The sequence below is a fragment of the Gnatocerus cornutus genome, chromosome 3 (assembly GCF_029298725.1).
Source record: "Gnatocerus cornutus isolate USDA-ARS CGAHR chromosome 3, icGnaCorn1.1, whole genome shotgun sequence".
NCBI lineage: Eukaryota > Metazoa > Arthropoda > Insecta > Coleoptera > Tenebrionidae > Gnatocerus > Gnatocerus cornutus.
Genome location: NC_142235.1, coordinates 10,941,680 through 11,013,768, shown reverse-complemented (window position 1 = coordinate 11,013,768; position 72,089 = coordinate 10,941,680).

Sequence of the window (72,089 nt, the reverse complement as noted above, 5' to 3'; positions counted from 1 at the left end):
CTTTAATTATATCTCTCCGCTTTAATTACTTATCGATATCGTGTGCAATATAAATTTGACATCAGCAATTTTGTCCGCAAACGGCGAAAAAAGAGAGCACAACAGTGCACCGCGTAAAATAAAATCAGGGAAGGACAAATTCCCGAACGGCGAGGTCCGACTGTATATGTCAATTAAGTTGAAATATAAAATTAATTAAATACATTGCCATCTGTTTACAGTGTAAATAGTCCGCAATTTTCTATTCTTTCTAACCAAGGACCTGGGGTCTATAAACATATCTGGTCTTCCCATACTTTCCGTCATCTGGCCAACATTACTGAACATTCTTTACCTAATCATCCTTTCATCCTGGTACCGAAAGTTTGTTTACTTCATTTTTAGTTTGTAATTAAATTTATGGTTGTGCACTAGCCGCCCGCCAAGTGATTTACAATCAGGATTCGGAAGAGGTTTGAAAGAAGTGCCGCTGGAATTTCCAAGTACTTGGAACGCTTTCATCCCCATCCGAATTCTTGTAAAGTGGTTACACTTCAAGGGTTCTTGTTCTAACAAGCGTTGTAAAAAAAAAGGATTTTTGCCCTGAATTAGGTATATCATATTGTCAAATGAATATTTCCGTCTCACATGTTTTAATTACCATCTCAATTTTATTACTTGTTTGGCGTTGTAATTTGGTTGAATTAATGTGTCGCGACGTGAGAATTATAAGGTTCTAAGTGATTTTTTGTGAAAATTTAAATTCTCTGTTTTGCGAATTTTTTAAACATTTTCTGTCATGTAAAAAAAAGAAGTGAGTTAATATTTTAACAAGCCAAACATGATTTTAGTATATCCTGCCATTTTTTTAAATAAATGCTTAATAAATTAAAGAGATATCACTGATAACGTGAACACAATGAATTTAATGCAAATGTTAGTTAGAATCTTATAGTTCTCAGGTCGCGGTGTAGGTACTAAATAAAAAGGTTCCTACGTACACTTAATTTATCTCTGTCAATCTCTGAACCTTCAATAATAGATAAATAATTAAAAAAATATATTAAACAAATAGGTAAATCAGTTATCTTATAAAATCAAGATAAATTGATTAATTTAATCTGATTGTGAGAAATATTTTTTATGAATAAAATGAGGTACGCCCCTATGTTGTAACAGCAACGATATAATCGACATGATCTTTAAAGAAACTTATTCTTACAGCCAAAACAATTAAGCTAGGTATGTGTAATTTAGTCGGAAAAAGTACTAAATATTCTTAAATAGTATAACTGTTATTTTTGTTGCTATTATTGGAGTAGTAATTAGCCACATTGACTTAAAAATAAATCGTTTTTTTCCGCGTTCTTGTTTGTCCTAGTTTTTTTAAGAATGGTTATCCAATTTTCCTGCCCTGAAATTTACTGAATGCAAGGAAAACTGAAGCAAAGAATGCAGGTACGTTTCTTATCTTTATGAATGGATTTACCCTTTTGTAGTAACCGACAGGACTTATAGCCTAATCTTTCAATTCCTGTTAAAAATTTTAAATATTTAAGCTTATTCGTCGAACATTTCTTCAAACATAATCCACTTACGGAGATAAACCAGGAACCTACCTGATGCATTCATTTGGTTATGTGCAGTTTTCATACCGTCTTTTTAATATTTTGTAATTTCCTGCACATAACACCTTAAAAACTCAATTAACATGGTTATACATGGTGACTTATGTACCTATTTTAAAACAAGCAGGTTAAAGTTCACTTATATAAATTTACAAGTTGTACTCTTCAGGTAGAATATAGAGGCTTGTCGGTGACTTCAAAATAAGAAACTGCATTCATTCTGTTCTCTGTTAATACCACAATTCTGTGCAAAAGTTCAGTGCAAAATGGACACAAACGTTGCAAAAATGATTGAATTATTTATAACTTCTTTCCATGACCTTGGAAACAATTGAAATATTAGATCTTTATAAAAATCCAAATTTAGCTATTGAATTTAATTCAAATTTTACGATATTTTAATGGTTTCAGAACAAATGGAATACGTGACTCCTTAGTAAAATGTTCTCGTTTTTCAATAAAGCTTCTTTTCAGTAATAAATCATTTTGCTTAGTGTTATGTAAATAACAATTTTTTTACATCAATCAAATGTGGGCAATTGTCAAATGAAATACAGTAAAAGTTCGTTAATTGCTATTTGAAGACATTAACAAAAATTCCGAAACGCATTGTTTATTGGGAAATTTTTTTCAATAAACCGATCAATTTTATTAATTAGGTTTTTTGTCTGTGTCGAAGTCCATAAATTAAACTTTTTGCATTCATAATATATTCATCAATCAAAAGTTTATTTGGTGTTTGAACCAAAAATGTTATCAGCCTTTAAGACAAGAAGACTGTAGACATTTTTTACAGATTTAAAACTATAAAAAAATACGAGTAAATCTAAAACAAATTGAAATGTGAGCATTTTAAAATTTGCTGAAATGGACTTGGTTCACCTTTTATCTGAATCCCCCCATTGAAATTAGGGTGCCATTTTCTGCGTATTTCCCCTCAGGTATAGAATCATGTGCTTTTCATCCCCATTTCACTTTAACTATCCCCTCTTTAAAATTTTACATGAATACAAGATGTAGAATTCGCCAATTTCATTTTGCTGTCAACTGTTGCAGTAAAAGGTTCTTAGTGCGAAGTAAAAATGTCTTTTTCTGGAATTTTTAATCGAGAAAGCAAGGTACGTAAAATTAATTACATTCATTACATTAATTTATTATTGGTTGTTGTTGTTTTCTTACCTATATGAGATTTTTTTAGCATCAAGCAATTTTTGCTAAATTGGAAAACGAATTTCATTTATTTGGAATTCGTGAATGTTACCACAATATACACGAAATTAAAGAGGACATCTTTAATCTCCCTGATTATTTTTCATTGGCCCATTGTGTGGCGGAAGACCTTCGAATGGGCAGGGGGATTGCGGTGGCTTTCCGGTAAAATAAATTTTTACAATTCTCTTCTTAATATTAACATTTTAGGGAGAAATTTGGCGGCGTTGAGGTCCTGCAGCGTCAGGGTCAACGGGCTGGCGGAGTAGCTGTGTTGCGCTTTCCAATGCGTAATATTTTTTATTTAATTACTAAAAAATATTCTCATTGGAAGCCAACATACTACTCCCTTTTCTGTTCTCTAATGGAGCTGCAGGATATGACGGTAAAAGAGGGTATTGTCAATTTGGCTATTCCACTCATAGGGTGCGGACTTGACGGTCTGGAGTGGTCCAAAGTCAAATTTATGCTCAATTTTGTATTTTTTAATACAAACGTCCGCATCACCGTATGCAGGCCATAATGGGGTAAATTACAAAAAATGATATTCCTATTATAACATTCTTTGCTTTTTAGGCTGGATTCTTGAATTCCGCGATTCGTGCATTAGGCCTACAGGGGAAAGCACGTTAAAAAAAACGCGCCTGAACGGCTGTACCTCTATGGTGGTGTGGAAATCAGCTATTGGATTACTACCAAAATATTGTCATCGAAATAGGGGTGAGTTTTTAATATTATGCATGTCCTACCTATATATGTAACTATCTACATATCCATCGGATCCATTAATTTGTAGCTACATACATCGACACTGAATCATGTTCCTGATTAGTGTTGTAAACAAATTCCTACATCTGTATAAGTTTTATATGCAAATGAAAAGGTCAATCATAGAAAGTCGGTCCGCCATTACATTCAGCCACACTCCGTAGCAAAGTACCGCGAAATTCAAATTGAGCAATTAGTATGCAACCCGTATTACGCAATGTATTTTGAGTTGCCACACACACAATGATCCTTCACGATTAATAAAAGCGAGAATTCCACCCTCTGACGGGTGGTGGGCGTATATGCGATATGGGAGATTACTAAGTGATTTATTTGTAATTTTTCGAGTTCAAATTCATAGGGCTACATTGCGGATTTTTCAAAATAGTGGGAGGTGGTGTTTGAGGGGTTGAGATTGCCACCCTCTGACGGGTGGTGGGCATATATGCGATATGGGAGATTACTAAGTGATTTATTTGTAATTTTTCCATGTCAAATTCATAGGGCTACATTGCGGATTTTTCAAAATAATCGGAGGTCGTGTTTGAGGGGTTGAGATTGCCACCCTCTGACGGGTGGTGGGCGTATATGCAATATGGGGGATTACTAAGTGATTTATTTGTAATTTTTCCATGTCAAATTCATAGGGCTACATTGCGGATTTTTCAAAATAATCGGAGGTCGTGTTTGAGGGGTTGAGATTGCCACCCTCTGACGGGTGGTGGGCGTATATGCAATATGGGGGATTACTAAGTGATTTATTTGTGATTTTTCGAGTTCAAATTCATAGGGCTACATTGCGGATTTTTCAAAATAGTGGGAGGTGGTGTTTGAGGGGTTGAGATTGCCACCCTCTGACGGGTGGTGGGCATATATGCGATATGGGAGATTACTAAGTGATTTATTTGTAATTTTTCCATGTCAAATTCATAGGGCTACATTGCGGATTTTTCAAAATAGTGGGAGGTGGTGTTTGAGGTGTTGAGATTGCCACCCTCTGACGGGTGGTGGGCGTATATGCGATATGGGGGATTAGTAAGTGATTTATTTGTAATTTTTCCATGTGAAATTCATAGGGCTACATTGCGGATTTTTCAAAATAATCGGAGGTCGTGTTTGAGGGGTTGAGATTGCCACCCTCTGACGGGTGGTGGGCGTATATGCAATATGGGGGATTAGTAAGTGATTTATTTGTAATTTTTCCATGTCAAATTCATAAGGCTACATTGCGGATTTTTCAAAATAATCGGAGGTGGTGTTTGAAGGGTTGAGATTGCCACCCTCTGACGGGTGGTGGGCATATATGCGATATGGGAGATTACTAAGTGATTTATTTGTAATTTTTCCATGTCAAATTCATAAGGCTACATTGCGGATTTTTCAAAATAATCGGAGGTCGTGTTTGAGGGGTTGAGATTGCCACCCTCTGACGGGTGGTGGGCGTATATACGATATGGGGGATTAGTAAGTGATTTATTTGTAATTTTTCCATGTCAAATTCATAAGGCTACATTGCGGATTTTTCAAAATAATCGGAGGTGGTGTTTGAGGGGTTGAGATTGCCACCCTCTGACGGGTGGTGGGCGTATATGCGATATGGGAGATTACTAAGTGATTTATTTGTAATTTTTCCATGTCAAATTCATAGGGCTACATTGCGGATTTTTCAAAATAGTGGGAGGTGGTGTTTGAGGTGTTGAGATTGCCACCCTCTGACGGGTGGTGGGCGTATATGCAATATGGGGGATTAGTAAGTGATTTATTTGTAATTTTTCCATGTCAAATTCATAGGGCTACATTGCGGATTTTTCAAAATAATCGGAGGTCGTGTTTGAGGGGTTGAGATTGCCACCCTCTGACGGGTGGTGGGCGTATATGCAATATGGGGGATTACTAAGTGATTTATTTGTGATTTTTCGAGTTCAAATTCATAGGGCTACATTGCGGATTTTTCAAAATAGTGGGAGGTGGTGTTTGAGGGGTTGAGATTGCCACCCTCTGACGGGTGGTGGGCATATATGCGATATGGGAGATTACTAAGTGATTTATTTGTAATTTTTCCATGTCAAATTCATAGGGCTACATTGCGGATTTTTCAAAATAGTGGGAGGTGGTGTTTGAGGTGTTGAGATTGCCACCCTCTGACGGGTGGTGGGCGTATATGCGATATGGGGGATTAGTAAGTGATTTATTTGTAATTTTTCCATGTGAAATTCATAGGGCTACATTGCGGATTTTTCAAAATAATCGGAGGTCGTGTTTGAGGGGTTGAGATTGCCACCCTCTGACGGGTGGTGGGCGTATATGCAATATGGGGGATTAGTAAGTGATTTATTTGTAATTTTTCCATGTCAAATTCATAAGGCTACATTGCGGATTTTTCAAAATAATCGGAGGTGGTGTTTGAAGGGTTGAGATTGCCACCCTCTGACGGGTGGTGGGCGTATATGCGATATGGGAGATTACTAAGTAAATTATTTGTAATTTTTCCATGTCAAATTCATAAGGCTACATTGCGGATTTTTCAAAATAATCGGAGGTCGTGTTTGAGGGGTTGAGATTGCCACCCTCTGACGGGTGGTGGGCGTATATACGATATGGGGGATTAGTAAGTGATTTATTTGTAATTTTTCCATGTCAAATTCATAAGGCTACATTGCGGATTTTTCAAAATAATCGGAGGTGGTGTTTGAGGGGTTGAGATTGCCACCCTCTGACGGGTGGTGGGCGTATATGCGATATGGGAGATTACTAAGTGATTTATTTGTAATTTTTCCATGTCAAATTCATAGGGCTACATTGCGGATTTTTCAAAATAGTGGGAGGTGGTGTTTGAGGTGTTGAGATTGCCACCCTCTGACGGGTGGTGGGCGTATATGCAATATGGGGGATTAGTAAGTGATTTATTTGTAATTTTTCCATGTCAAATTCATAGGGCTACATTGCGGATTTTTCAAAATAATCGGAGGTCGTGTTTGAGGGGTTGAGATTGCCACCCTCTGACGGGTGGTGGGCGTATATGCAATATGGGGGATTACTAAGTGATTTATTTGTGATTTTTCGAGTTCAAATTCATAGGGCTACATTGCGGATTTTTCAAAATAGTGGGAGGTGGTGTTTGAGGGGTTGAGATTGCCACCCTCTGACGGGTGGTGGGCATATATGCGATATGGGAGATTACTAAGTGATTTATTTGTAATTTTTCCATGTCAAATTCATAGGGCTACATTGCGGATTTTTCAAAATAGTGGGAGGTGGTGTTTGAGGTGTTGAGATTGCCACCCTCTGACGGGTGGTGGGCGTATATGCGATATGGGGGATTAGTAAGTGATTTATTTGTAATTTTTCCATGTGAAATTCATAGGGCTACATTGCGGATTTTTCAAAATAATCGGAGGTCGTGTTTGAGGGGTTGAGATTGCCACCCTCTGACGGGTGGTGGGCGTATATGCAATATGGGGGATTAGTAAGTGATTTATTTGTAATTTTTCCATGTCAAATTCATAAGGCTACATTGCGGATTTTTCAAAATAATCGGAGGTGGTGTTTGAAGGGTTGAGATTGCCACCCTCTGACGGGTGGTGGGCGTATATGCGATATGGGAGATTACTAAGTAAATTATTTGTAATTTTTCCATGTCAAATTCATAAGGCTACATTGCGGATTTTTCAAAATAATCGGAGGTCGTGTTTGAGGGGTTGAGATTGCCACCCTCTGACGGGTGGTGGGCGTATATACGATATGGGGGATTAGTAAGTGATTTATTTGTAATTTTTCCATGTCAAATTCATAAGGCTACATTGCGGATTTTTCAAAATAATCGGAGGTGGTGTTTGAGGGGTTGAGATTGCCACCCTCTGACGGGTGGTGGGCGTATATGCGATATGGGAGATTACTAAGTGATTTATTTGTAATTTTTCCATGTCAAATTCAAAAGGCTACATTGCGAATTTTTCAAAATAATCGGAGGTGGTGTTTGAGGGGTTGAGATTGCCACCCTCTGACGGGTGGTGGGCGTATATGCAATATGGGGGATTACTAAGTGATTTATTTGTGATTTTTCCATGTCAAATTCATAAGGCTACATTGCGGATTTTTCAAAATAATCGGAGGTGGTGTTTGAGGGGTTGAGATTGCCACCCTCTGACGGGTGGTGGGCATATATGCGATATGGGAGATTACTAAGTGATTTATTTGTAATTTTTCCATGTCAAATTCATAGGGCTACATTGCGGATTTTTCAAAATAATCGGAGGTCGTGTTTGAGGGGTTGAGATTGCCACCCTCTGACGGGTGGTGGGCATATATGCGATATGGGGGATTACTAAGTGATTTATTTGTAATTTTTCCATGTCAAATTCATAAGGCTACATTGCGGATTTTAAAATAGTCGGAGGTCGTGTTTGAGGGGTTGAGATTGCCACCCTCTGACGGGTGGTGGGCATATATGCGATATGGGAGATTACTAAGTGATTTATTTGTAATTTTTCCATGTCAAATTCATAGGGCTACATTGCGGATTTTTCAAAATAGTGGGAGGTGGTGTTTGAGGTGTTGAGATTGCCACCCTCTGACGGGTGGTGGGCGTATATGCGATATGGGGGATTAGTAAGTGATTTATTTGTAATTTTTCCATGTCAAATTCATAGGGCTACATTGCGGATTTTTCAAAATAATCGGAGGTCGTGTTTGAGGGGTTGAGATTGCCACCCTCTGACGGGTGGTGGGCGTATATGCAATATGGGGGATTACTAAGTGATTTATTTGTGATTTTTCGAGTTCAAATTCATAGGGCTACATTGCGGATTTTTCAAAATAGTGGGAGGTGGTGTTTGAGGGGTTGAGATTGCCACCCTCTGACGGGTGGTGGGCATATATGCGATATGGGAGATTACTAAGTGATTTATTTGTAATTTTTCCATGTCAAATTCATAGGGCTACATTGCGGATTTTTCAAAATAGTGGGAGGTGGTGTTTGAGGTGTTGAGATTGCCACCCTCTGACGGGTGGTGGGCGTATATGCGATATGGGGGATTAGTAAGTGATTTATTTGTAATTTTTCCATGTCAAATTCATAGGGCTACATTGCGGATTTTTCAAAATAATCGGAGGTCGTGTTTGAGGGGTTGAGATTGCCACCCTCTGACGGGTGGTGGGCGTATATGCAATATGGGGGATTAGTAAGTGATTTATTTGTAATTTTTCCATGTCAAATTCATAAGGCTACATTGCGGATTTTTCAAAATAATCGGAGGTGGTGTTTGAAGGGTTGAGATTGCCACCCTCTGACGGGTGGTGGGCGTATATGCGATATGGGAGATTACTAAGTAAATTATTTGTAATTTTTCCATGTCAAATTCATAAGGCTACATTGCGGATTTTTCAAAATAATCGGAGGTCGTGTTTGAGGGGTTGAGATTGCCACCCTCTGACGGGTGGTGGGCGTATATACGATATGGGGGATTAGTAAGTGATTTATTTGTAATTTTTCCATGTCAAATTCATAAGGCTACATTGCGGATTTTTCAAAATAATCGGAGGTGGTGTTTGAGGGGTTGAGATTGCCACCCTCTGACGGGTGGTGGGCGTATATGCGATATGGGAGCTTACTAAGTGATTTATTTGTAATTTTTCCATGTCAAATTCAAAAGGCTACATTGCGAATTTTTCAAAATAGTGGGAGGTGGTGTTTGAGGGGTTGAGATTGCCACCCTCTGACGGGTGGTGGGCGTATATGCGATATGGGAGATTACTAAGTAAATTATTTGTAATTTTTCCATGTCAAATTCATAAGGCTACATTGCGGATTTTTCAAAATAATCGGAGGTCGTGTTTGAGGGGTTGAAATTGCCACCCTCTGACGGGTGGTGGGCGTATATACGATATGGGGGATTAGTAAGTGATTTATTTGTAATTTTTCCATGTCAAATTCATAAGGCTACATTGCGGATTTTTCAAAATAATCGGAGGTGGTGTTTGAAGGGTTGAGATTGCCACCCTCTGACGGGTGGTGGGCGTATATGCGATATGGGGGATTACTAAGTGATTTATTTGTAATTTTTCCATGTCAAATTCAAAAGGCTACATTGCGGATTTTTCAAGATAATCGGAGGTGGTGTTTGTGGGGTTGAGATTGCCACCCTCTGACGGGTGGTGGGCGTATATGCGATATGGGGGATTACTAAGTGATTTATTTGTAATTTTTCGATGTCGTATTTATGAAGCTACATTACTATTGGAGGTTGAAATGAATAATAATTTTCTAGTTAGGTTAAGGGTTGAGTTTTACCACTTTGTTCTCATGTCGAAGGAGAATTTTGATTGAAGATGGGGCAGAAGGTCATTACGGTGTCATTTGGTCAAAAATTGTGTGAAAAAAAGACGACGATCGGTGGAAATTCGCATGTGAAAAGTGCGACCGGCGTGCATGCGTCATTTGAGGCGAAGTACTGGGGCGTTTAATTTAAGAAACTGAATCCGATAAAATGACGCTAACTTCAACGACGTCACGAAATCTACAAAATCATGACTTTTTATCAAGATTCAACGGCTGAATTGCAAGAAAACAGCAGAATTCTGCACGAAATCATCAAAATTCGTACAGAAAACCGCATATTTCGATGCAAAACGATGATTTCTCGCCGATTTTCTTTGTTTTCTGGCTTGAATTCGCAAAGAAGAGCACAAAATCTACAAAATCATCACTTTTTACCAAGATTCAACGGCTGAATTGCAAGAAAACAGCAGAATTCTGCACGAAATCATCAAAATTCTTAGAGAAAACCGCATATTTCGATGCAAAACGACGATTTCTCGCTGATTTTCGTTGTTTTCTATCTTGAATTCGCAAAGAAGAGCACGAAATCTACAAAATCATGACTTTTTACCAAGATTCAACAGCTGAATTGCAAGAAAACAGCAGAATTCTGCACGAAATCATCAAAATTCTTCCAGAAAACCGCATATTTCAATGCAAAACGACGATTTCTCGCCGATTTTCGTTGTTTTCTGGCTTGAATTCGCAAAGAAGAGAACGAAATCTACAAAATCATGACTTTTTACCAAGATTCAACGGCTGAATTGCAAGAAAACAGCAGAATTCTGCACGAAATCATCAAAATTCTTACAGAAAACCGCAAATTTCGATGGAGAACGACGATTTCTCGCCGATTTTCGTTGCATTCTGGCTTGAATTCGCAAAGAAGAGCACAAAATCTACAAAATCATCACTTTTTACCAAGATTCAACGGCTGAATTGCAAGAAAACAGCAGAATTCTGCACGAAATCATCAAAATTCCTAGAGAAAACCGCATATTTCGATGCAAAACGACGATTTCTCGCTGATTTTCGTTGTTTTCTATCTTGAATTCGCAAAGAAGAGCACGAAATCTACAAAATCATGACTTTTTACCAAGATTCAACGGCTGAATTGCAAGAAAACAGCAGAATTCTGCACGAAATCATCAAAATTCTTCCAGAAAACCGCATATTTCAATGCAAAACGACGATTTCTCGCCGATTTTCGTTGTTTTCTGGCTTGAATTCGCAAAGAAGAGAACGAAATCTACAAAATCATGACTTTTTACCAAGATTCAACGGCTGAATTGCAAGAAAACAGCAGAATTCTGCACGAAATCATCAAAATTCTTACAGAAAACCGCATATTTCGATGGAAAACGACGATTTCTCGCCCATTTTCGTTGTTTTCTGGCTTGAATTCGCAAAGAAGAGCACGAAATCTACAAAATCATCAGTTTTTACCAAGATTCAACGGCTGAATTGCAAGAAAACAGCAGAATTCTGCACGAAATCATCAAAATTCTTAGAGAAAACCGCATATTTCGATGCAAAACGACGATTTCTCGCTGATTTTCGTTGTTTTCTATCTTGAATTCGCAAATAAGAGCACGAAATCTACAAAATCATCACTTTTTACCAAGATTCAACGGCTGAATTGCAAGAAAACAGCAGAATTCTGCACGAAATCATCAAAATTCCTAGAGAAAACCGCATATTTCGATGCAAAACGACGATTTCTCGCTGATTTTCGTTGTTTTCTATCTTGAATTCGCAAAGAAGAGCACGAAATCTACAAAATCATGACTTTTTACCAAGATTCAACGGCTGAATTGCAAGAAAACAGCAGAATTCTGCACGAAATCATCAAAATTCTTCCAGAAAACCGCATATTTCAATGCAAAACGACGATTTCTCGCCGATTTTCGTTGTTTTCTGGCTTGAATTCGCAAAGAAGAGAACGAAATCTACAAAATCATGACTTTTTACCAAGATTCAACGGCTGAATTGCAAGAAAACAGCAGAATTCTGCACGAAATCATCAAAATTCTTACAGAAAACCGCATATTTCGATGGAAAACGACGATTTCTCGCCCATTTTCGTTGTTTTCTGGCTTGAATTCGCAAAGAAGAGCACGAAATCTACAAAATCATCAGTTTTTACCAAGATTCAACGGCTGAATTGCAAGAAAACAGCAGAATTCTGCACGAAATCATCAAAATTCTTAGAGAAAACCGCATATTTCGATGCAAAACGACGATTTCTCGCTGATTTTCGTTGTTTTCTATCTTGAATTCGCAAAGAAGAGCACGAAATCTACAAAATCATGACTTTTTACCAAGATTCAACAGCTGAATTGCAAGAAAACAGCAGAATTCTGCACGAAATCATCAAAATTCTTACAGAAAACCGCATATTTCGATGCAAAACGACGATTTCTCGCCGATTTTCGTTGTTTTCTGGCTTGAATTCGCAAAGAAGAGCACGAAATCTACAAAATCATGACTTTTTACCAAGATTCAACGGCTGAATTGCAAGAAAACAGCAGAATTCTGCACGAAATCGTCAAAATTCTTAGAGAAAACCGCATATTTCGACGCAAAACGACGATTTCTCCCTGATTTTCGTTGTTTTCTATCTTGAATTCTCAAAGATGAGCCCGAAATCTACAAAATCATGACTTTTTACCAAGATTCAACGGCTGAATTGCAAGAAAACAACAGAATTCTGCACGAAATCATCAAAATTCTTACAGAAAACCGCATATTTCGATGCAAAGCGACGATTTCTCGCCGATTTTCGTTGTTTTCTGGCTTGAATTCGCAGAGAAGAGCACGAAATCTACAAAATCATGACTTTTTACCAAGATTCAACGGCTGAATTGCAAGAAAACAGCAGAATTCTGTACGAAATCATCAAAATTCTTACAGAAAACCGCATATTTCGATGCAAAACGACGATTTCTTGCCGATTTTCGTTGTTTTCTGGCTTGAATTCGCAAAGAAGAGCACGAAATCTACTAAATCATCACTTTTTACCAAGATTCAACGGCTGAATTGCAAGAAAACAGCAGAATTCTGCACGAAATCATCAAAAATCTTAGAGAAAACCGCATATTTCGATGCAAAACGACGATTTCTCGCTGATTTTCGTTGTTTTCTATCTTGAGTTCGCAAAGAAGAGCACGAATTCTACAAAATCATGACTTTTTACCAAGATTCAACGGCTGAATTGCAAGAAAACAGCAGAATTCTGCACGAAATCATCAAAATTCTTACAGAAAACCGCATATTTCGATGCAAAACGACGATTTCTCGCCGATTTTCGTTGTTTTCTGGCTTGAATTCGCAAAGAAGAGCACGAAATCTACAAAATCATGACTTTTTACCAAGATTCAATGGCTAAATTGCAAGAAAACAGCAGAATTCTGCACGAAATCATCAAAATTCTTACAGAAAACCGCATATTTCGATGCAAAACGACGATTTCTCGCCGATTTTCGTTGTTTTCTGGCTTGAATTCGCAAAGAAGAGCAGGAAATCTACAAAATCATGACTTTTTACCAAGATTCAACGGCTGAATTGCAAGAAAACAGCAGAATGATCCACGAAATCATCAAAATTCTTACAGAAAACCGCATATTTCGATGCAAAACGACGATTTCTCGCCGATTTTCGTTGTTTTCTGGCTTGAATTCGCAAAGAAGAGCACGAAATCTACAAAATCATTACTTTTTATCAAGATTCAACGGCTGAATTGCAAGAAAACAGCAGAATTCTGCACGAAATCATCAAAATTCGTACAGAAAACCGCATATTTCGATGCAAAACGATGATTTCTCGCCGATTTTCTTTGTTTTCTGGCTTGAATTCGCAAAGAAGAGCACGAAATCTACAAAATCATCGCTTTTTACCAAGATTCAACGGCTGAATTGCAAGAAAACAGCAGAATTCTGCACGAAATCATCAAAATTCTTAGAGAAAACCGCATATTTCGATGCAAAACGACGATTTCTCGCTGATTTTCGTTGTTTTCTATCTTGAATTCGCAAAGAAGAGCACGAAATCTACAAAATCATGACTTTTTACCAAGATTCAACGGCTGAATTGCAAGAAAACAGCAGAATTCTGCACGAAATCATCAAAATTCTTCCAGAAAACCGCATATTTCAATACAAAACGACGATTTCTCGCTGATTTTCGTTGTTTTCTGGCTTGAATTCGCAAAGAAGAGAACGAAATCTACAAAATCATGACTTTTTACCAAGATTCAACAGCTGAATTGCAAGAAAACGGCAGAATTCTGCACGAAATCATCAAAATTCTTACAGAAAACCGCATATTTCGATGGAAAACGACGATTTCTCGCCGAATTTCGTTGTTTTCTGGCTTGAATTCGCAAAGAAGAGCACGAAATCTACTAAATCATCACTTTTTACCAAGATTCAACGGCTGAATTGCAAGAAAACAGCAGAATTATCCACGAAATCATCAAAATTCTTACAGAAAACCGCATATTTCGATGCAAAACGACGATTTCTTGCCGATTTTAGTTGTTTTCTGGCTTGAATTCGCAAAGAAGAGCACGAAATCTACTAAATCATCACTTTTTACCAAGATTCAACGGCTGAATTGCAAGAAAACAGCAGAATTCTGCACGAAATCATCAAAATTCTTAGAGAAAACCGCATATTTCGATGCAAAACGACGATTTCTCGCTGATTTTCGTTGTTTTCTATCTTGAATTCGCAAAGAAGAGCACGAATTCTACAAAATCATGACTTTTTACCAAGATTCAACGGTTGAATTGCAAGAAAACAGCAGAAATCTGCACGAAATCATCAAAATTCTTACAGAAAACCGCATATTTCGATGCAAGGCGACGATTTCTCGCCGATTTTCGTTGTTTTCTGGCTTGAATTCGCAAAGAAGAGCACGAAATCTACAAAATCATGACTTTTTACCAAGATTCAATGGCTGAATTGCAAGAAAACAGCAGAATTCTGCACGAAATCATCAAAATTCTTCCAGAAAACCGCATATTTCAATGCAAAACGACGATTTCTCGCCGATTTTCGTTGTTTTCTGGCTTGAATTCGCAAAGAAGAGAACGAAATCTACAAAATCATCACTTTTTGCCAAGATTCAACGGCTGAATTGCAAGAAAACAGCAGAATTCTGCACGAAATCATCAAAATTCTTACAGAAAACCGCATATTTCGATGAAAAACGACGATTTCTCGCCGATTTTCGTTGTTTTCTGGCTTGAATTCGCAAAGAAGAGCACGAAATCTACTAAATCATCACTTTTTACCAAGATTCAACAGCTGAATTGCAAGAAAACAGCAGAATTATCCACGAAATCATCAAAATTCTTACAGAAATCCGCATATTTCGATGCAAAACGACGATTTCTTGCCGATTTTAGTTGTTTCCTGGCTTGAATTCGCAAAGAAGCGCACGAAATCTACTAAATCATCACTTTTTACCAAGATTCAACGGCTGAATTGCAAGAAAACAGCAGAATTCTGCACGAAATCATCAAAATTCTTAGAGAAAACCGCATATTTCGATGCAAAACGACGATTTCTCGCTGATTTTCGTTGTTTTCTATCTTGAATTCGCAAAGAAGAGCACGAATTCTACAAAATTACGACTTTTTACCAAGATTCAACGGCTGAATTGCAAGAAAACAGCAGAATTCTGCACGAAATCATCAAAATTCTTACAGATAACCGCATATTTCGATGCAAAACGACGATTTTTCGCCGATTTTCGTTGTTTTCTGGCTTGAATTCGCAAAGAAGCGCACGAAATCTACTAAATCATCACTTTTTACCAAGATTCAACGGCTGAATTGCAAGAAAACAGCAAAATTCTGCACGAAATCATCAAAATTCTTACAGAAAACCGCATATTTCGATGCAAAACGACGATTTCTCGCCGATTTTCGTTGTTTTCTGGCTTGAATTCGCAAAGAAGAGCACGAAATCTACAAAATCAAGACTTTTTACCAAGATTCAACGGCTGAATTGCAAGAAAACAGCCGAATTCTGCACGAAATCATCAAAATTCTTACAGAAAACCGCATATTTCGATGCAAAACGACGATTTCTCGCCAATTTTCGTTGTTTTCTGGCTTGAATTCGCAAAGAAGAGCACGAAATCTTCAAAATCAAGACTTTTTACCAAGATTCAACGGCTGAATTGCAAGAAAACAGCCGAATTCTCCACGAAATCATCAAAATTTTTACAGAAAACCGCATATTTCAATGCAAAACGACGATTTCTCGCCGATTTTCGTTGTTTTCTGGCTTGAATTCGCAAAGAAGAGCACGAAATCTACAAAATCAAGACTTTTTACCAAGATTCAACGGCTGAATTGCAAGAAAACAGCCGAATTCTGCACGAAATCATCAAAATTCTTACAGAAAACCGCATATTTCGATGCAAAACGACGATTTCTCGCCGATTTTCGTTGTTTTCTGGCTTGAATTCGCAAAGAAGAGCACGAAATCTACAAAATCAAGACATTTTACCAAGATTCAACGGCTGAATTGCAAGAAAACAGCCGAATTCTCCACGAAATCATCAAAATTTTTACAGAAAACCGCATATTTCAATGCAAAACGACGATTTCTCGCCGATTTTCCTTGTTTTCTGGCTTGAATTCGCTAAGAAGAGCACGAAATCAACAAAATCATCACTTTTTACCAAGATTCAACGGCTGAATTGCAAGAAAACAGCAGAATTCTGCACGAAATCATCAAAATTCTTAGAGAAAACCGCATATTTCGATGCAAAACGACGATTTCTCGCTGATTTTCGTTGTTTTCTATCTTGAATTCGCAAAGAAGAGCACGAAATCTACAAAATCATGACTTTTTACCAAGATTCAACGGCTGAATTGCAAGAAAACAGCAGAATTCTGCACGAAATCATCAAAATTCTTCCAGAAAACCGCATATTTCAATGCAAAACGACGATTTCTCGCCGATTTTCGTTGCTTTCTATCTTGAATTCGCAAAGAAGAGCACGAAATCTACAAAATCATGACTTTTTATCAAGATTCAACGGCTGAATTGCGAGAAAACAGCAGAATTCTGCACGAAATCATCAAAATTCTTACAGAAAACCGCATATTTCGATGCAAAACGACGATTTCTCGCCGATTTTCCTTGATTTCTGGCTTGAATTCGCAAAGAAGAGCACGAAATCAACAAAATCATCACTTTTTACCAAGATTCAACAGCTGAATTGCAAGAAAACAGCAGAATTCTGCACGAAATCATCAAAATTCTTAGAGAAAACCGCATATTTCGATGCAAAACGATGATTTCTCGCTGATTTTCGTTGTTTTCTATCTTGAATTCGCAAAGAAGAGCACGAAATCTACAAAATAATGACTTTTTACCAAGATTCAACGGCTGAATTGCAAGAAAACAGCAGAATTCTGCACGAAATCATCAAAATTCTTACAGAAAACCGCATATTTCGATGCAAAACGACGATTTCTCGCCAATTTTCGTTGTTTTCTGGCTTGAATTCGCAAAGAAGAGCACGAAATCTACAAAATCATGACTTTTTACCAAGATTCAACGGCTGAATTGCAAGAAAACAGCAAAATTCTGCACGAAATCGTCAAAATTCTTAGAGAAAACAGCATATTTCGATGCAAAACAACGATTTCTCGCCGATTTTCGTTGTTTTCTGGCTTGAATTCGCAAAGAAGAGCACGAAATCTACTAAATCATCACTTTTTACCAAAATTCAACGGCTGAATTGCAAGAAAACAGCAGAATTCTGCACGAAATCGTCAAAATTCTTAGAGAAAACCGCATATTTCGATGCAAAACGACGATTTCTCGCCGATTTTCGTTGTTTTCTGGCTTGAATTCGCAAAGAAGAGCACGAAATCTACAAAATCATGACTTTTTACCAAGATTCAACGGCTGAATTGCAAGAAAACAGCAGAATTCTGCACGAAATCATCAAAATTCTTAGAGAAAACCGCATATTTCGATGCTAAACGACGATTTCTCCCTGATTTTCGTTGTTTCCTATCTTGAATTCGCAAAGAAGAGCCCGAAATCTACAAAATCATGACTTTTTACCAAGATTCAACGGCTGAATTGCAAGAAAACAGCAGAATTCTGCACGAAATCATCAAAATTCTTAGAGAAAACCGCATATTTCGATGCAAAACGACGATTTCTCGCCGATTTTCGTTGTTTTCTGGCTTGAATTCGCAAAGAAGAGCACGAAATCTACTAAATCATCACTTTTTACCAAAATTCAACGGCTGAATTGCAAGAAAACAGCAGAATTCTGCACGAAATCGTCAAAATTCTTAGAGAAAACCGCATATTTCGATGCAAAACGACGATTTCTCGCCGATTTTCGTAGCTTTCTATCTTGAATTCGCAAAGAAGAGCACGAAATCTACAAAATCACGACTTTTTACCAAGATTCAACGGCTGAATTGCAAGAAAACAGCAGAATTCTGCACGAAATCATCAAAATTCTTACAGAACACCGCATATTTCGATGCAAAACGACGATTTCTCGCCGATTTTCGTTGTTTTCTGGCTTGAATTCGCAAAGGAGAGCACGAAATCTAGAAAATCATGACTTTTTACTAAGATTCAACGGCTGAATTGCAAGAAAACAGCAGAATTCTGCACGAAATCATCAAAATTCTTACAGAAAACCGCATATTTCGATGCAAAACGACGATTTCTCGCCGATTTTCGTTGTTTTCTGGCTTGAATTCGCAAAGAAGAGAACGAAATCTACAAATTCATGACTTTTTACCAAGATTCAACGGCTGAATTGCAAGAAAACAGCAGAATTCTGCACGAAATCGTCAAAATTCTTAGAGAAAACCGCATATTTCGATGCAAAACGACGATTTCTCGCCGATTTTCGTTGTTTTCTGGCTTGAATTCGCAAAGAAGAGCCCGAAATCTACAAAATCATGACTTTTTACCAAGATTCAACGGCTGAATTGCAAGAAAACAGCTGAATTCTGCACGAAATCATCAACATTCTTACAGAAAACCGCATATTTCGATGCAAAACGACGATTTCTCGCCGATTTTCGTTGTTTTCTGGCTTGAATTTACAAAGAAAAGTACGACATCTACAAAATCATAACTTTTTACCAAGATTCAACGGCTGAATTGCAAGAAAACAGCAGAATTCTGCACGAAATCATCAAAATTCTTAGAGAAAACAGCATATTTCGATGCTAAACAACGATTTCTCGCCGATTTTCGTTGTTTTCTGGCTTGAATTCGCAAAGAAGAGCACGAAATCTACTAAATCATCACTTTTTACCAAAATTCAAAGGCTGAATTGCAAGAAAACAGCATAATTCTGCACGAAATCATCAAAATTCTTACAGAAAACCGCATATTTCGATGCAAAACGACGATTTCTCGCCGATTTTCGTTGTTTTCTGGCTTGAATTCGCAAAGAAGAGCACGAAATCTACAAAATCAAGACTTTTTACCAAGATTCAACGGCTGAATTGCAAGAAAACAGCCGAATTCTGCACGAAATCATCAAAATTCTTACAGAAAACCGCATATTTCGATGCAAAACGACGATTTCTCGCCGATTTTCGTTGTTTTCTGGCTTGAATTCGCAAAGAAGAGCACGAAATCTACAAAATCAAGACTTTTTACCAAGATTCAACGGCTGAATTGCAAGAAAACAGCCGAATTCTCCACGAAATCATCAAAATTTTTACAGAAAACCGCATATTTCAATGCAAAACGACGATTTCTCGCCGATTTTCCTTGTTTTCTGGCTTGAATTCGCTAAGAAGAGCACGAAATCAACAAAATCATCACTTTTTACCAAGATTCAACGGCTGAATTGCAAGAAAACAGCAGAATTCTGCACGAAATCATCAAAATTCTTAGAGAAAACCGCATATTTCGATGCAAAACGACGATTTCTCGCTGATTTTCGTTGTTTTCTATCTTGAATTCGCAAAGAAGAGCACGAAATCTACAAAATCATGACTTTTTACCAAGATTCAACGGCTGAATTGCAAGAAAACAGCAGAATTCTGCACGAAATCATCAAAATTCTTCCAGAAAACCGCATATTTCAATGCAAAACGACGATTTCTCGCCGATTTTCGTTGCTTTCTATCTTGAATTCGCAAAGAAGAGCACGAAATCTACAAAATCATGACTTTTTATCAAGATTCAACGGCTGAATTGCGAGAAAACAGCAGAATTCTGCACGAAATCATCAAAATTCTTACAGAAAACCGCATATTTCGATGCAAAACGACGATTTCTCGCCGATTTTCCTTGATTTCTGGCTTGAATTCGCAAAGAAGAGCACGAAATCAACAAAATCATCACTTTTTACCAAGATTCAACAGCTGAATTGCAAGAAAACAGCAGAATTCTGCACGAAATCATCAAAATTCTTAGAGAAAACCGCATATTTCGATGCAAAACGATGATTTCTCGCTGATTTTCGTTGTTTTCTATCTTGAATTCGCAAAGAAGAGCACGAAATCTACAAAATCATGACTTTTTACCAAGATTCAACGGCTGAATTGCAAGAAAACAGCAGAATTCTGCACGAAATCATCAAAATTCTTACAGAAAACCGCATATTTCGATGCAAAACGACGATTTCTCGCCAATTTTCGTTGTTTTCTGGCTTGAATTCGCAAAGAAGAGCACGAAATCTACAAAATCATGACTTTTTACCAAGATTCAACGGCTGAATTGCAAGAAAACAGCAAAATTCTGCACGAAATCGTCAAAATTCTTAGAGAAAACAGCATATTTCGATGCAAAACAACGATTTCTCGCCGATTTTCGTTGTTTTCTGGCTTGAATTCGCAAAGAAGAGCACGAAATCTACTAAATCATCACTTTTTACCAAAATTCAACGGCTGAATTGCAAGAAAACAGCAGAATTCTGCACGAAATCGTCAAAATTCTTAGAGAAAACCGCATATTTCGATGCAAAACGACGATTTCTCGCCGATTTTCGTTGTTTTCTGGCTTGAATTCGCAAAGAAGAGCACGAAATCTACAAAATCATGACTTTTTACCAAGATTCAACGGCTGAATTGCAAGAAAACAGCAGAATTCTGCACGAAATCATCAAAATTCTTAGAGAAAACCGCATATTTCGATGCTAAACGACGATTTCTCCCTGATTTTCGTTGTTTCCTATCTTGAATTCGCAAAGAAGAGCCCGAAATCTACAAAATCATGACTTTTTACCAAGATTCAACGGCTGAATTGCAAGAAAACAGCAGAATTCTGCACGAAATCATCAAAATTCTTAGAGAAAACCGCATATTTCGATGCAAAACGACGATTTCTCGCCGATTTTCGTTGTTTTCTGGCTTGAATTCGCAAAGAAGAGCACGAAATCTACTAAATCATCACTTTTTACCAAAATTCAACGGCTGAATTGCAAGAAAACAGCAGAATTCTGCACGAAATCGTCAAAATTCTTAGAGAAAACCGCATATTTCGATGCAAAACGACGATTTCTCGCCGATTTTCGTAGCTTTCTATCTTGAATTCGCAAAGAAGAGCACGAAATCTACAAAATCACGACTTTTTACCAAGATTCAACGGCTGAATTGCAAGAAAACAGCAGAATTCTGCACGAAATCATCAAAATTCTTACAGAACACCGCATATTTCGATGCAAAACGACGATTTCTCGCCGATTTTCGTTGTTTTCTGGCTTGAATTCGCAAAGGAGAGCACGAAATCTAGAAAATCATGACTTTTTACTAAGATTCAACGGCTGAATTGCAAGAAAACAGCAGAATTCTGCACGAAATCATCAAAATTCTTACAGAAAACCGCATATTTCGATGCAAAACGACGATTTCTCGCCGATTTTCGTTGTTTTCTGGCTTGAATTCGCAAAGAAGAGAACGAAATCTACAAATTCATGACTTTTTACCAAGATTCAACGGCTGAATTGCAAGAAAACAGCAGAATTCTGCACGAAATCGTCAAAATTCTTAGAGAAAACCGCATATTTCGATGCAAAACGACGATTTCTCGCCGATTTTCGTTGTTTTCTGGCTTGAATTCGCAAAGAAGAGCCCGAAATCTACAAAATCATGACTTTTTACCAAGATTCAACGGCTGAATTGCAAGAAAACAGCTGAATTCTGCACGAAATCATCAACATTCTTACAGAAAACCGCATATTTCGATGCAAAACGACGATTTCTCGCCGATTTTCGTTGTTTTCTGGCTTGAATTTACAAAGAAAAGTACGACATCTACAAAATCATAACTTTTTACCAAGATTCAACGGCTGAATTGCAAGAAAACAGCAGAATTCTGCACGAAATCATCAAAATTCTTAGAGAAAACAGCATATTTCGATGCTAAACAACGATTTCTCGCCGATTTTCGTTGTTTTCTGGCTTGAATTCGCAAAGAAGAGCACGAAATCTACTAAATCATCACTTTTTACCAAAATTCAAAGGCTGAATTGCAAGAAAACAGCATAATTCTGCACGAAATCATCAAAATTCTTACAGAAAACCGCATATTTCGATGCAAAACGACGATTTCTCGCCGATTTTCGTTGTTTTCTGGCTTGAATTCGCAAAGAAGAGCACGAAATCTACAAAATCATGACTTTTTACCAAGATTCAACGGCTGAATTGCAAGAAAACAGCAGAATTATCCACGAAATCATCAAAATTCTTACAGAAAACCGCATATTTCGATGCAAAACGACGATTTCTTGCCGATTTTCGTTGTTTTCTGGCTTGAATTCGCAAAGAAGAGCACGAAATCTACTAAATCATCACTTTTTACCAAGATTCAACGGCTGAATTGCAAGAAAACAGCAGAATTCTGCACGAAATCATCAAAATTCTTAGAGAAAACCGCATATTTCGATGCAAAACGACGATTTCTCGCTGATTTTCGTTGTTTTCTATCTTGAATTCGCAAAGAAGAGCACGAATTCTACAAAATCATGACTTTTTACCAAGATTCAACGGCTGAATTGCAAGAAAACAGCAGAATTCTGCACGAAATCATCAAAATTCTTACAGAAAACCGCATATTTCGATGCAAAACGACGATTTCTCGCCGATTTTCGTTGTTTTCTGGCTTGAATTCGCAAAGAAGAGCACGAAATCTACAAAATCATGACTTTTTACCAAGATTCAACGGCTGAATTGCAAGAAAACAGCAGAATTATCCACGAAATCATCAAAATTCTTACAGAAAACCGCATATTTCGATGCAAAACGACGATTTCTTGCCGATTTTCGTTGTTTTCTGGCTTGAATTCGCAAAGAAGAGCACGAAATCTACTAAATCATGACTTTTTACCAAGATCCAATGGCTGAATTGCAAGAAAACAGAAAAATTCTGCACGAAATCATCAAAATTCTTACAGAAAACCGCATATTTCGATGCAAAACGACGATTTCTCGCCGATTTTCGTTGTTTTCTGGCTTGAATTCGCAAAGAAGAGCAGGAAATCTACAAAATCATGACTTTTTACCAAGATTCAACGGCTGAATTGCAAGCAAACAGCAGAATTCTGCACGAAATCATCAAAATTCTTACAGAAAATCGCATATTTCGATGCAAAACGATGATTTCTCGCCGATTTTCGTTGTTTTCTGGCTTGAATTCGCAAAGAAGAGCACGAAATCTACTAAATCATCACTTTTTACCAAGATCCAATGGCTGAATTGCAAGAAAACAGCAGAATTCTGCACGAAATCATCAAAATTCTTACAGAAAACCGCATATTTCGATGCAAAACGACGATTTCTCGCCGATTTTCGTTGTTTTCTGGCTTGAATTCGCAAAGAAGAGCACGAAATCTACTAAATCATCACTTTTTACCAAAATTCAAAGGCTGAATTGCAAGAAAACAGCATAATTCTGCACGAAATCATCAAAATTCTTACAGAAAACCGCATATTTCGATGCAAAACGACGATTTCTCGCCGATTTTCGTTGTTTTCTGGCTTGAATTCGCAAAGAAGAGCACGAAATCTACAAAATCATGACTTTTTACCAAGATTCAACGGCTGAATTGCAAGAAAACAGCAGAATTATCCACGAAATCATCAAAATTCTTACAGAAAACCGCATATTTCGATGCAAAACGACGATTTCTTGCCGATTTTCGTTGTTTTCTGGCTTGAATTCGCAAAGAAGAGCACGAAATCTACTAAATCATCACTTTTTACCAAGATTCAACAGCTGAATTGCAAGAAAACAGCAGAATTCTGCACGAAATCATCAAAATTCTTAGAGAAAACCGCATATTTCGATGCAAAACGACGATTTCTCGCTGATTTTCGTTGTTTTCTATCTTGAATTCGCAAAGAAGAGCACGAATTCTACAAAATCATGACTTTTTACCAAGATTCAACGGCTGAATTGCAAGAAAACAGCAGAATTCTTCACGAAATCATCAAAATTCTTACAGAAAACCGCATATTTCGATGCAAAACGACGATTTCTCGCCGATTTTCGTTGTTTTCTGGCTTGAATTCGCAAAGAAGAGCACGAAATCTACTAAATCATGACTTTTTACCAAGATCCAATGGCTGAATTGCAAGAAAACAGAAGAATTCTGCACGAAATCATCAAAATTCTTACAGAAAACCGCATATTTCGATGCAAAACGACGATTTCTCGCCGATTTTCGTTGTTTTCTGGCTTGAATTCGCAAAGAAGAGCACGAAATCTACTAAATCATCACTTTTTACCAAGATTCAACGGCTGAATTGCAAGAAAACAGCAGAATTCTGCACGAAATCATCAAAATTCTTAGAGAAAACCGCATATTTCGATGCAAAACGACGATTTCTCGCTGATTTTCGTTGTTTTCTATCTTGAATTCGCAAAGAAGAGCACGAATTCTACAAAATCATGACTTTTTACCAAGATTCAACGGCTGAATTGCAAGAAAACAGCAGAATTCTGCACGAAATCATCAAAATTCTTACAGAAAACCGCATATTTCGATGCAAAACGACGATTTCTCGCCGATTTTCGTTGTTTTCTGGCTTGAATTCGCAAAGAAGAGCACGAAATCTACTAAATCATGACTTTTTACCAAGATCCAATGGCTGAATTGCAAGAAAACAGCAGAATTATCCACGAAATCATCAAAATTCTTACAGAAAACCGCATATTTCGATGCAAAACGATGATTTCTCGCCGATTTTCTTTGTTTTCTGGCTTGAATTCGCAAAGAAGAGCACGAAATCTACAAAATCATCACTTTTTACCAAGATTCAACGGCTGAATTGCAAGAAAACAGCAGAATTCTGCACGAAATCATCAAAATTCGTACAGAAAACCGCATATTTCGATGCAAAACGATGATTTCTCGCCGATTTTCTTTGTTTTCTGGCTTGAATTCGCAAAGAAGAGCACGAAATCTACAAAATCATCACTTTTTACCAAGATTCAACGGCTGAATTGCAAGAAAACAGCAGAATTCTGCACGAAATCATCAAAATTCTTCCAGAAAACCGCATATTTCAATGCAAAACAACGATTTCTCGCCGATTTTCGTTGTTTTCTGGCTTGAATTCGCAAAGAAGAGCACGAAATCTACAAAATCATGATTTTTTACCAAGATTCAACGGCTGAATTGCAAGCAAACAGCAGAATTCTGCACGAAATCATCAAAATTCTTACAGAAAATCGCATATTTCGATGCAAAACGACGATTTCTCACCGATTTTCGTTGTTTTCTGGCTTGAATTCGCAAAGAAGAGCACGAAATCTACAAAATCATGACTTTTTACCAAGACTCAACGGCTGCATTGCAAGAAAACAGCAGAATTCTGCACGAAATCATCAAAATTCTTAGAGAAAACAGCATATTTCGATGCTAAACAACGATTTCTCGCCGATTTTCGTTGTTTTCTGGCTTGAATTCGCAAAGAAGAGCACGAAATCTACTAAATCATCACTTTTTACCAAAATTCAAAGGCTGAATTGCAAGAAAACAGCATAATTCTGCACGAAATCATCAAAAATCTTAGAGAAAACCGCATATTTCGATGCAAAACGACGATTTCTCGCCGATTTTCGTTGTTTTCTGGCTTGAATTCGCAAAGAAGAGCACGAAATCTACAAAATCATGACTTTTTACCAAGATTCAACGGCTGAATTGCAAGAAAACAGCAGAATTATCCACGAAATCATCAAAATTCTTACAGAAAACCGCATATTTCGATGCAAAACGACGATTTCTTGCCGATTTTCGTTGTTTTCTGGCTTGAATTCGCAAAGAAGAGCACGAAATCTACTAAATCATCACTTTTTACCAAGATTCAACGGCTGAATTGCAAGAAAACAGCAGAATTCTGCACGAAATCATCAAAATTCTTAGAGAAAACCGCATATTTCGATGCAAAACGACGATTTCTCGCTGATTTTCGTTGTTTTCTATCTTGAATTCGCAAAGAAGAGCACGAATTCTACAAAATCATGACTTTTTACCAAGATTCAACGGCTGAATTGCAAGAAAACAGCAGAATTCTGCACGAAATCATCAAAATTCTTACAGAAAACCGCATATTTCGATGCAAAACGACGATTTCTCGCCGATTTTCGTTGTTTTCTGGCTTGAATTCGCAAAGAAGAGCACGAAATCTACTAAATCATGACTTTTTACCAAGATCCAATGGCTGAATTGCAAGAAAACAGAAGAATTCTGCACGAAATCATCAAAATTCTTACAGAAAACCGCATATTTCGATGCAAAACGACGATTTCTCGCCGATTTTCGTTGTTTTCTGGCTTGAATTCGCAAAGAAGAGCAGGAAATCTACAAAATCATGACTTTTTACCAAGATTCGACGGCTGAATTGCAAGAAAACAGCAGAATTATCCACGAAATCATCAAAATTCTTACAGAAAACCGCATATTTCGATGCAAAACGATGATTTCTCGCCGATTTTCTTTGTTTTCTGGCTTGAATTCGCAAAGAAGAGCACGAAATCTACAAAATCATCACTTTTTACCAAGATTCAACGGCTGAATTGCAAGAAAACAGCAGAATTCTGCACGAAATCATCAAAATTCTTCCAGAAAACCGCATATTTCAATGCAAAACAACGATTTCTCGCCGATTTTCGTTGTTTTCTGGCTTGAATTCGCAAAGAAGAGAACGAAATCTACAAAATCATGACTTTTTACCAAGATTCAACAGCTGAATTGCAAGAAAACAGCAGAATTCTGCACAAAGTCATCAAAATTCTTACAGAAAACCGCATATTTCGATGGAAAACAACGATTTCTCGCCGATTTTCGTTGTTTTCTGGCTTGAATTCGCAAAGAAGAGCACGAAATCTACAAAATCATGACTTTTTACCAAGATTCAACGGCTGAATTGCAAGCAAACAGCAGAATTCTGCACGAAATCATCAAAATTCTTACAGAAAATCGCATATTTCGATGCAAAACGACGATTTCTCACCGATTTTCGTTGTTTTCTGGCTTGAATTCGCAAAGAAGAGCACGAAATCTACAAAATCATGACTTTTTACCAAGATTCAACGGCTGAATTGCAAGAAAACAGCAGAATTCTGCACGAAATCATCAAAAATCTTAGAGAAAACCGCATATTTCGATGCCAAACGACGATTTCTCCCTGATTTTCGTTGTTTTCTATCTTGAATTCACAAAGAAAAGCACGAAATCTACAAAATCATGACTTTTTACCAAGATTCAACGGCTGAATTGCAAGAAAACAGCAGAATTCTGCACGAAATCATCAAAATTCTTAGAAAAAACAGCATATTTCGATGCTAAACAACGATTTCTCGCCGATTTTCGTTGTTTTCTGGCTTGAATTCGCAAAGAAGAGCACGAAATCTACAAAATCATGACTTTTTACCAAGATTCAACGGCTGAATTGCAAGAAAACAGCAGAATTCTGCACGAATTCGTCAAAATTCTTAGAGAAAACGGCATATTTCGATGCAAAACGATAATTTCTCGCCGATTTTCTTTGTTTTCCGGCTTGAATTCGCAAAGAAGAGCACGAAATCTACAAAATCATCACTTTTTATTAAGATTCAACGGCTGAATTGCAAGAAAACAGCAGAATTCTGCACGAAATCATCAAAATTCTTAGAGAAAACCGCATATTTCGATGCAAAACGACGATTTTTCGCTGATTTTCGTTGTTTTCTGTCTTGAATTCGCAAAAAAGAGCACGAAATCTACAAAATCATGACTTTTTACCAAGATTCAACGGCTGAATTGCAAGAAAACAGCAGAATTCTGCACGAAATCATCAAAATTCTTCCAGAAAACCGCATATTTCAATGCAAAACAACGATTTCTCGCCGATTTTCGTTGTTTTCTGGCTTGAATTCGCAAAGAAGAGAACGAAATCTACAAAATCATGACTTTTTACCAAGATTCAACGGCTGAATTGCAAGAAAACAGCAGAATTCTGCACGAAATCATCAAAATTCTTACAGAAAACAGCATATTTCGATGGAAAACGACGATTTCTCGCCGATCTTCGTTGTTTTCTGGCTTGAATTCGCAAAGAAGAGCACGAAATCTACAAAATCATGACTTTTTACCAAGATTCAACGGCTGAATTGCAAGAAAACAGCAGAATTCTGCACGAAATCATCAAAATTCTTAGAGAAACCTCATATTTCGATGCAAAACGACGATTTCTCGCTGAATTTCTATGTTTTCTATCTTGAATTCGCAAAGAAGAGCACGAATTCTACAAAATCATGACTTTTTACCAAGATTCAACGGCTGAATTGCAAGAAAACAGCAGAATTCTGCACGAAATCGTCAAAATTCTTAGAGAAAACCGCATATTTCGATGCAAAACGACGATTTCTCGCCGATTTTCGTTGTTTTCTGGCTTGAATTCGCAAAGAAGAGCACGAAATCTACAAAATCATGACTTTTTACCAAGATTCAACGGCTGAATTGCAAGAAAACAGTAGAATTCTGCACGAAATCATCAAAATTCTTAGAGAAAACCGCATATTTCGATGCAAAACGACGATTTCTCCCTGATTTTCGTTGTTTTCTATCTTGAATTCGCAAAGAAGAGCACGAAATCTACAAAATCATGAGAAAACAGCAGAATTATCCACGAAATCATCAAAATTCTAACAGAAACCGCATATTTCGATGCAAAACGACGATTTCTTGCCGATTTTCGTTGTTTTCTGGCTTGAATTCGCAAAGAAGAGCACGAAATCTACTAAATCATCACTTTTTCCCAAGATTCAACGGCTGAATTGCAAGAAAACAACAGAATTCTGCACGAAATCATCAAAATTCTTAGGGAAACCTCATATTTCGATGCAAAACGACGATTTCTCGCTGAATTTCTTTGTTTTCTATCTTGAATTCGCAAAGAAGAGCACGAATTCTACAAAATCATGACTTTTTACCAAGATTCAACGGCTGAATTGCAAGAAAACAGCAGAATTCTGCACGAAATCATCAAAATTCTTACAGAAAACCGCATATTTCGATGCAAAACGACGATTTCTCGCCGATTTTCGTTGTTTTCTGGCTTGAATTTGCAAAGAAGAGCACGAAATCTACAAAATTATGACCTTTTACCAAGATTCAATGGCTGAATTGCAAGAAAACAGCAGAATTCTGCACGAAATCATCAAAATTCTTACAGAAAACCGCATATTTCGATGCAAAACGACGATTTCTCGCCGATTTTCGTTGTTTTCTGGCTTGAATTGGCAAAGAAGAGGAAGAAATCTACAAAATCATGACTTTTTACCAAGATTCAACGGCTGAATTGCAAGAAAACAGCAGAATTCTGCACGAAATCATCAAAATTCTTACAGAAAACCGCATATTTCGATGCAAAACGACGATTTCTCGCCGATTTTCGTTGTTTTCTGGCTTGAATTTGCAAAGAAGAGCACGAAATCTACAAAATCATGACTTTTTACCAAGATTCAACAGCTGAATTGCAAGAAAACAGCAGAATTCTGCACGAAATCATCAAAATTCTTAGAGAAAACCGCATATTTCGATGCCAAACGACGATTTCTCCCTGATTTTCGTTGTTTTCTATCTTGAATTCACAAAGAAAAGCACGAAATCTACAAAATCATGACTTTTTACCAAGATTCAACGGCTGAATTGCAAGAAAACAGCAGAATTCTGCACAAAATCATCAAAATTCTTACAGAAAACCGCATATTTCGATGCAAAACGACGATTTCTCGCCGATTTTCGTTGTTTTCTGGCTTGAATTCGCAAAGAAGAGCACGAAATCTACAAAATCATAACTTTTTACCAAGATTCAACGGCTGAATTGCAAGAAAACAGCAGAATTCTGCACGAAATCATCAAAATTCTTACAGAAAACCGCATATTTCGATGCAAAACGACGATTTCTCGCCGATTTTCGTTGTTTTCTGGCTTGAATTCGCAAAGAAGAGCACGAAATCTACAAAATCATGACTTTTTACCAAGATTCAACGGCTGAATTGCAAGAAAACAGCAGAATTCTGCACGAATTCGTCAAAATTCTTAGAGAAAACGGCATATTTCGATGCAAAACGATAATTTCTCGCCGATTTTCTTTGTTTTCTGGCTTGAATTCGCAAAGAAGAGCACGAAATCTACAAAATCATCACTTTTTATTAAGATTCAACGGCTGAATTGCAAGAAAACAGCAGAATTCTGCACGAAATCATCAAAATTCTTAGAGAAAACCGCATATTTCGATGCAAAACGACGATTTTTCGCTGATTTTCGTTGTTTTCTGTCTTGAATTCGCAAAAAAGAGCACGAAATCTACAAAATCATGACTTTTTACCAAGATTCAACGGCTGAATTGCAAGAAAACAGCAGAAATCTGCACGAAATCATCAAAATTCTTCCAGAAAACCGCATATTTCCATGCAAAACAACGATTTCTCGCCGATTTTCGTTGTTTTCTGGCTTGAATTCGCAAAGAAGAGAACGAAATCTACAAAATCATGAATTTTACCAAGATTCAACGGCTGAATTGCAAGAAAACAGCAGAATTCTGCACGAAATCATCAAAATTCTTACAGAAAACAGCATATTTCGATGGAAAACGACGATTTCTCGCCGATCTTCGTTGTTTTCTGGCTTGAATTCGCAAAGAAGAGCACGAAATCTACAAAATCATGACTTTTTACCAAGATTCAACGGCTGAATTGCAAGAAAACAGCAGAATTCTGCACGAAATCGTCAAAATTCTTAGAGAAAACCGCATATTTCGATGCAAAACGACGATTTCTCGCCGATTTTCGTTGTTTTCTGGCTTGAATTCGCAAAGAAGAGCACGAAATCTACAAAATCATGACTTTTTACCAAGATTCAACGGCTGAATTGCAAGAAAACAGTAGAATTCTGCACGAAATCATCAAAATTCTTAGAGAAAACCGCATATTTCGATGCAAAACGACGATTTCTCCCTGATTTTCGTTGTTTTCTATCTTGAATTCGCAAAGAAGAGCACGAAATCTACAAAATCATGAGAAAACAGCAGAATTATCCACGAAATCATCAAAATTCTAACAGAAACCGCATATTTCGATGCAAAACGACGATTTCTTGCCGATTTTCGTTGTTTTCTGGCTTGAATTCGCAAAGAAGAGCACGAAATCTACTAAATCATCACTTTTTCCCAAGATTCAACGGCTGAATTGCAAGAAAACAACAGAATTCTGCACGAAATCATCAAAATTCTTAGGGAAACCTCATATTTCGATGCAAAACGACGATTTCTCGCTGAATTTCTTTGTTTTCTATCTTGAATTTGCAAAGAAGAGCACGAATTCTACAAAATCATGACTTTTTACCAAGATTCAACGGCTGAATTGCAAGAAAACAGCAGAATTCTGCACGAAATCATCAAAATTCTTACAGAAAACCGCATATTTCGATGCAAAACGACGATTTCTCGCCGATTTTCGTTGTTTTCTGGCTTGAATTCGCAAAGAAGAGCACGAAATCTACAAAATTATGACCTTTTACCAAGATTCAATGGCTGAATTGCAAGAAAACAGCAGAATTCTGCACGAAATCATCAAAATTCTTACAGAAAACCGCATATTTCGATGCAAACCGACGATTTCTCGCCGATTTTCGTTGTTTTCTGGCTTGAATTGGCAAAGAAGAGGAGGAAATCTACAAAATCATGACTTTTTACCAAGATTCAACGGCTGAATTGCAAGAAAACAGCAGAATTCTGCACGAAATCATCAAAATTCCTACAGAAAACCGCATATTTCGATGCAAAACGACGATTTCTTGCCGATTTTCGTTGTTTTCTGGCTTGAATTCGCAAAGAAGAGCACTAAATCTACTAAATCATCACTTTTTCCCAAGATTCAACGGCTGAATTGCAAGAAAACAACAGAATTCTGCACGAAATCATCAAAATTCTTAGGGAAACCTCATATTTCGATGCAAAACGACGATTTCTCGCTGAATTTCTTTGTTTTCTATCTTGAATTCGCAAAGAAGAGCACGAATTCTACAAAATCATGACTTTTTACCAAGATTCAACGGCTGAATTGCAAGAAAACAGCAGAATTCTGCACGAAATCATCAAAATTCTTACAGAAAACCGCATATTTCGATGCAAAACGACGATTTCTCGCCGATTTTCGTTGTTTTCTGGCTTGAATTTGCAAAGAAGAGCACGAAATCTACAAAATTATGACCTTTTACCAAGATTCAATGGCTGAATTGCAAGAAAATAGCAGAATTCTGCACGAAATCATCAAAATTCCTACAGAAAACCGCATATTTCGATGCAAAACGACGATTTCTTGCCGATTTTCGTTGTTTTCTGGCTTGAATTCGCAAAGAAGAGCACTAAATCTACTAAATCATCACTTTTTCCCAAGATTCAACGGCTGAATTGCAAGAAAACAACAGAATTCTGCACGAAATCATCAAAATTCTTAGGGAAACCTCATATTTCGATGCAAAACGACGATTTCTCGCTGAATTTCTTTGTTTTCTATCTTGAATTCGCAAAGAAGAGCACGAATTCTACAAAATCATGACTTTTTACCAAGATTCAACGGCTGAATTGCAAGAAAACAGCAGAATTCTGCACGAAATCATCAAAATTCTTACAGAAAACCGCATATTTCGATGCAAAACGACGATTTCTCGCCGATTTTCGTTGTTTTCTGGCTTGAATTTGCAAAGAAGAGCACGAAATCTACAAAATTATGACCTTTTACCAAGATTCAATGGCTGAATTGCAAGAAAATAGCAGAATTCTGCACGAAATCATCAAAATTCTTACAGAAAACCGCATATTTCGATGCAAAACGACGATTTCTCGCCGATTTTCGTTGTTTTCTGGCTTGAATTGGCAAAGAAGAGGAAGAAATCTACAAAATCATGACTTTTTACCAAGATTCAACGGCTGAATTGCAAGAAAACAGCAGAAATCTGCACGAAATCATCAAAATTCTTACAGAAAACCGCATATTTCGATGCAAAACGACGATTTCTCGCCGATTTTCGTTGTTTTCTGGCTTGAATTTGCAAAGAAGAGCACGAAATCTACAAAATCATGACTTTTACCAAGATTCAACAGCTGAATTGCAAGAAAACAGCAGAATTCTGCACGAAATCATCAAAATTCTTAGAGAAAACCGCATATTTCGATGCCAAACGACGATTTCTCCCTGATTTTCGTTGTTTTCTATCTTGAATTCACAAAGAAAAGCACGAAATCTACAAAATCATGACTTTTTACCAAAATTCAACGGCTGAATTGCAAGAAAACAGCAGAATTCTGCACAAAATCATCAAAATTTTTACAGAAAACCGCATATTTCGATGCAAAACGACGATTTCTCGCCGATTTTCGTTGTTTTCTGGCTTGAATTCGCAAAGAAGAGCACGAAATCTACAAAATCATAACTTTTTACCAAGATTCAACGGCTGAATTGCAAGAAAACAGCAGAATTCTGCACGAAATCATCAAAATTCTTACAGAAAACCGCATATTTCGATGCAAAACGACGATTTCTCGCCGATTTTCGTTGTTTTCTGGCTTGAATTCGCAAAGAAGAGCACGAAATCTACAAAATCATGACTTTTTACCAAGATTCAACGGCTGAATTGCAAGAAAACAGCAGAATTCTGCACGAATTCGTCAAAATTCTTAGAGAAAACGGCATATTTCGATGCAAAACGATAATTTCTCGCCGATTTTCTTTGTTTTCTGGCTTGAATTCGCAAAGAAGAGCACGAAATCTACAAAATCATCATTTTTTATTAAGATTCAACGGCTGAATTGCAAGAAAACAGCAGAATTCTGCACGAAATCATCAAAATTCTTAGAGAAAACCGCATATTTCGATGCAAAACGACGATTTTTCGCTGATTTTCGTTGTTTTCTGTCTTGAATTCGCAAAAAAGAGCACGAAATCTACAAAATCATGACTTTTTACCAAGATTCAACGGCTGAATTGCAAGAAAACAGCAGAATTCTGCACGAAATCATCAAAATTCTTCCAGAAAACCGCATATTTCAATGCAAAACAACGATTTCTCGCCGATTTTCGTTGTTTTCTGGCTTGAATTCGCAAAGAAGAGAACGAAATCTACAAAATCATGACTTTTTACCAAGATTCAACGGCTGAATTGCAAGAAAACAGCAGAATTCTGCACGAAATCATCAAAATTCTTACAGAAAACAGCATATTTCGATGGAAAACGACGATTTCTCGCCGATCTTCGTTGTTTTCTGGCTTGAATTCGCAAAGAAGAGCACGAAATCTACAAAATCATCACTTTTTATTAAGATTCAACGGCTGAATTGCAAGAAAACAGCAGAATTCTGCACGAAATCATCAAAATTCTTAGAGAAAACCGCATATTTCGATGCAAAACGACGATTTTTCGCTGATTTTCGTTGTTTTCTGGCTTGAATTCGCAAAGAAGAGCACGAAATCTACAAAATCATGACTTTTTACCAAGATTCAACGGCTGAATTGCAAGAAAACAGTAGAATTCTGCACGAAATCATCAAAATTCTTAGAGAAAACCGCATATTTCGATGCAAAACGACGATTTCTCCCTGATTTTCGTTGTTTTCTATCTTGAATTCGCAAAGAAGAGCACGAAATCTACAAAATCATGAGAAAACAGCAGAATTATCCACGAAATCATCAAAATTCTAACAGAAACCGCATATTTCGATGCAAAACGACGATTTCTTGCCGATTTTCGTTGTTTTCTGGCTTGAATTCGCAAAGAAGAGCACGAAATCTACTAAATCATCACTTTTTCCCAAGATTCAACGGCTGAATTGCAAGAAAACAACAGAATTCTGCACGAAATCATCAAAATTCTTAGGGAAACCTCATATTTCGATGCAAAACGACGATTTCTCGCTGAATTTCTTTGTTTTCTATCTTGAATTCGCAAAGAAGAGCACGAATTCTACAAAATCATGACTTTTTACCAAGATTCAACGGCTGAATTGCAAGAAAACAGCAGAATTCTGCACGAAATCATCAAAATTCTTACAGAAAACCGCATATTTCGATGCAAAACGACGATTTCTCGCCGATTTTCGTTGTTTTCTGGCTTGAATTCGCAAAGAAGAGCACGAAATCTACAAAATTATGACCTTTTACCAAGATTCAATGGCTGAATTGCAAGAAAACAGCAGAATTCTGCACGAAATCATCAAAATTCTTACAGAAAACCGCATATTTCGATGCAAACCGACGATTTCTCGCCGATTTTCGTTGTTTTCTGGCTTGAATTGGCAAAGAAGAGGAGGAAATCTACAAAATCATGACTTTTTACCAAGATTCAACGGCTGAATTGCAAGAAAACAGCAGAATTCTGCACGAAATCATCAAAATTCCTACAGAAAACCGCATATTTCGATGCAAAACGACGATTTCTCGCCGATTTTCGTTGTTTTCTGGCTTGAATTTGCAAAGAAGAGCACGAAATCTACAAAATCATGACTTTTTACCAAGATTCAACAGCTGAATTGCAAGAAAACAGCAGAATTCTGCACGAAATCATCAAAATTCTTAGAGAAAACCGCATATTTCGATGCCAAACGACGATTTCTCCCTGATTTTCGTTGTTTTCTATCTTGAATTCACAAAGAAAAGCACGAAATCTACAAAATCATGACTTTTTACCAAGATTCAACGGCTGAATTGCAAGAAAACAGCAGAATTCTGCACGAAATCATCAAAATTCTTACAGAAAACCGCATATTTCGATGCAAAACGACGATTTCTCGCCGATTTTCGTTGTTTTCTGGCTTGAATTCGCAAAGAAGAGCACGAAATCTACAAAATCATAACTTTTTACCAAGATTCAACGGCTGAATTGCAAGAAAACAGCAGAATTCTGCACGAAATCATCAAAATTCTTACAGAAAACCGCATATTTCGATGCAAAACGACGATTTCTCGCCGATTTTCGTTGTTTTCTGGCTTGAATTCGCAAAGAAGAGCACGAAATCTACAAAATCATGACTTTTTACCAAGATTCAACGGCTGAATTGCAAGAAAACAGCAGAATTCTGCACGAATTCGTCAAAATTCTTAGAGAAAACGGCATATTTCGATGCAAAACGATAATTTCTCGCCGATTTTCTTTGTTTTCTGGCTTGAATTCGCAAAGAAGAGCACGAAATCTACAAAATCATCACTTTTTATTAAGATTCAACGGCTGAATTGCAAGAAAACAGCAGAATTCTGCACGAAATCATCAAAATTCTTAGAGAAAACCGCATATTTCGATGCAAAACGACGATTTTTCGCTGATTTTCGTTGTTTTCTGTCTTGAATTCGCAAAAAAGAGCACGAAATCTACAAAATCATGACTTTTTACCAAGATTCAACGGCTGAATTGCAAGAAAACAGCAGAATTCTGCACGAAATCATCAAAATTCTTCCAGAAAACCGCATATTTCAATGCAAAACAACGATTTCTCGCCGATTTTCGTTGTTTTCTGGCTTGAATTCGCAAAGAAGAGAACGAAATCTACAAAATCATGACTTTTTACCAAGATTCAACGGCTGAATTGCAAGAAAACAGCAGAATTCTGCACGAAATCATCAAAATTCTTACAGAAAACAGCATATTTCGATGGAAAACGACGATTTCTCGCCGATCTTCGTTGTTTTCTGGCTTGAATTCGCAAAGAAGAGCACGAAATCTACAAAATCATGACTTTTTACCAAGATTCAACGGCTGAATTGCAAGAAAACAGCAGAATTCTGCACGAAATCATCAAAATTCTTAGAGAAAACAGCATATTTCAATGCTAAACAACGATTTCTCGCCGATTTTCGTTGTTTTCTGGCTTGAATTCGCAAAGAAGAGCACGAAATCTACAAAATCATGACTTTTTACCAAGATTCAACGGCTGAATTGCAAGAAAACAGCAGAATTCTGCACGAAATCGTCAAAATTCTTAGAGAAAACCGCATATTTCGATGCAAAACGACGATTTCTCGCCGATTTTCGTTGTTTTCTGGCTTGAATTCGCAAAGAAGAGCACGGAATCTACAAAATCATGACTTTTTACCAAGATTCAACGGCTGAATTGCAAGAAAACAGCAGAATTCTGCACGAAATCATCAAAATTCTTAGAGAAAACAGCATATTTCAATGCTAAACAACGATTTCTCGCCGATTTTCGTTGTTTTCTGGCTTGAATTCGCAAAGAAGAGCACGAAATCTACAAAATCATGACTTTTTACCAAGATTCAACGGCTGAATTGCAAGAAAACAGCAGAATTCTGCAAGAAATCGTCAAAATTCTTAGAGAAAACCGCATATTTCGATGCAAAACGACGATTTCTCGCCGATTTTCGTTGTTTTCTGGCTTGAATTCGCAAAGAAGAGCACGAAATCTACAAAATCATGACTTTTTACCAAGATTCAACGGCTGAATTGCAAGAAAACAGCAGAATTCTGCACGAAATCATCAAAATTCTTACAGAAAACCGCATATTTCGATGCAAAACGACGATTTCTCACCGATTTTCGTTGTTTTCTGGCTTGAATTCGCAAAGAAGAGCACGAAATCTACAAAATCATGACTTTTTACCAAGATTCAACGGCTGAATTGCAAGAAAACAGTAGAATTCTGCACGAAATCATCAAAATTCTTAGAGAAAACCGCATATTTCGATGCAAAACGACGATTTCTCGCCGATTTTCGTTGTTTTCTGGCTTGAATTCGCAAAGAAGAGCACGAAATCTACAAAATCATGAGAAAACAGCAGAATTATCCACGAAATCATCAAAATTCTAACAGAAACCGCATATTTCGATGCAAAACGACGATTTCTTGCCGATTTTCGTTGTTTTCTGGCTTGAATTCGCAAAGAAGAGCACGAAATCTACAAAATCATGACTTTTTACCAAGATTCAACGGCTGAATTGCAAGAAAACAGCAGAATTCTGCACGAAATCATCAAAATTCTTACAGAAAACCGCATATTTCGATGCAAAACGACGATTTCTCACCGATTTTTGTTGTTTTCTGGCTTGAATTCGCAAAGAAGAGCACGAAATCTACAAAATCATGACTTTTTACCAAGATTCAACGGCTGAATTGCAAGAAAACAGCAGAATTCTGCACGAAATCATCAAAATTCTTACAGAAAACCGCATATTTCGATGCAAAACGACGATTTCTCACCGATTTTCGTTGTTTTCTGGCTTGAATTCGCAAAGAAGAGCACGAAATCTACAAAATCATGACTTTTTACCAAGATTCAACGGCTGAATTGCAAGAAAACAGTAGATTTCTGCACGAAATCATCAAAATTCTTAGAGAAAACCGCATATTTCGATGCAAAACGACGATTTCTCGCCGATTTTCGTTGTTTTCTGGCTTGAATTTGCAAAGAAGAGCACGAAATCTACAAAATCATGACTTTTACCAAGATTCAACAGCTGAATTGCAAGAAAACAGCAGAATTCTGCACGAAATCATCAAAATTCTTAGAGAAAACCGCATATTTCGATGCCAAACGACGATTTCTCCCTGATTTTCGTTGTTTTCTATCTTGAATTCACAAAGAAAAGCACGAAATCTACAAAATCATGACTTTTTACCAAGATTCAACGGCTGAATTGCAAGAAAACAGCAGAATTCTGCACAAAATCATCAAAATTTTTACAGAAAACCGCATATTTCGATGCAAAACGACGATTTCTCGCCGATTTTCGTTGTTTTCTGGCTTGAATTCGCAAAGAAGAGCACGAAATCTACAAAATCATAACTTTTTACCAAGATTCAACGGCTGAATTGCAAGAAAACAGCAGAATTCTGCACGAAATCATCAAAATTCTTACAGAAAACCGCATATTTCGATGCAAAACGACGATTTCTCGCCGATTTTCGTTGTTTTCTGGCTTGAATTCGCAAAGAAGAGCACGAAATCTACAAAATCATGACTTTTTACCAAGATTCAACGGCTGAATTGCAAGAAAACAGCAGAATTCTGCACGAATTCGTCAAAATTCTTAGAGAAAACGGCATATTTCGATGCAAAACGATAATTTCTCGCCGATTTTCTTTGTTTTCTGGCTTGAATTCGCAAAGAAGAGCACGAAATCTACAAAATCATCATTTTTTATTAAGATTCAACGGCTGAATTGCAAGAAAACAGCAGAATTCTGCACGAAATCATCAAAATTCTTAGAGAAAACCGCATATTTCGATGCAAAACGACGATTTTTCGCTGATTTTCGTTGTTTTCTGTCTTGAATTCGCAAAAAAGAGCACGAAATCTACAAAATCATGACTTTTTACCAAGATTCAACGGCTGAATTGCAAGAAAACAGCAGAATTCTGCACGAAATCATCAAAATTCTTCCAGAAAACCGCATATTTCAATGCAAAACAACGATTTCTCGCCGATTTTCGTTGTTTTCTGGCTTGAATTCGCAAAGAAGAGAACGAAATCTACAAAATCATGACTTTTTACCAAGATTCAACGGCTGAATTGCAAGAAAACAGCAGAATTCTGCACGAAATCATCAAAATTCTTACAGAAAACAGCATATTTCGATGGAAAACGACGATTTCTCGCCGATCTTCGTTGTTTTCTGGCTTGAATTCGCAAAGAAGAGCACGAAATCTACAAAATCATCACTTTTTATTAAGATTCAACGGCTGAATTGCAAGAAAACAGCAGAATTCTGCACGAAATCATCAAAATTCTTAGAGAAAACCGCATATTTCGATGCAAAACGACGATTTTTCGCTGATTTTCGTTGTTTTCTGGCTTGAATTCGCAAAGAAGAGCACGAAATCTACAAAATCATGACTTTTTACCAAGATTCAACGGCTGAATTGCAAGAAAACAGTAGAATTCTGCACGAAATCATCAAAATTCTTAGAGAAAACCGCATATTTCGATGCAAAACGACGATTTCTCCCTGATTTTCGTTGTTTTCTATCTTGAATTCGCAAAGAAGAGCACGAAATCTACAAAATCATGAGAAAACAGCAGAATTATCCACGAAATCATCAAAATTCTAACAGAAACCGCATATTTCGATGCAAAACGACGATTTCTTGCCGATTTTCGTTGTTTTCTGGCTTGAATTCGCAAAGAAGAGCACGAAATCTACTAAATCATCACTTTTTCCCAAGATTCAACGGCTGAATTGCAAGAAAACAACAGAATTCTGCACGAAATCATCAAAATTCTTAGGGAAACCTCATATTTCGATGCAAAACGACGATTTCTCGCTGAATTTCTTTGTTTTCTATCTTGAATTCGCAAAGAAGAGCACGAATTCTACAAAATCATGACTTTTTACCAAGATTCAACGGCTGAATTGCAAGAAAACAGCAGAATTCTGCACGAAATCATCAAAATTCTTACAGAAAACCGCATATTTCGATGCAAAACGACGATTTCTCGCCGATTTTCGTTGTTTTCTGGCTTGAATTCGCAAAGAAGAGCACGAAATCTACAAAATTATGACCTTTTACCAAGATTCAATGGCTGAATTGCAAGAAAACAGCAGAATTCTGCACGAAATCATCAAAATTCTTACAGAAAACCGCATATTTCGATGCAAACCGACGATTTCTCGCCGATTTTCGTTGTTTTCTGGCTTGAATTGGCAAAGAAGAGGAGGAAATCTACAAAATCATGACTTTTTACCAAGATTCAACGGCTGAATTGCAAGAAAACAGCAGAATTCTGCACGAAATCATCAAAATTCCTACAGAAAACCGCATATTTCGATGCAAAACGACGATTTCTCGCCGATTTTCGTTGTTTTCTGGCTTGAATTTGCAAAGAAGAGCACGAAATCTACAAAATCATGACTTTTTACCAAGATTCAACAGCTGAATTGCAAGAAAACAGCAGAATTCTGCACGAAATCATCAAAATTCTTAGAGAAAACCGCATATTTCGATGCCAAACGACGATTTCTCCCTGATTTTCGTTGTTTTCTATCTTGAATTCACAAAGAAAAGCACGAAATCTACAAAATCATGACTTTTTACCAAGATTCAACGGCTGAATTGCAAGAAAACAGCAGAATTCTGCACGAAATCATCAAAATTCTTACAGAAAACCGCATATTTCGATGCAAAACGACGATTTCTCGCCGATTTTCGTTGTTTTCTGGCTTGAATTCGCAAAGAAGAGCACGAAATCTACAAAATCATAACTTTTTACCAAGATTCAACGGCTGAATTGCAAGAAAACAGCAGAATTCTGCACGAAATCATCAAAATTCTTACAGAAAACCGCATATTTCGATGCAAAACGACGATTTCTCGCCGATTTTCGTTGTTTTCTGGCTTGAATTCGCAAAGAAGAGCACGAAATCTACAAAATCATGACTTTTTACCAAGATTCAACGGCTGAATTGCAAGAAAACAGCAGAATTCTGCACGAATTCGTCAAAATTCTTAGAGAAAACGGCATATTTCGATGCAAAACGATAATTTCTCGCCGATTTTCTTTGTTTTCTGGCTTGAATTCGCAAAGAAGAGCACGAAATCTACAAAATCATCACTTTTTATTAAGATTCAACGGCTGAATTGCAAGAAAACAGCAGAATTCTGCACGAAATCATCAAAATTCTTAGAGAAAACCGCATATTTCGATGCAAAACGACGATTTTTCGCTGATTTTCGTTGTTTTCTGTCTTGAATTCGCAAAAAAGAGCACGAAATCTACAAAATCATGACTTTTTACCAAGATTCAACGGCTGAATTGCAAGAAAACAGCAGAATTCTGCACGAAATCATCAAAATTCTTCCAGAAAACCGCATATTTCAATGCAAAACAACGATTTCTCGCCGATTTTCGTTGTTTTCTGGCTTGAATTCGCAAAGAAGAGAACGAAATCTACAAAATCATGACTTTTTACCAAGATTCAACGGCTGAATTGCAAGAAAACAGCAGAATTCTGCACGAAATCATCAAAATTCTTACAGAAAACAGCATATTTCGATGGAAAACGACGATTTCTCGCCGATCTTCGTTGTTTTCTGGCTTGAATTCGCAAAGAAGAGCACGAAATCTACAAAATCATGACTTTTTACCAAGATTCAACGGCTGAATTGCAAGAAAACAGCAGAATTCTGCACGAAATCATCAAAATTCTTAGAGAAAACAGCATATTTCAATGCTAAACAACGATTTCTCGCCGATTTTCGTTGTTTTCTGGCTTGAATTCGCAAAGAAGAGCACGAAATCTACAAAATCATGACTTTTTACCAAGATTCAACGGCTGAATTGCAAGAAAACAGCAGAATTCTGCACGAAATCGTCAAAATTCTTAGAGAAAACCGCATATTTCGATGCAAAACGACGATTTCTCGCCGATTTTCGTTGTTTTCTGGCTTGAATTCGCAAAGAAGAGCACGGAATCTACAAAATCATGACTTTTTACCAAGATTCAACGGCTGAATTGCAAGAAAACAGCAGAATTCTGCACGAAATCATCAAAATTCTTAGAGAAAACAGCATATTTCAATGCTAAACAACGATTTCTCGCCGATTTTCGTTGTTTTCTGGCTTGAATTCGCAAAGAAGAGCACGAAATCTACAAAATCATGACTTTTTACCAAGATTCAACGGCTGAATTGCAAGAAAACAGCAGAATTCTGCAAGAAATCGTCAAAATTCTTAGAGAAAACCGCATATTTCGATGCAAAACGACGATTTCTCGCCGATTTTCGTTGTTTTCTGGCTTGAATTCGCAAAGAAGAGCACGAAATCTACAAAATCATGACTTTTTACCAAGATTCAACGGCTGAATTGCAAGAAAACAGCAGAATTCTGCACGAAATCATCAAAATTCTTACAGAAAACCGCATATTTCGATGCAAAACGACGATTTCTCACCGATTTTCGTTGTTTTCTGGCTTGAATTCGCAAAGAAGAGCACGAAATCTACAAAATCATGACTTTTTACCAAGATTCAACGGCTGAATTGCAAGAAAACAGTAGAATTCTGCACGAAATCATCAAAATTCTTAGAGAAAACCGCATATTTCGATGCAAAACGACGATTTCTCGCCGATTTTCGTTGTTTTCTGGCTTGAATTCGCAAAGAAGAGCACGAAATCTACAAAATCATGAGAAAACAGCAGAATTATCCACGAAATCATCAAAATTCTAACAGAAACCGCATATTTCGATGCAAAACGACGATTTCTTGCCGATTTTCGTTGTTTTCTGGCTTGAATTCGCAAAGAAGAGCACGAAATCTACAAAATCATGACTTTTTACCAAGATTCAACGGCTGAATTGCAAGAAAACAGCAGAATTCTGCACGAAATCATCAAAATTCTTACAGAAAACCGCATATTTCGATGCAAAACGACGATTTCTCACCGATTTTTGTTGTTTTCTGGCTTGAATTCGCAAAGAAGAGCACGAAATCTACAAAATCATGACTTTTTACCAAGATTCAACGGCTGAATTGCAAGAAAACAGCAGAATTCTGCACGAAATCATCAAAATTCTTACAGAAAACCGCATATTTCGATGCAAAACGACGATTTCTCACCGATTTTCGTTGTTTTCTGGCTTGAATTCGCAAAGAAGAGCACGAAATCTACAAAATCATGACTTTTTACCAAGATTCAACGGCTGAATTGCAAGAAAACAGTAGATTTCTGCACGAAATCATCAAAATTCTTAGAGAAAACCGCATATTTCGATGCAAAACGACGATTTCTCCCTGATTTTCGTTGTTTTCTATCTTGAATTCGCAAAGAAGAGCACGAAATCTACAAAATCATGAGAAAACAGCAGAATTATCCACGAAATCATCAAAATTCTAACAGAAACCGCATATTTCGATGCAAAACGACGATTTCTTGCCGATTTTCGTTGTTTTCTGGCTTGAATTCGCAAAGAAGAGCACGAAATCTACTAAATCATTACTTTTTCCCAAGATTCAACGGCTGAATTGCAAGAAAACAACAGAATTCTGCACGAAATCATCAAAATTCTTAGGGAAACCTCATATTTCGATGCAAAACGACGATTTCTCGCTGAATTTCTTTGTTTTCTATCTTGAATTCGCAAAGAAGAGCACGAATTCTACAAAATCATGACTTTTTACCAAGATTCAACGGCTGAATTGCAAGAAAACAGCAGAATTCTGCACGAAATCATCAAAATTCTTAGAGAAAACCGCATATTTCGATGCCAAACGACGATTTCTCCCTGATTTTCGTTGTTTTCTATCTTGAATTCACAAAGAAAAGCACGAAATCTACAAAATCATGACTTTTTACCAAGATTCAACGGCTGAATTGCAAGAAAACAGCAGAATTCTGCACGAAATCATCAAAATTCTTAGAGAAAACCGCATATTTCGATGCCAAACGACGATTTCTCCCTGATTTTCGTTGTTTTCTATATTTAATTCACAAAGAAAAGCACGAAATCTACAAAATCATGACTTTTTACCAAGATTCAACGGCTGAATTGCAAGAAAACAGCAGAATTCTGCACGAAATCATCAAAATTCTTAGAGAAAACAGCATATTTCGATGCTAAACAACGATTTCTCGCCGATTTTCGTTGTTTTCTGGCTTGAATTCGCAAAGAAGAGCACGAAATCTACAAAATCATGACTTTTTACCAAGATTCAACGGCTGAATTGCAAGAAAACAGCAGAATTCTGCACGAAATCGTCAAAATTCTTAGAGAAAACCGCATATTTCGATGCAAGACGATGATTTCTCGCCGATTTTCTTTGTTTTCTGGCTTGAATTCGCAAAGAAGAGCACGAAATCTACAAAATCATCACTTTTTACCAAGATTCAACTGCTGAATTGCAAGAAAACAGCAGAATTCTGCACGAAATCATCAAAATTCTTACAGAAAACCGCATATTTCGATGCAAAACGACGATTTCTCACCGATTTTCGTTGTTTTCTGGCTTGAATTCGCAAAGAAGAGCACGAAATCTACAAAATCATGACTTTTTACCAAGATTCAACGGCTGAATTGCAAGAAAACAGCAGAATTCTGCACGAAATCATCAAAATTCTTAGAGAAAACCGCATATTTCAATGAAAAACGACGATTTCTCGCCGATTTTCGTTGTTTTCTGGCTTGAATTCGCAAAGAAGAGAACGAAATCTATAAAATCATGACTTTTTACCAAGAGTCAACGGCTGAATTGCAAGAAAACAGAAGAATTCTGCACGAAATCATCAAAATTCTTAGAGAAAACCGCATATTTCGATGCCAAACGACGATTTCTCCCTGATTTTCGTTGTTTTCTATCTTGAATTCACAAAGAAAAGCACGAAATCTACAAAATCATGACTTTTTACCAAGATTCAACGGCTGAATTGCAAGAAAACAGCAGAATTCTGCACGAAATCATCAAAATTCTTAGAGAAAACAGCATATTTCAATGCTATACAACGATTTTTCGCCGATTTTCGTTGTTTTCTGGCTTGAATTCGCAAAGAAGAGCACGAAATCTACAAAATCATGATTTTTACCAAGATTCAACGGCTGAATTGCAAGAAAACAGCAGAATTCTGCACGAAATCGTCAAAACTCTTAGAGAAAACCGCATATTTCGATGCAAAACGACGATTTCTCGCCGATTTTCGTTGTTTTCTGGCTTGAATTCGCAAAGAAGAGCACGAAATCTACAAAATCATGACTTTTTACCAAGATTCAACGGCTGAATTGCAAGAAAACAGCAGAATTCTGCACGAAATCATCAAAATTCTTACAGAAAACCGCATATTTCGATGCAAAACGACGATTTCTCGCCGATTTTCGTTGTTTTCTGGCTTGAATTCGCAAAGAAGAGCACGAAATCTACAAAATCATGACTTTTTACCAAGATTCAACGGCTGAATTGCAAGAAAACAGCAGAATTCTGCACGAAATCATCAAAATTCTTAGAGAAAACCGCATATTTCGATGCAAAACGACGATTTCTCCCTGATTTTCGTTGTTTTCTATCTTGAATTCGCAAAGAAGAGCACGAAATCTACAAAATCATGAGAAAACAGCAGAATTATCCACGAAATCATCAAAATTCTTACAGAAACCGCATATTTCGATGCAAAACGACGATTTCTTGCCGATTTTCGTTGTTTTCTGGCTTGAATTCGCAAAGAAGAGCACGAAATCTACTAAATCATCACTTTTTCCCAAGATTCAACGGCTGAATTGCAAGAAAACAACAGAATTCTGCACGAAATCATCAAAATTCTTAGAGAAACCGCATATTTCGATGCAAAACGACGATTTCTCGCTGAATTTCTTTGTTTTCTATCTTGAATTCGCAAAGAAGAGCACGAATTCTACAAAATCATGACTTTTTACCAAGATTCAACGGCTGAATTGCAAGAAAACAGCAGAATTCTGCACGAAATCATCAAAATTCTTACAGAAAACCGCATATTTCGATGCAAAACGACGATTTCTCGCCGATTTTCGTTGTTTTCTGGCTTGAATTCGCCAAGAAGAGCACGAAATCTACAAAATTATGACTTTTTACCAAGATTCAATGGCTGAATTGCAAGAAAACAGCAGAATTCTGCACGAAATCATCAAAATTCTAACAGAAAACCGCATATTTCGATGCAAAACGACGATTTCTCGCCGGTTTTCGTTGTTTTCTGGCTTGAATTGGCAAAGAAGAGGAGGAAATCTACAAAATCATGACTTTTTACCAAGATTCAACGGCTGAATTGCAAGAAAACAGCAGAATTATCCACGAAATCATCAAAATTCTTACAGAAAACCGCATATTTCGATGCAAAACGACGATTTCTCGCCGATTTTCGTTGTTTTCTGGCTTGAATTCGCAAAGAAGAGCACGAAATCTACAAAATCATGACTTTTTATCAAGAGTCAACGGCTGAATTGCAAGAAAACAGCAGAATTCTGCACGAAATCATCAAAATTCGTACAGAAAACCGCATATTTCGATGCAAAACGATGATTTCTCGCCGATTTTCTTTGTTTTCTGGCTTGAATTCGCAAAGAAGAGCACGAAATCTACAAAATCATCACTTTTTACCAAGATTCAACGGCTGAATTGCAAGAAAACAGCAGAATTCTGCACGAAATCATCAAAATTCTTAGAGAAAACCGCATATTTCGATGCAAAACGACGATTTCTTGCTGATTTTCGTTGTTTTCTATCTTGAATTCGCAAAGAAGAGCACGAAATCTACAAAATCATGACATTTTACCAAGATTCAACGGCTGAATTGCAAGAAAACAGCAGAATTATCCACGAAATCATCAAAATTCTTACAGAAAACCGCATATTTCGATGCAAAACGACGATTTCTCGCCGATTTTCGTTGTTTTCTGGCTTGAATTCGCAAAGAAGAGCACGAAATCTACAAAATCATGACATTTTACCAAGATTCAACGGCTGAATTGCAAGAAAACAGCAGAAATCTGCACGAGATCATCAAAATTCGTACAGAAAACCGCATATTTCGATGCAAAACGATGATTTCTCGCCGATTTTCTTTGTTTTCTGGCTTGAATTCGCAAAGAAGAGCACGAAATCTACAAAATCATCACTTTTTACCAAGATTCAACGGCTGAATTGCAAGAAAACAGCAGAATTCTGCACGAAATCATCAAAATTCTTAGAGAAAACCGCATATTTCGATGCAAAACGACGATTTTTCGCTGATTTTCGTTGTTTTCTGTCTTGAATTCGCAAAGAAGAGCACGAAATCTACAAAATCATGACTTTTTACCAAGATTCAACGGCTGAATTGCAAGAAAACAGCAGAATTCTGCACGAAATCATCAAAATTCTTCCAGAAAACCGCATATTAACGACGATTTCTCACCGATTTTCGTTGTTTTCTGGCTTGAATTCGCAAAGAAGAGCACGAAATCTACAAAGTCATGACTTTTTACCAAGACTCAACGGCTGCATTGCAAGAAAACAGCAGAATTCTGCACGAAATCATCAAAATTCTTACGGAAAACCGCATATTTCAATGCAAAACGACGATTTCTCGCCGATTTTCGTTGTTTTCTGGCTTGAATTCGCAAAGAAGAGAACGAAATCTACAAAATCATGACTTTTTACCAAGATTCAACGGCTGAATTGCAAGAAAACAGCAGAATTCTGCACGAAATCATCAAAATTCTTAGAGAAAACCGCATATTTCGATGCCAAACGACGATTTCTCCCTGATTTTCGTTGTTTTCTATCTTGAATTCACAAAGAAAAGCACGAAATCTACAAAATCATGACTTTTTACCAAGATTGAACGGCTGAATTGCAAGAAAACAGCAGAATTCTGCACGAAATCATCAAAATTCTTAGAGAAAACAGCATATTTTGATGCTAAACAACGATTTCTCGCCGATTTTCGTTGTTTTCTGGCTTGAATTCGCAAAGAAGAGCACGAAATCTACAAAATCATGACTTTTTACCAAGATTCAACGGCTGAATTGCAAGAAAACAGCAGAATTCTGCACGAAATCGTCAAAATTCTTAGAGAAAACGGCATATTTCGATGCAAAACGATGATTTCTCGCCGATTTTCTTTGTTTTCTGGCTTGAAGTCGCAAAGAAGAGCACGAAATCTACAAAATCATCACTTTTTACCAAGATTCAACGGCTGAATTGCAAGAAAACAGCAGAATTCTGCACGAAATCATCAAAATTCTTAGAGAAAACCGCATATTTCGATGCAAAACGACGATTTCTCACCGATTTTCGTTGTTTTCTGTCTTGAATTCGCAAAGATGAGCACGAAATCTACAAAATCATGACTTTTTACCAAGATTCAACGGCTGAATTGCAAGAAAACAGCAGAATTCTGCACGAAATCATCAAAATTCTTACAGAAAACCGCATATTTCGATGCAAAACGACGATTTCTCACCGATTTTCGTTGTTTTCTGGCTTGAATTCGCAAAGAAGAGCACGAAATCTACAAAATCATGACTTTTTACCAAGACTCAACGGCTGCATTGCAAGAAAACAGCAGAATTCTGCACGAAATCATCAAAATTCTTACGGAAAACCGCATATTTCAATGCAAAACGACGATTTCTCGCCGATTTTCGTTGTTTTCTGGCTTGAATTCGCAAAGAAAAGAACGAAATCTACAAAATCATGACTTTTTACCAAGATTCAACGGCTGAATTGCAAGAAAACAGCAGAATTCTGCACGAAATCATCAAAATTCTTAGAGAAAACCGCATATTTCGATGCCAAACGACGATTTCTCCCTGATTTTCGTTTTTTTCTATCTTGAATTTACAAAGAAAAGCACGAAATCTACAAAATCATGACTTTTTACCAAGATTCAACGGCTGAATTGCAAGAAAACAGCAGAATTCTGCACGAAATCATCAAAATTCTTAGAGAAAACAGCATATTTCGATGCTAAACAACGATTTCTCGCCGATTTTCGTTGTTTTCTGGCTTGAATTCGCAAAGAAGAGCACGAAATCTACAAAATCATGACTTTTTATCAAGATTCAACGGCTGAATTGCAAGAAAACAGCAGAATTCTGCACGAAATCATCAAAATTCTTAGAGAAAACCGCATATTTCGATGCAAAACGATGATTTCTCGCCGATTTTCTTTGTTTTCTGGCTTGAATTCGCAAAGAAGAGCACGAAATCTACAAAATTATCACTTTTTACCAAGATTCAACGGCTGAATTGCAAGAAAACAGCAGAATTCTGCACGAAATCATCAAAATTCTTAGAGAAAACCGCATATTTCGATGCAAAACGACGATTTCTCGCTGATTTTCGTTGTTTTCTATCTTGAATTCGCAAAGAAGAGCACGAAATCTACAAAATCATGACATTTTACCAAGATTCAACAGCTGAATTGCAAGAAAACAGCAGAATTCTGCACGAAATCATCAAAATTCTTCCAGAAAACCGCATATTTCAATGCAAAACGACGATTTCTCGCCGATTTTCGTTGTTTTCTGGCTTGAATTCGCAAAGAAGAGAACGAAATCTACAAAATCATGACTTTTTACCAAGATTCAACGGCTGAATTGCAAGAAAACAGCAGAATTCTGCACGAAATCATCAAAATTCTTAGAGAAAACCGCATATTTCGATGCCAAACGACGATTTCTCCCTGATTTTCGTTGTTTTCTATCTTGAATTCACAAAGAAAAGCACGAAATCTACAAAATCATGACTTTGTACCAAGATTGAACGGCTGAATTGCAAGAAAACAGCAGAATTCTGCACGAAATCATCAAAATTCTTAGAGAAAACAGCATATTTTGATGCTAAACAACGATTTCTCGCCGATTTTCGTTGTTTTCTGGCTTGAATTCGCAAAGAAGAGCACGAAATCTACAAAATCATGACTTTTTGCCAAGATTCAACGGCTGAATTGCAAGAAAACAGCAGAATTCTGCACGAAATCGTCAAAATTCTTAGAGAAAACGGCATATTTCGATGCAAAACGATGATTTCTCGCCGATTTTCTTTGTTTTCTGGCTTGAATTCGCAAAGAAGAGCCCGAAATCTACAAAATCATGACTTTTTATCAAGAGTCAACGGCTGAATTGCAAGAAAACAGCAGAATTCTGCACGAAATCATCAAAATTCGTACAGAAAACCGCATATTTCGATGCAAAACGACGATTTCTCGCCGGTTTTCGTTGTTTTCTGGCTTGAATTGGCAAAGAAGAGGAGGAAATCTACAAAATCATGACTTTTTACCAAGATTCAACGGCTGAATTGCAAGAAAACAGCAGAATTATCCACGAAATCATCAAAATTCTTACAGAAAACCGCATATTTCGATGCAAAACGACGATTTCTCGCCGATTTTCGTTGTTTTCTGGCTTGAATTCGCAAAGAAGAGCACGAAATCTACAAAATCATGACTTTTTATCAAGAGTCAACGGCTGAATTGCAAGAAAACAGCAGAATTCTGCACGAAATCATCAAAATTCGTACAGAAAACCGCATATTTCGATGCAAAACGATGATTTCTCGCCGATTTTCTTTGTTTTCTGGCTTGAATTCGCAAAGAAGAGCACGAAATCTACAAAATCATCACTTTTTACCAAGATTCAACGGCTGAATTGCAAGAAAACAGCAGAATTCTGCACGAAATCATCAAAATTCTTAGAGAAAACCGCATATTTCGATGCAAAACGACGATTTCTTGCTGATTTTCGTTGTTTTCTATCTTGAATTCGCAAAGAAGAGCACGAAATCTACAAAATCATGACATTTTACCAAGATTCAACGGCTGAATTGCAAGAAAACAGCAGAATTATCCACGAAATCATCAAAATTCTTACAGAAAACCGCATATTTCGATGCAAAACGACGATTTCTCGCCGATTTTCGTTGTTTTCTGGCTTGAATTCGCAAAGAAGAGCACGAAATCTACAAAATCATGACATTTTACCAAGATTCAACGGCTGAATTGCAAGAAAACAGCAGAATTCTGCACGAGATCATCAAAATTCGTACAGAAAACCGCATATTTCGATGCAAAACGATGATTTCTCGCCGATTTTCTTTGTTTTCTGGCTTGAATTCGCAAAGAAGAGCACGAAATCTACAAAATCATCACTTTTTACCAAGATTCAACGGCTGAATTGCAAGAAAACAGCAGAATTCTGCACGAAATCATCAAAATTCTTAGAGAAAACCGCATATTTCGATGCAAAACGACGATTTTTCGCTGATTTTCGTTGTTTTCTGTCTTGAATTCGCAAAGAAGAGCACGAAATCTACAAAATCATGACTTTTTACCAAGATTCAACGGCTGAATTGCAAGAAAACAGCAGAATTCTGCACGAAATCATCAAAATTCTTCCAGAAAACCGCATATTAACGACGATTTCTCACCGATTTTCGTTGTTTTCTGGCTTGAATTCGCAAAGAAGAGCACGAAATCTACAAAATCATGACTTTTTACCAAGACTCAACGGCTGCATTGCAAGAAAACAGCAGAATTCTGCACGAAATCATCAAAATTCTTACGGAAAACCGCATATTTCAATGCAAAACGACGATTTCTCGCCGATTTTCGTTGTTTTCTGGCTTGAATTCGCAAAGAAGAGAACGAAATCTACAAAATCATGACTTTTTACCAAGATTCAACGGCTGAATTGCAAGAAAACAGCAGAATTCTGCACGAAATCATCAAAATTCTTAGAGAAAACCGCATATTTCGATGCCAAACGACGATTTCTCCCTGATTTTCGTTGTTTTCTATCTTGAATTCACAAAGAAAAGCACGAAATCTACAAAATCATGACTTTTTACCAAGATTGAACGGCTGAATTGCAAGAAAACAGCAGAATTCTGCACGAAATCATCAAAATTCTTAGAGAAAACAGCATATTTTGATGCTAAACAACGATTTCTCGCCGATTTTCGTTGTTTTCTGGCTTGAATTCGCAAAGAAGAGCACGAAATCTACAAAATCATGACTTTTTACCAAGATTCAACGGCTGAATTGCAAGAAAACAGCAGAATTCTGCACGAAATCGTCAAAATTCTTAGAGAAAACGGCATATTTCGATGCAAAACGATGATTTCTCGCCGATTTTCTTTGTTTTCTGGCTTGAAGTCGCAAAGAAGAGCACGAAATCTACAAAATCATCACTTTTTACCAAGATTCAACGGCTGAATTGCAAGAAAACAGCAGAATTCTGCACGAAATCATCAAAATTCTTAGAGAAAACCGCATATTTCGATGCAAAACGACGATTTCTCACCGATTTTCGTTGTTTTCTGTCTTGAATTCGCAAAGATGAGCACGAAATCTACAAAATCATGACTTTTTACCAAGATTCAACGGCTGAATTGCAAGAAAACAGCAGAATTCTGCACGAAATCATCAAAATTCTTACAGAAAACCGCATATTTCGATGCAAAACGACGATTTCTCACCGATTTTCGTTGTTTTCTGGCTTGAATTCGCAAAGAAGAGCACGAAATCTACAAAATCATGACTTTTTACCAAGACTCAACGGCTGCATTGCAAGAAAACAGCAGAATTCTGCACGAAATCATCAAAATTCTTACGGAAAACCGCATATTTCAATGCAAAACGACGATTTCTCGCCGATTTTCGTTGTTTTCTGGCTTGAATTCGCAAAGAAAAGAACGAAATCTACAAAATCATGACTTTTTACCAAGATTCAACGGCTGAATTGCAAGAAAACAGCAGAATTCTGCACGAAATCATCAAAATTCTTAGAGAAAACCGCATATTTCGATGCCAAACGACGATTTCTCCCTGATTTTCGTTTTTTTCTATCTTGAGTTTACAAAGAAAAGCACGAAATCTACAAAATCATGACTTTTTACCAAGATTCAACGGCTGAATTGCAAGAAAACAGCAGAATTCTGCACGAAATCATCAAAATTCTTAGAGAAAACAGCATATTTCGATGCTAAACAACGATTTCTCGCCGATTTTCGTTGTTTTCTGGCTTGAATTCGCAAAGAAGAGCACGAAATCTACAAAATCATGACTTTTTACCAAGATTCAACAGCTGAATTGCAAGAAAACAGCAGAATTCTGCACGAAATCATCAAAATTCTTAGAGAAAACCGCATATTTCGATGCAAAACGACGATTTCTCGCTGATTTTCGTTGTTTTCTATCTTGAATTCGCAAAGAAGAGCACAAAATCTACAAAATCATGACATTTTACCAAGATTCAACAGCTGAATTGCAAGAAAACAGCAGAATTCTGCACGAAATCATCAAAATTCTTCCAGAAAACCGCATATTTCAATGCAAAACGACGATTTCTCGCCGATTTTCGTTGTTTTCTGGCTTGAATTCGCAAAGAAGAGAACGAAATCTACAAAATCATGACTTTTTACCAAGATTCAACGGCTGAATTGCAAGAAAACAGCAGAATTCTGCACGAAATCATCAAAATTCTTAGAGAAAACCGCATATTTCGATGCCAAACGACGATTTCTCCCTGATTTTCGTTGTTTTCTATCTTGAATTCACAAAGAAAAGCACGAAATCTACAAAATCATGACTTTGTACCAAGATTGAACGGCTGAATTGCAAGAAAACAGCAGAATTCTGCACGAAATCATCAAAATTCTTAGCGAAAACAGCATATTTTGATGCTAAACAACGATTTCTCGCCGATTTTCGTTGTTTTCTGGCTTGAATTCGCAAAGAAGAGCACGAAATCTACAAAATCATGACTTTTTGCCAAGATTCAACGGCTGAATTGCAAGAAAACAGCAGAATTCTGCACGAAATCGTCAAAATTCTTAGAGAAAACGGCATATTTCGATGCAAAACGATGATTTCTCGCCGATTTTCTCTGTTTTCTGGCTTGAATTCGCAAAGAAGAGCCCGAAATCTACAAAATCATCACTTTTTACCAAGATTCAACGGCTGAATTGCAAGAAAACAGCAGAATTCTGCACGAAATCATCAAAATTCTTAGAGAAAACCGCATATTTCGATGCAAAACGACGATTTTTCGCTGATTTTCGTTGTTTTCTGTCTTGAATTCGCAAAGAAGAGCACGAAATCTACAAAATCATGACTTTTTACCAAGACTCAACGGCTGCATTGCAAGAAAACAGCAGAATTCTGCACGAAATCATCAAAATTCTTACGGAAAACCGCATATTTCAATGCAAATCGACGATTTCTCGCCGATTTTCGTTGTTTTCTGGCTTGAATTCGCAAAGAAGAGAACGAAATCTACAAAATCATGACTTTTTACCAAGATTCAACGGCTGAATTGCAAGAAAACAGCAGAATTCTGCACGAAATCATCAAAATTCTTAGAGAAAACCGCATATTTCGATGCCAAACGACGATTTCTCCCTGATTTTCGTTTTTTTCTATCTTGAATTTACAAAGAAAAGCACGAAATCTACAAAATCATGACTTTTTACCAAGATTCAACGGCTGAATTGCAAGAAAACAGCAGAATTCTGCACGAAATCATCAAAATTCTTAGAGAAAACAGCATATTTCGATGCTAAACAACGATTTCTCGCCGATTTTCGTTGTTTTCTGGCTTGAATTCGCAAAGAAGAGCACGAAATCTACAAAATCATGACTTTTTACCAAGATTCAACGGCTGAATTGCAAGAAAACAGCAGAATTCTTACAGAAAACCGCATATTTCGATGCAAAACGACGATTTCTCGCCGATTTTCGTTGTTTTCTGGCTTGAATTCGCAAAGAAGAGCACGAAATCTACAAAATTATGACCTTTTACCAAGATTCAATGGCTGAATTGCAAGAAAACAGCAGAATTCTGCACGAAATCATCAAAATTCTTACAGAAAACCGCATATTTCGATGCAAAACGACGATTTCTCGCCGATTTTCGTTGTTTTCTGGCTTGAATTGGCAAAGAAGAGGAGGAAATCTACAAAATCATGACTTTTTACCAAGATTCAACGGCTGAATTGCAAGAAAACAGCAGAATTATCCACGAAATCATCAAAATTCTTACAGAAAACCGCATATTTCGATGCAAAACGACGATTTCTCGCCGATTTTCGTTGTTTTCTGGCTTGAATTCGCAAAGAAGAGCACGAAATCTACAAAATCATGACTTTTTATCAAGATTCAACGGCTGAATTGCAAGAAAACAGCAGAATTCTGCACGAAATCATCAAAAGTCGTACAGAAAACCGCATATTTCGATGCAAAACGATGATTTCTCGCCGATTTTCTTTGTTTTCTGGCTTGAATTCGCAAAGAAGAGCACGAAATCTACAAAATCATGACTTTTTACCAAGATTCAACGGCTGAATTGCAAGAAAACAGCAGAATTCTGCACGAAATCATCAAAATTCTTAGAGAAAACCGCATATTTCGATGGAAAACGACGATTTCTCGCCGATTTTCGTGGTTTTCTGGCTTGAATTCGAAAAGAAGAGCACGAAATCTACAAAATCATGACTTTTTACCAAGATTCAACGGCTGAATTGCAAGAAAACAGCAGAATTCTGCACGAAATCATCAAAATTCTTACAGAAAACCGCATATTTCGATGCAAAACGACGATTTCTCGCCGATTTTCGTTGTTTTCTGGCTTGAATTTGCAAAGAAGAGCACGAAATCTACAAAATCATGACTTTTTACCAAGACTCAAAGGCTGAATTGCAAGAAAACAGCAGAATTCTGCACGAAATCATCAAAATTCTTACGGAAAACCGCATATTTCAATGCAAAACGACGATTTCTCGCCGATTTTCGTTGTTTTCTGGCTTGAATTCGCAAAGAAGAGAACGAAATCTACAAAATCATGACTTTTTACCAAGATTCAACGGCTGAATTGCAAGAAAACAGCAGAATTCTGCACGAAATCATCAAAATTCTTAGAGAAAACCGCATATTTCGATGCAAAACGACGATTTCTCGCTGATTTTCGTTGTTTTCTATCTTGAATTCGCAAAGAAGAGCACGAAATCAACAAAATCATGACTTTTTACCAAGATTCAACGGCTGAATTACAAGAAAACAGCAGAATTCTGCACGAAATCATCAAAATTCTTACAGAAAACCGCATTTTTCGATGCAAAACGACGATTTCTCGCTGATTTTCGTTGTTTTCTATCTTGAATTCGCAAAGAAGAGCACGAAATCTACAAAATCATGACTTTTTACCAAGATTCAACGGCTGAATTGCAAGAAAACAGCAGAATTCTGCACGAAATCATCAAAATTCGTACAGAAAACCGCATATTTCGATGCAAAACGACGATTTCTCGCCGATTTTCTTTGTTTTCTGGCTTGAATTTGCAAAGAAGAGCACGAAATCTACAAAATCATTACTTTTTACCAAGATTCAACGGCTGAATTGCAAGAAAACAGCAGAATTCTGCACGAAATCATCAAAATTCTTAGAGAAAACCGCATATTTCGATGCAAAACGACGATTTCTCGCTGATTTTCGTTGTTTTCTATCTTGAATTCGCAAAGAAGAGCATGAAATCTACAAAATCATGACTTTTTACCAAGATTCAACGGCTGAATTGCAAGAAAACAGCAGAATTCTGCACGAAATCATCAAAATTCTTACAGAAAACCGCATATATCAATGCAAAACGACGATTTCTCGCCGATTTTCGTTGTTTTCTGGCTTGAATTCGCAAAAAAGAGAACGAAATCTACAAAATCATGACTTTTTACCAAGATTCAATGGCTGAATTGCAAGAAAACAGCAGAATTCTGCACGAAATCATCAAAATTCTTACAGAAAACCGCATATTTCGATGCAAAACGACGATTTCTCGCCGATTTTCGTTGTTTTCTGGCTTGAATTCGCAAAGAAGAGCACGAAATCTACAAAATCATGACTTTTTACCAAGATTCAACGGCTGAATTGCAAGAAAACAGCAGAATTCTGCACGAAATCATCAAAATTCTTACAGAAAACCGCATATTTCGATGCAAAACGACGATTTCTCGCCGATTTTCGTTGTTTTCTGGCTTGAATTCGCAAAGAAGAGCACGAAATCTACAAAATCATGACTTTTTACCAAGACTCAACGGCTGAATTGCAAGAAAACAGCAGAATTCTGCACGAAATCATCAAAATTCTTACGGAAAACCGCATATTTCAATGCAAAACGACGATTTCTCGCCGATTTTCGTTGTTTTCTGGCTTGAATTCGCAAAGAAGAGTACGAAATCTACAAAATCATGACTTTTTACCAAGATTCAACGGCTGAATTGCAAGAAAACAGCAGAATTCTGCACGAAATCATCAAAATTCTTAGAGAAAACCGCATATTTCGATGCAAAACGACGATTTCTCGCCGATTTTCGTTGTTTTCTGGCTTGAATTCGCAAAGAAGAGCACGAAATCTACAAAATCATGACTTTTTATCAAGATTCAACGGCTGAATTGCAAGAAAACAGCAGAATTCTGCACGAAATCATCAAAATTCGTACAGAAAACCGCATATTTCGATGGAAAACAACGATTTCTCGCCGATTTTCGTTGTTTTCTGGCTTGAATTCGCAAAGAAGAGCACGAACTCTAGAAAATCATGACTTTTTACCAAGATTCAATGGCTGAATTGCAAGAAAACAGCAGAATTCTGCACGAAATCATCAAAATTCTTACAGAAAACCGCATATTTCGATGCAAAACGACGATTTCTCGCCGATTTTCGTTGTTTTCTGGCTTGAATTCGCAAAGAAGAGCAGGAAATCTACAAAATCATGACTTTTTACCAAGATTCAACGGCTGAATTGCAAGAAAAGAGCAGAATTATCCACGAAATCATCAAAATTCTTACAGAAAACCGCATATTTCGATGCAAAACGACGATTTCTCGCCGATTTTTGTTGTTTTCTGGCTTGAATTCGCAAAGAAGAGCACGAAATCTACAAAATCATGACTTTTTATCAAGATTCAACGGCTGAATTGCAAGAAAACAGCAGAATTCTGCACGAAATCATCAAAATTCGTACAGAAAACCGCATATTTCGATGCAAAACGATGATTTCTCGCCGATTTTCTTTGTTTTCTGGCTTGAATTCGCAAAGAAGAGCACGAAATCTACAAAATCATCACTTTTTACCAAGATTCAACGGCTGAATTGCAAGAAAACAGCAGAATTCTGCACGAAATCATCAAAATTCTTACGGAAAACCGCATATTTCAATGCAAAACGACGATTTCTCGCCGATTTTCGTTGTTTTCTGGCTTGAATTCGCAAAGAAGAGAACGAAATCTACAAAATCATGACTTTTTACCAAGATTCAGCGGCTGAATTGCAAGAAAACAGCAGAATTCTGCACGAAATCATCAAAATTCTTACAGAAAACCGCATATTTCGATGCAAAACGACGATTTCTCGCCGATTTTCGTTGTTTTCTGGCTTGAATTCGCAAAGAAGAGCACGAAATCTACAAAATCATGACTTTTTACCAAGACTCAACGGCTGAATTGCAAGAAAATAGCAGAATTCTGCACGTAATCATCAAAATTCTTACGGAAAACCGCATATTTCAATGCAAAACGACGATTTCTCGCCGATTTTCGTTGTTTTCTGGCTTGAATTCGCAAAGAAGAGAACGAAATCTACAAAATCATGACTTTTTACCAAGATTCAACGGCTGAATTGCAAGAAAACAGCAGAATTCTGCACGAAATCATCAAAATTCTTAGAGAAAACCGCATATTTCGATGCAAAACGACGATTTCTCGCCGATTTTCGTTGTTTTCTGGCTTGAATTCGCAAAGAAGAGCACGAAATCTACAAAATCATGACTTTTTATCAAGATTCAACGGCTGAATTGCAAGAAAACAGCAGAATTCTGCACGAAATCATCAAAATTCGTACAGAAAACCGCATATTTCGATGGAAAACAACGATTTCTCGCCGATTTTCGTTGTTTTCTGGCTTGAATTCGCAAAGAAGAGCACGAAATCTACAAAATCATGACTTTTTACCAAGATTCAATGGCTGAATTGCAAGAAAACAGCAGAATTCTGCACGAAATCATCAAAATTCTTACAGAAAACCGCATATTTCGATGCAAAACGACGATTTCTCGCCGATTTTCGTTGTTTTCTGGCTTGAATTCGCAAAGAAGAGCAGGAAATCTACAAAATCATGACTTTTTACCAAGATTCAACGGCTGAATTGCAAGAAAAGAGCAGAATTATCCACGAAATCATCAAAATTCTTACAGAAAACCGCATATTTCGATGCAAAACGACGATTTCTCGCCGATTTTTGTTGTTTTCTGGCTTGAATTCGCAAAGAAGAGCACGAAATCTACAAAATCATGACTTTTTATCAAGATTCAACGGCTGAATTGCAAGAAAACAGCAGAATTCTGCACGAAATCATCAAAATTCGTACAGAAAACCGCATATTTCGATGCAAAACGACGATTTCTCGCCGATTTTCGTTGTTTTCTGGCTTGAATTCGCAAAGAAGAGCAGGAAATCTACAAAATCATGACTTTTTACCAAGATTCAACGGCTGAATTGCAAGAAAAGAGCAGAATTATCCACGAAATCATCAAAATTCTTACAGAAAACCGCATATTTCGATGCAAAACGACGATTTCTCGCCGATTTTCTTTGTTTTCTGGCTTGAATTCGCAAAGAAGAGCACGAAATCTACAAAATCATTACTTTTTACCAAGATTCAACGGCTGAATTGCAAGAAAACAGCAGAATTCTGCACGAAATCATCAAAATTCTTACGGAAAACCGCATATTTCAATGCATAACGACGATTTCTCGCCGATTTTCGTTGTTTTCTGGCTTGAATTCGCAAAGAAGAGAACGAAATCTACAAAATCATGACTTTTTACCAAGATTCAGCGGCTGAATTGCAAGAAAACAGCAGAATTCTGCACGAAATCATCAAAATTCTTAGAGAAAACCGCATATTTCGATGCAAAACGACTATTTCTCCCTGATTTTCGTTGTTTTCTATCTTGAATTCACAAAGAAAAGCACGAAATCTTCAAAATCATGACTTTTTACCAAGATTCAACGGCTGAATGCAAGAAAACAGCAGAATTCTGCACGAAATCGTCAAAATTCTTAGAGAAAACCGCATATTTTGATGCAAAACGACGATTTCTCGCCGATTTTCGTTGTTTTCAGGCTTGAATTCGCAAAGAAGAGCACGAAATATACAAAATCATGACTTTTTACCAAGATTCAACGGCTGAAATGCAAGAAAACAGCAGAATTCTGCACGAAATCATCAAAATTCTTAGAGAAAACCGCATATTTCGATGCAAAACGACGATTTCTCCCTGATTTTCGTTGTTTTCTATCTTGAATTCGCAAAGATGAGCCCGAAATCTACAAAATCATGACTTTTTACCAAGATTCAACGGCTGAATTGCAAGAAAACAGCAGAATTCTGCACGAAATCATCAAAATTCTTAGAGAAAACCGCATATTTCGATGCAAAACGACGATTTCTCCCAGATTTTCGTTGTTTTCTATCTTGAATTCGCAAAGATGAGCCCGAAATCTACAAAATCATGACTTTTTACCAAGATTCAACGGCTGAATTGCAAGAAAACAGCAGAATTCTGCACGAAATCATCAAAATTCTTACAGAAAACCGCATATTTCGAGGCAAAACGACGATTTCTCGCCGATTTTCGTTGTTTTCTGGCTTGAATTCACAAAGAAAAGCACGAAATCTACAAAATCATGACTTTTTACCAAGATTCAACGGCTGAATTGCAAGAAAACAGCAGAATTCTGCACGAAATCATCAAAATTCTTAGAGAAAACAGCATATTTCGATGCTAAACAACGATTTCTCGCCGATTTTCGTTGTTTTCTGGCTTGAATTCGCAAAGAAGAGCACGAAATCTACTAAGTCATCACTTTTTACCAAAATTCAACGGCTGAATTGCAAGAAAACAGCAGAATTCTGCACGAAATCGTCAAAATTCTTAGAGAAAACCGCATATTTCGATGCAAAACGACGATTTCTCGCCGATTTTCGTTGTTTTCTGGCTTGAATTCGCAAAGAAGAGCACGAAATCTACAAAATCATGACTTTTTACCAAGATTCAACGGCTGAATTGCAAGAAAACAGCAGAATTCTGCACGAAATCATCAAAATTCTTAGAGAAAACCGCATATTTCGATGCAAAACGACGATTTCTCCCTGATTTTCGTTGTTTCCTATCTTGAATTCGCAAATAAGAGCACGAAATCTACAAAATCATGACTTTTTACCAAGATTCAACGGCTGAATTGCAAGAAAACAGCAGAATTCTGTACGAAATCATCAAAATTCTTACAGAAAACCGCCTATTTCGATGCAAAACGACGATTTCTCGCCGATTTTCGTTGTTTTCTGGCTTGAATTCGCAAATAAGAGCACGAAATCTACAAAATCATGACTTTTTACCAAGATTCAACGGCTGAATTGCAAGAAAACAGCAGAATTATCCACGAAATCATCAAAATTCTTACAGAAAACCGCATATTTCGATGCAAAACGACGATTTCTTGCCGATTTTCGTTGTTTTCTGGCTTGAATTCGCAAAGAAGAGCACAAAATCTACTAAATCATCACATTTTACCAAGATTCAACGGCTGAATTGCAAGAAAACAGCAGAATTCCGCACGAAATCATCAAAATTCTTAGAGAAAACCGCATATTTCGATGCAAAACGACGATTACTCGCTGATTTTCGTTGTTTTCTATCTTGAATTTGCAAAGAAGAGCACGAATTCTACAAAATCATGACTTTTTACCAAGATTCAACGGCTGAATTGCAAGAAAACAGCAGAATTCTGCACGAAATCATCAAAATTCTTACAGAAAACCGCATATTTCGATGCAAAACGACGATTTCTCGCCGATTTTCGTTGTTTTCTGGCTTGAATTCGCAAAGAAGAGCACGAAATCTACAAAATCATGACTTTTTACCAAGATTCAATGGCTGAATTGCAAGAAAACAGCAGAATTCTGCACGAAATCATCAAAATTCTTACAGAAAACCGCATATTTCGATGCAAAACGACGATTTCTCGCCGATTTTCGTTGTTTTCTGGCTTGAATTCGCAAAGAAGAGCAGGAAATCTACAAAATCATGACTTTTTACCAAGATTCAACGGCTGAATTGCAAGAAAACAGCAGAATTATCCACGAAATCATCAAAATTCTTACAGAAAACCGCATTTTTCGATGCAAAACGACGATTTTTCGCTGATTTTCGTTGTTTTCTGTCTTGAATTCGCAAAGAAGAGCACGAAATCTACAAAATCATGACTTTTTACCAAGATTCAACGGCTGAATTGCAAGAAAACAGCAGAATTCTGCACGAAATCATCAAAATTCTTCCAGAAAACCGCATAGTTCAATGCAAAACAACGATTTCTCGCCGATTTTCGTTGTTTTCTGGCTTGAATTCGCAAAAAAGAGAAAGAAATCTACAAAATCATGACTTTTTACCAAGATTCAACGGCTGAATTGCAAGAAAACAGCAGAATTCTGCACGAAATCGTCAAAATTCTTAGAGAAAACCGCATATTTCGATGCAAAACGATGATTTCTCGCCGATTTTCTTTGTTTTCTGGCTTGAATTTGCAAAGAAGAGCACGAAATCTACAAAATCATCACTTTTTACCAAGATTCAACTGCTGAATTGCAAGAAAACAGCAGAATTCTGCACGAAATCATCAAAATTCTTACAGAAAACCGCATATTTCGATGCAAAACGACGATTTCTCACCGATTTTCGTTGTTTTCTGGCTTGAATTCGCAAAGAAGAGCACGAAATCTACAAAATCATGACTTTTTACCAAGATTCAACGGCTGAATTGCAAGAAAACAGCAGAATTCTGCACGAAATCATCAAAATTCGTACAGAAAACCGCATATTTCGATGCAAAACGATGATTTCTCGCCGATTTTCTTTGTTTTCTGGCTTGAATTCGCAAAGAAGAGCACGAAATCTACAAAATCATGACTTTTTACCAAGATTCAACGGCTGAATTGCAAGAAAACTGCAGAATTCTGCACGAAATCATCAAAATTCGTACAGAAAACCGCATATTTCGATGCAAAACGACGATTTCTCGCCGATTTTCTTTGTTTTCTGGCTTGAATTTGCAAAGAAGAGCACGAAATCTACAAAATCATCACTTTTTACCAAGATTCAACGGCTGAATTGCAAGAAAACAGCAGAATTCTGCACGAAATCATCAAAATTCTTACAGAAAACCGCATATTTCGATGCAAAACGACGATTTTTCGCCGATTTTCGTTGTTTTCTGGCTTGAATTCGCAAAGAAGAGCACGAAATCTACAAAATCATGACTTTTTACCAAGACTCAACGGCTGAATTGCAAGAAAACAGCAGAATTCTGCACGAAATCATCAAAATTCTTACGGAAAACCGCATATTTCAATGCAAAACGACGATTTCTCGCCGATTTTCGTTGTTTTCTGGCTTGAATTCGCAAAGAAGAGTACGAAATCTACAAAATCATGACTTTTTACCAAGATTCAACGGCTGAATTGCAAGAAAACAGCAGAATTCTGCACGAAATCATCAAAATTCTTAGAGAAAACCGCATATTTCGATGCAAAACGACGATTTCTCGCCGATTTTCGTTGTTTTCTGGCTTGAATTCGCAAAGATGAGCACGAAATCTATTAAATCATCACTTTTTACCAAAATTCAACAGCTGAATTGCAAGAAAACAGCAGAATTCTGCACGAAATCATCAAAATTCTTACAGAAAACCGCATATTTCGATGGAAAACAACGATTTCTCGCCGATTTTCGTTGTTTTCTGGCTTGAATTCGCAAAGAAGAGCACGAAATCTACAAAATCATGACTTTTTACCAAGATTCAATGGCTGAATTGCAAGAAAACAGCAGAATTCTGCACGAAATCATCAAAATTCTTACAGAAAACCGCATATTTCGATGCAAAACGACGATTTCTCGCCGATTTTCGTTGTTTTCTGGCTTGAATTCGCAAAGAAGAGCAGGAAATCTACAAAATCATGACTTTTTACCAAGATTCAACGGCTGAATTGCAAGAAAAGAGCAGAATTATCCACGAAATCATCAAAATTCTTACAGAAAACCGCATATTTCGATGCAAAACGACGATTTCTCGCCGATTTTTGTTGTTTTCTGGCTTGAATTCGCAAAGAAGAGCACGAAATCTACAAAATCATGACTTTTTATCGAGATTCAACGGCTGAATTGCAAGAAAACAGCAGAATTCTGCACGAAATCATCAAAATTCGTACAGAAAACCGCATATTTCGATGCAAAACGATGATTTCTCGCCGATTTTCTTTGTTTTCTGGCTTGAATTCGCAAAGAAGAGCACGAAATCTACAAAATCATCACTTTTTACCAAGATTCAACGGCTGAATTGCAAGAAAACAGCAGAATTCTGCACGAAATCATCAAAATTCTTACGGAAAACCGCATATTTCAATGCAAAACGACGATTTCTCGCCGATTTTCGTTGTTTTCTGGCTTGAATTCGCAAAGAAGAGAACGAAATCTACAAAATCATGACTTTTTACCAAGATTCAGCGGCTGAATTGCAAGAAAACAGCAGAATTCTGCACGAAATCATCAAAATTCTTAGAGAAAACCGCACATTTCGATGCAAAACGACGATTTCTCTCTGATTTTCGTTGTTTTCTATCTTGAATTCACAAAGAAAAGCACGAAATCTTCAAAATCATGACTTTTTACCAAGATTCAACGGCTGAATTGCAAGAAAACAGCAGAATTCTGCACGAAATCATCAAAATTCTTGGAGAAAACAGCATATTTCGATGCTAAACAACGATTTCTCGCCGATTTTCGTTGTTTTCTGGCTTGAATTCGCAAAGAAGAGCACGAAATCTACTAAATCATCACTTTTTACCAAAATTCAAAGGCTGAATTGCAAGAAAACAGCAGAATTCTGCACGAAATCGTCAAAATTCTTAGAGAAAACCGCATATTTCGATGCAAAACGACGATTTCTCGCCGAATTTCGATGTTTTCAGGCTTGAATTCGCAAAGAAGAGTACGAAATATACAAAATCATGACTTTTTACCAAGATTCAACGGCTGAATTGCAAGAAAACAGCAGAATTCTGCACGAAATCATCAAAATTCTTAGAGAAAACCGCATATATCGATGCAAAACGACGATTTCTCCCTGATTTTCGTTGTTTTCTATCTTGAATTCGCAAAGAAGAGCCCGAAATCTACAAAATCATGACTTTTTACCAAAATTCAACGGCTGAATTGCAAGAAAACAGCAGAATTCTGTACGAAATCATCAAAATTCTTACTGAAAACCGCCTATTTCGATGCAAAACGACGATTTCTCGCCGATTTTCGTTGTTTTCTGGCTTGAATTCGCAAATAAGAGCACGAAATCTACAAAATCATGACTTTTTACCAAGATTCAACGGCTGAATTGCAAGAAAACAGCAGAATTATCCACGAAATCATCAAAATTCTTACAGAAAACCGCATATTTCGATGCAAAACGACGATTTCTTGCCGATTTTCGTTGTTTTCTGGCTTGAATTCGCAAAGAAGAGCACGAAATCTACTAAATCATCACTTTTTACCAAGATTCAACGGCTGAATTGCAAGAAAACAGCAGAATTCCGCACGAAATCATCAAAATTCTTAGAGAAAACCGCATATTTCGATGCAAAACGACGATTACTCGCTGATTTTCGTTGTTTTCTATCTTGAATTTGCAAAGAAGAGCACGAATTCTACAAAATCATGACTTTTTACCAAGATTCAACGGCTGAATTGCAAGAAAACAGCAGAATTCTGCACGAAATCAACAAAAATCTTAGAGAAAACCGCATTTTTCGATGCCAAACGACGATTTCTCCCTGATTTTCGTTGTTTTCTATCTTAAATTCACAAAGAAAAGCACGAAATCTACAAAATCATGACTTTTTACCAAGATTCAACGGCTGAATTGCAAGAAAACAGCAGAATTCTGCACGAAATCATCAAAATTCTTCCAGAAAACCGCATATTTCAATGTAAAACAACGATTTCTCGCCGATTTTCGTTGTTTTCTGGCTTGAATTCGCAAAGAAGAGAACGAAATCTACAAAATCATGACTTTTTACCAAGATTCAACGGCTGAATTGCAAGAAAACAGCAGAATTCTGCACGAAATCATCAAAAATCTTAGAGAAAACCGCATTTTTCGATGCAAAACGACGATTTTTCGCTGATTTTCGTTGTTTTCTGTCTTGAATTCGCAAAGAAGAGCACGAAATCTACAAAATCATGACTTTTTACCAAGATTCAACGGCTGAATTGCAAGAAAACAGCAGAATTCTGCACGAAATCATCAAAATTCTTCCAGAAAACCGCATATTTCAATGCAAAACAACGATTTCTCGCCGATTTTCGTTGTTTTCTGGCTTGAATTCGCAAAGAAGAGAACGAAATCTACAAAATCATGACTTTTTACCAAGATTCAACGGCTGAATTGCAAGAAAACAGCAGAATTCTGCACGAAATCATCAAAATTCTTAGAGAAAACCGCATATTTCAATGCAAAACGACGATTTCTCGCCGATTTTCGTTGTTTTCTGGCTTGAATTCGCAAAGAAGAGAACGAAATCTATAAAATCATGACTTTTTACCAAGATTCAACGGCTGAATTGCAAGAAAACAGCAGAATTCTGCACGAAATCATCAAAATTCTTAGAGAAAACAGCATATTTCAATGCTAAACAACGATTTCTCGCCGATTTTCGTTGTTTTCTGGCTTGAATTCGCAAAGAAGAGCACGAAATCTACAAAATCATGACTTTTTACCAAGATTCAACGGCTGAATTGCAAGAAAACAGCAGAATTCTGCACGAAATCGTCAAAATTCTTAGAGAAAACCGCATATTTCGATGCAAAACGACGATTTCTCGCCGATTTTCGTTGTTTTCTGGCTTGAATTCGCAAAGAAGAGCACGAAATCTACAAAATCATGACTTTTTACCAAGATTCAACGGCTGAATTGCAAGAAAACAGCAGAATTCTGCACGAAATCATCAAAATTCTTACAGAAAACCGCATATTTCGATGCAAAACGACGATTTCTCGCCGATTTTCGTTGTTTTCTGGCTTGAATTCGCAAAGAAGAGCACGAAATCTACAAAATCATGACTTTTTACCAAGATTCAACGGCTGAATTGCAAGAAAACAGTAGAATTCTGCACGAAATCATCAAAATTCTTAGAGAAAACTGCATATTTCGATGCAAAACGACGATTTCTCCCTGATTTTCGTTGTTTTCTATCTTGAATTCGCAAAGAAGAGCACGAAATCTACAAAATCATGACTTTTTCCCAAGATTCAACGGCTGAATTGCAAGAAAACAACAGAATTCTGCACGAAATCATCAAAATTCTTAGAGAAACAGCATATTTCGATGCAAAACGACGATTTCTCGCTGAATTTCTTTGTTTTCTATCTTGAATTCGCAAAGAAGAGCACGAATTCTACAAAATCATGAATTTTTACCAATATTCAACGGCTGAATTGCAAGAAAACAGCAGAATTCTGCACGAAATCATCAAAATTCTTACAGAAAACCGCATATTTCGATGCAAAACGACGATTTCTCGCCGATTTTCGTTGTTTTCTGGCTTGAATTCGCAAAGAAGAGCACGAAATCTACAAAATTATGACCTTTTACCAAGATTCAATGGCTGAATTGCAAGAAAACAGCAGAATTCTGCACGAAATCATCAAAATTCTTACAGAAAACCGCATATTTCGATGCAAAACGAATATATCTCGCCGATTTTCGTTGTTTTCTGGCTTGAATTGGCATAGAAGAGGAGGAAATCTACAAAATCATGACTTTTTACCAAGATTCAACGGCTGAATTGCAAGAAAACAGCAGAATTCTGCACGAAATCATCAAAATTCTTACAGAAAACCGCATATTTCGATGCAAAACGACGATTTCACGCCGATTTTCGTTGTTTTCTGGCTTGAATTCGCAAAGAAGAGCACGAAATCTACAAAATTATGACCTTTTACCAAGATTCAATGGCTGAATTGCAAGAAAACAGCAGAATTCTGCACGAAATCATCAAAATTCTTACAGAAAACCGCATATTTCGATGCAAAACGACAATATCTCGCCGATTTTCGTTGTTTTCTGGCTTGAATTGGCATAGAAGAGGAGGAAATCTACAAAATTATGACTTTTTACCATGATTCAACGGCTGAATTGCAAGAAAACAGCAGAATTCTGCACGAAATCATCAAAATTCTTACAGAAAACCGCATATTTCGATGCAAAACGACGATTTCTCGCCGATTTTCGTTGTTTTCTGGCTTGAATTCGCAAAGAAGAGAACGAAATCTACAAAATCATGACTTTTTACCAAGATTCAACGGCTGAATTGCAAGAAAACAGCAGAATTCTGCACGAAATCATCAAAATTGTTAGAGAAAACCGCATATTTCGATGCCAAACGACGATTTCTCCCTGATTTTCGTTGTTTTCTATCTTGAATTCACAAAGAAAAGCACGAAATCTACAAAATCATGACTTTTTCCCAAGATTCAACGGCTGAATTGCAAGAAAACAACAGAATTCTGCACGAAATCATCAAAATTCTTAGAGAAACAGCATATTTCGATGCAAAACGACGATTTCTCGCTGAATTTCTTTGTTTTCTATCTTGAATTCGCAAAGAAGAGCACGAATTCTACAAAATCATGAATTTTTACCAATATTCAACGGCTGAATTGCAAGAAAACAGCAGAATTCTGCACGAAATCATCAAAATTCTTACAGAAAACCGCATATTTCGATGCAAAACGACGATTTCTCGCCGATTTTCGTTGTTTTCTGGCTTGAATTCGCAAAGAAGAGCACGAAATCTACAAAATTATGACCTTTTACCAAGATTCAATGGCTGAATTGCAAGAAAACAGCAGAATTCTGCACGAAATCATCAAAATTCTTACAGAAAACCGCATATTTCGATGCAAAACGACAATATCTCGCCGATTTTCGTTGTTTTCTGGCTTGAATTGGCATAGAAGAGGAGGAAATCTACAAAATCATCACTTTTTACCAAGATTCAACTGCTGAATTGCAAGAAAACAGCAGAATTCTGCACGAAATCATCAAAATTCTTACAGAAAACCGCATATTTCGATGCAAAACGACGATTTCTCACCGATTTTCGTTGTTTTCTGGCTTGAATTCGCAAAGAAGAGCACGAAATCTACAAAATCATGACTTTTTACCAAGATTCAACGGCTGAATTGCAAGAAAACAGCAGAATTCTGCACGAAATCATCAAAATTCGTACAGAAAACCGCATATTTCGATGCAAAACGATGATTTCTCGCCGATTTTCTTTGTTTTCTGGCTTGAATTCGCAAAGAAGAGCACGAAATCTACAAAATCATGACTTTTTACCAAGATTCAACGGCTGAATTGCAAGAAAACTGCAGAATTCTGCACGAAATCATCAAAATTCGTACAGAAAACCGCATATTTCGATGCAAAACGACGATTTCTCGCCGATTTTCTTTGTTTTCTGGCTTGAATTTGCAAAGAAGAGCACGAAATCTACAAAATCATCACTTTTTACCAAGATTCAACGGCTGAATTGCAAGAAAACAGCAGAATTCTGCACGAAATCATCAAAATTCTTACAGAAAACCGCATATTTCGATGCAAAACGACGATTTTTCGCCGATTTTCGTTGTTTTCTGGCTTGAATTCGCAAAGAAGAGCACGAAATCTACAAAATCATGACTTTTTACCAAGACTCAACGGCTGAATTGCAAGAAAACAGCAGAATTCTGCACGAAATCATCAAAATTCTTACGGAAAACCGCATATTTCAATGCAAAACGACGATTTCTCGCCGATTTTCGTTGTTTTCTGGCTTGAATTCGCAAAGAAGAGTACGAAATCTACAAAATCATGACTTTTTACCAAGATTCAACGGCTGAATTGCAAGAAAACAGCAGAATTCTGCACGAAATCATCAAAATTCTTAGAGAAAACCGCATATTTCGATGCAAAACGACGATTTCTCGCCGATTTTCGTTGTTTTCTGGCTTGAATTCGCAAAGATGAGCACGAAATCTATTAAATCATCACTTTTTACCAAAATTCAACAGCTGAATTGCAAGAAAACAGCAGAATTCTGCACGAAATCATCAAAATTCTTACAGAAAACCGCATATTTCGATGGAAAACAACGATTTCTCGCCGATTTTCGTTGTTTTCTGGCTTGAATTCGCAAAGAAGAGCACGAAATCTACAAAATCATGACTTTTTACCAAGATTCAATGGCTGAATTGCAAGAAAACAGCAGAATTCTGCACGAAATCATCAAAATTCTTACAGAAAACCGCATATTTCGATGCAAAACGATGATTTCTCGCCGATTTTCTTTGTTTTCTGGCTTGAATTCGCAAAGAAGAGCACGAAATCTACAAAATCATCACTTTTTACCAAGATTCAACGGCTGAATTGCAAGAAAACAGCAGAATTCTGCACGAAATCATCAAAATTCTTACGGAAAACCGCATATTTCAATGCAAAACGACGATTTCTCGCCGATTTTCGTTGTTTTCTGGCTTGAATTCGCAAAGAAGAGAACGAAATCTACAAAATCATGACTTTTTACCAAGATTCAGCGGCTGAATTGCAAGAAAACAGCAGAATTCTGCACGAAATCATCAAAATTCTTAGAGAAAACCGCACATTTCGATGCAAAACGACGATTTCTCTCTGATTTTCGTTGTTTTCTATCTTGAATTCACAAAGAAAAGCACGAAATCTTCAAAATCATGACTTTTTACCAAGATTCAACGGCTGAATTGCAAGAAAACAGCAGAATTCTGCACGAAATCATCAAAATTCTTGGAGAAAACAGCATATTTCGATGCTAAACAACGATTTCTCGCCGATTTTCGTTGTTTTCTGGCTTGAATTCGCAAAGAAGAGCACGAAATCTACTAAATCATCACTTTTTACCAAAATTCAACGGCTGAATTGCAAGAAAACAGCAGAATTCTGCACGAAATCGTCAAAATTCTTAGAGAAAACCGCATATTTCGATGCAAAACGACGATTTCTCGCCGAATTTCGATGTTTTCAGGCTTGAATTCGCAAAGAAGAGTACGAAATATACAAAAT